At 35.7% G+C, this 72,089-nt stretch overlaps 4 protein-coding genes across 8 annotated transcripts; 2 read left to right on the top strand and 2 right to left on the bottom strand.

Annotated features, from left to right (window-relative positions):
• Window positions 1–14,584: 14,584 nt before the first annotated feature.
• LOC105781525 (uncharacterized) lies at window positions 14,585–17,727 on the top strand. Its single transcript, XM_012606057.2, has 3 exons — window positions 14,585–16,213; window positions 16,276–16,974; window positions 17,095–17,727. The coding sequence occupies exons 1-3, from the start codon at window positions 14,585–14,587 to the stop codon at window positions 17,725–17,727; spliced, it is 2,961 nt and encodes a 986-aa protein (XP_012461511.2).
• A 25,990-nt stretch (window positions 17,728–43,717) lies between these two features.
• On the bottom strand, window positions 43,718–46,184 carry LOC105783026 (myb-related protein 2). Its single transcript, XM_012608191.2, has 5 exons — window positions 45,152–46,184; window positions 44,985–45,061; window positions 44,829–44,886; window positions 44,654–44,738; window positions 43,718–44,575 (listed from the first exon to the last, which is right to left on the bottom strand). Exons 1-5 carry the CDS (start codon window positions 45,357–45,359, stop codon window positions 43,876–43,878), a joined length of 1,128 nt encoding a protein of 375 aa, XP_012463645.1. The 5' UTR covers window positions 45,360–46,184; the 3' UTR covers window positions 43,718–43,875.
• Window positions 46,185–53,437: 7,253 nt separating this feature from the next.
• Window positions 53,438–61,603, bottom strand: LOC105783025 (protein HASTY 1). Of its 5 annotated transcripts, none has more exons than XM_012608186.2 (22): window positions 61,261–61,603; window positions 60,037–60,138; window positions 59,738–59,881; window positions 59,561–59,641; window positions 59,401–59,470; window positions 59,062–59,132; window positions 58,823–58,986; window positions 58,661–58,732; window positions 58,334–58,571; window positions 58,058–58,120; window positions 57,675–57,965; window positions 57,478–57,591; window positions 57,248–57,374; window positions 56,989–57,158; window positions 56,798–56,899; window positions 56,341–56,444; window positions 55,966–56,257; window positions 55,582–55,826; window positions 54,723–55,226; window positions 54,309–54,603; window positions 54,020–54,203; window positions 53,438–53,850 (listed from the first exon to the last, which is right to left on the bottom strand). In XM_012608186.2, exons 1-22 carry the CDS (start codon window positions 61,375–61,377, stop codon window positions 53,771–53,773), a joined length of 3,630 nt encoding a protein of 1,209 aa, XP_012463640.1. In that variant the 5' UTR covers window positions 61,378–61,603; the 3' UTR covers window positions 53,438–53,770. The 5 variants fall into 5 exon arrangements, with proteins under 5 accessions (XP_012463640.1, XP_052482717.1, XP_052482718.1 ...); XM_012608188.2 differs by having other exon boundaries at window positions 53,767–53,913; XM_052626757.1 differs by lacking the exon at window positions 57,478–57,591.
• A 4,985-nt stretch (window positions 61,604–66,588) lies between these two features.
• LOC128036170 (secreted RxLR effector protein 161-like) lies at window positions 66,589–67,203 on the top strand. Its single transcript, XM_052627065.1, has one exon. It carries the CDS (start codon window positions 66,589–66,591, stop codon window positions 67,201–67,203), a length of 615 nt encoding a protein of 204 aa, XP_052483025.1.
• The last annotated feature ends 4,886 nt before the right edge of the window (window positions 67,204–72,089 follow it).

Below are 72,089 nucleotides of genomic sequence, written 5' to 3'. Positions count from 1 at the left end.
TTAATTGAAAATCTGAAAATCCCAAAAGTTGAGCAATAAAAAAATAAATGGTGTTTTTTTATGGTTTTTATGAAATTTTTGGAGGTTTAATGCTAGGATGATGGTAGAAATAATAGGATTGAAGTTTGGCAATCAAAATTAAATGAATGGAGCTTCGAAATTTAAAGGACGACAAAACAAAATTTAAGCGGAAGAACTATTGTAACACCATATACTGGCCTAGTACCCAAGCCCGAATACAGGATGTCACACCACCGTCTCATGTCATATACAGAGAGCAAAAGCTCATCCGAACAAATAATCGATCATTCTATTAATCGCGAAGCTTTTAAACCACTCAACTTGCTAGTTATCATTGTTTCATACAAATTTCACAATAATTAGTCTTATAAACAATTTAAAACATGCTTAAGGTCCATTTAGCAGAATTTTCAAAACATGTCCATCTGTATCGATACTAACACTAGGGTATCAATATTTTCTCTAAGTGGTATTGAAACCACCTGGAAAAATGATACCCAACTTGCTTTTTATTTCTCGATTAGAAACCCAAAACTCAAAAACTATTGGTACTTGTTATGAAATATCGATACTTTTACCTTGAGTATCGATACTTAAGCAAAGGTATCGATACCAAATCTCTATTCTGATTTCCTGCATGTTTCAAGCATAGAGGTATCGGTTTTTAAAACTTGATTATCGATACCTCTACTCCAGACCTAAAAAATGCAACACACATACAATAAATTCATTCCAAATATGTTTCTAATCATCATGCATCAACTGCTAGAACAAATAACCATCCAAACAACTTAGTCAATAGTTCAAATTAACAAGATTGTGTTCGAGCAAGTATCATCATGCCATTATCAGCGTTCATAAACTGAACCAAATATATGTACTCATAAACCTCTAAGAAAACAAAAGCAAAATTGATAAATAGTCCAAACACATCTCAGCATTAAGCAAGTCTATCACATTGCCTTTTTCCCAAAATGTAAGTAAAGAACACCTATAGAATAACATAGAATTGGCTTGGATCACCTATCGGAAAGCCAAACCGCTCACACTGAAACGTAACTAATCTACAATAGGAAAAGAAGGGAGTGGGTGAGCTTATTAAGCTCAGTGAATGATTCAAATAACCACATCGCAAAAGTGTTATCATGCATCCACAAGACAACCGTGTATAAGTACGATTACAGAAGTCTTACGTCTAGTGATATATAGTACCTTTATATGCATTATCTATTAGTTCATTTACACAGCGTTTGCGCACTCATACAAACATGCATCTTGAGACACATATTCATTTAAACATATATCACATTTCACACAAGTCACATAAAACAATAAATTGGCACTTGAGGTATGGACCATAAAATGAACTCTATCATCACTCAACGTATACACAAACGCACCCTATAGACTGATAGAGTCAAACATGTCCCATAAGTCAAGCATATAGCTAGCACTCTTCTTATTTTGCCTCAATGTCCCATTCAATAGAGCTTAGCTCTCATTCCCTTATCCCTCCAACATGTCCCAAGGCCTCAACGCCCAAAATCACAATACATATAAGTGAGTACTCACAATCCTATGGCATGCTAACTATATCCAACGGTTCAAGATCACAAGGCCAATATATCCAAAAACAATCACATATCACTTACCAATTATCCGTGCAGTATGACTGCATGTTAGTATCTTTTGCAAAACACTATCATTGTCATCTAACAAATATATCATGTATACATTTTCACATTTGAAAACCGTTACTATATCAACATCTCACATATATGAACTTCTTATCATTATGCACAATTTCATATTCTTATAAGCACAAAACCAAAAAATGAATATATGTACAAGAAAACTTACACTCGGAATCTAGAGTAGGGGTTAAGGCTACTACTAAATTCCCAAAATAACACATGACTATTGTATACGAGCAGTGATTCCAAACACTTACCACTATGCTTTCGTCGAGAAGTTGAAAGCTCAAACTAGATCTTCCTTTAACTTGTAAAAGGCTCCAATAAATCCGAGGCTTTATACATAATAGCCATACAAAACTCACAATCAGATAGTAGCCAAGGACTCACTTAAACCAAATAAAACATCAACCTATTCTAAGTTCTCATGTAACCTAAACCTTTAACATAACAACCTTAAAATGCTCATAACTTGATCTACGCTTAACCCTTTCGCCTAAAATGAATTTCGTTCATCTAATTAGTCATCTACACCTAATCCTCAACCTTTAAACTACACTAAAATGCTCAGTTCATGGTATCGACATTTTTTGACATTTTTCATTAATTTTCACAAAATTCATTAAAACATGAGAAATCTTTGATGAAACTTTAGTGTAAGTTTAAAAACCTCTTAATCATATTAAAACTAATATAAAAACACTTTGAAATCACATTTTTACTCAGAAATCTGAAATCCACCATTAACGACCAAAATTTTGGCTTTTATCTAAAACATGCAATTTGAAGGCTAACAATTCTGTTTTAAGGACTAGATATCAAGAAAAACTCATAAGAATTTGAAACATTACCTTTGATGGAAGATTTAACAAGTTTAATGCAAATCTGGAAAACCCACATTTGGAGAAGATGATGAAATTGGTGATATTTTTGGGTGTTTTCCTTGAGGTTTAAAAAGGTAATTGACTTGGGAATGATAGGAAATCAAATTATTGTGATTTGAGGATAAAAAATCAATTGAAATAGCAAGGAAAAAGAAAGGGATGGAAAGCTTGGTGTTTAGAGAAACCTATCATGAAAATAAACTTGAGAATGGGGTTTTAAAATTGAATTTTAAAAGCTGGTAAAACTATAGCATAAATGCTTACTATTTTGACTTTGTTGTAATTTAGTCCTTTTTCTAAAATTAAGGGTTTCTAGAATACTTTTTCAAAAATTGATTTAACAGTTATAATGCCATAGTCAAATATAACTTTGGTTTACAATGCTACAAAATTTAAGCACTCTAGAGCTAAAATTCCTAAAATACCCCTAAAAGTCCTAGGCCCTATTTTGGGGTGTTACTACTATCGTAGGTTTCCGGTAGGTGAGGGGAAATATTAGGTTTATTTTAAAGTTTTGGGTTATTTACTTTTGAACCACTCCTAACTTTGACCCTTTTTCGAAACAATCCTTATTTTAAAATTAAAGATCTTTTCAACCTTATTTTCAAAAAATTATTTAATTTCCAAAATCCATAGTCGAAAATTATTTAATTTTCGAACCTCTTTCAAGTCAAAATTCTCATTTTACCCTCAAAATTTCTAAACCCAATTTTGGGATGTGACATATTCTCTTTCAACTGTTTGAAACTTTACTGGAAAATATCTAACGTAATGAATAAAGCATTTTCTGCAACAATTTCTCTATACGTAAAGTTGCTATTAAAAAGGTTTTATAAAAAAATTTGCAATATTCAACAGATTCAGGAAAACCCCACTCTTCAATGTCATTTTCCAGAGGTTTCTAAATCTCAATTATTGAAATCTTAATTCAAGAAAACCACAACTTTCCCCCTCTAAAAAAATTTTCATCATCGAAATTTACCTGAGCTAAACAAATAAGGATATTGTGGTTTCATCGCATCTTCGACTTCCCAAGTAGCCTCTTCTGTCTTGTGGTTGCGCCATAAAACCTTAACTAACAGAACTCTCTTATTTTGCAAAACCTTCTCTTCCCGAGCCAAAATCTCAATCGGCTCTTCTTCATAAGTGAGATTAGTTCAAACTTCAATCTCCTCCACAGGCACAATGTCTGGCGGATTTGAACGATACTTCTGTAACATAGAAACATGGAACACATCATGGATTCGCTGAAGTTCTGGTGGCAACTTGAGTCGATAAGCTGCCAAACCAATCCTCTCAACAACTTTATATGATCCAACGTATCTTGGACTCCATTTACCATTCTTACCAAATCTCAAAACCTTCTTCCACGGTGAAACTTTCAAGAACACCTTATCACTGACTTGAAGCTCGATATCTCGACATTTCGAATCCACATAAGATTTCTGCCTATCAGATGCTACTTTCAATCGATCACAAATCAATTTCACTTTCTCTTCAGTTTCACGAACCAAATCCAGTCTAACAACTCACTTCTCATCCAATGCTTCAAATGGTGTCATGCAAATACTCAACAGAAAACTGTTGTTGTAAGAAAACTCTACTAAGGGCAAATACCTTTCCCAACTAGCACTAAACTCGAGGACACAACTTCGTAACATATCCTCTAAAACTTGAATTACCTTCTTTGCATGACCATCTGTTCGAGGATGATAAGTTGTATTGAAACTAAGCTTCGATCCCAAAGCTTCTTGTAAACTTTTCCAAAAGCTAGAAGTAAAATGCGGATCCCTATCTAAAATAATAGAAACTGAAACCCCATGAAGATGTACAATTTCAGCAACATACAACTCTTCCATCTTCTACAAGGAATTATTGGTACGCATTTCCAAGAAATGTGCACTTTCGAAGACTGACCAACTAATACTCACACTAAATCCTTCTTTTTTAGGGTCAAAGACAAACTCGAGATAAAGTCCATGGTGATCCTTTCCCATTTCCATTCAGGAATCGCAGTCGGTTGCAACAAGCCAGAAGGATCTTGATGCTCTGCCTTTACCTTCTGACAAACAAAACATCGAGTCACAAAATCTGTAACATCACACTTCAAGCTAGGCCACCAATAAATCTCTCAAAGATCATGATACATTTTACCACTACCAAGATGCATAGTGTAAGGGCTACTATGCGTCTCGGTAAGAATCACTTGCCTCAAATCCACATCATGCAGCACACACAATCTACCTCAAAAATTCAATATACCTCCATTGTCAAAATCAAAATCTCCCTTAACACCTTGCTCAACCTGTCGAATCCTCTTTAACAATCCCCATCTAACGGCTATTTCTCCTTAATTTACCGAGACAAAGCTGGCTTCACTTGAAGTTCATCTAACAAACCACCATCACTGGCTAAAAGTTAAGCATGGAAACATAACTCTCAATTTTGTCATCAACTTCCTACTCAAAGCATCAACAATAACATTGGCCTTGCCAGGATGATACTTTATCACACAATCATAATATTTCAAAAGTTCAATCCAATGCCTCTACATTAAATTCAACTCATTTTGGGTGATGAGGTACTTAAGGCTCTTATAATCTATATAGATAACACAGTTCTCACCATACAAATGATGGTGCCAAATCTTAAGTGTGAATACCATATCAGCTAACTCCAAGTCATAAGATGGATAATTATGCTCATGCGTCTTCAACTGCCTTAAAGCATATGCCACAACCTTGACCTCTTGCATTAACACACAACCGAGTCCCGAATACGAAGCATCAGTGTAAACCATAAAATCTTTTCCAGGCTCTAGTTGAATCAACACAGGTGCCTCAGTCAAAACTGCTTTAAGTTGTTCAAAATTTTTATGCCTTTCAACAGTCTATTCAAATACCACGTTTTTCTGAAATAGTTTCGTTAAAGGTGCAGCAATAAGGGAAAACCCTTCAACGAATCTATAATAATAGCCAACTAAAACCAAGAAACTCCAAACTTCAGTAACAATCCTAAGCGGTTTCCACTCTAAGATTGCTTCAATTTTCTTTAGATCTATATGGATTCCATCTGCAGACACAACATGGCCTAAGAACGTCACTTATTTTAACTAAAATTTTCACTTGCTCAACTTCGCATACAACTGCTTATCCCACAAAATCTGCAAAACAATCCTCAAATGTGCATTGCGATCCTCCTTAGAATGAGAACACAAAAATATCATCTATGAAGATAACCACAAATTGGTCCAAGTATGAGTGAAACACATGGTTCATCAAATCCATGAACGCAGTAGGGGGCATTAGTTAAACCAAACAGAATGACCAAAAACTCATAATGCCCATACCGAGTCTTAAAAGCAGTTTTCAAGATGCCAAACTACTTCACCATCAATTGATAATACCTAGATCTTAAATCAATCTTCAAAAATATCGTCGCTCCTCTGAATTGATCAAATAAGTCATCAATTTGAGGAAAATGATACTTATTCATGGTGGTCAACTTATTCAACTGTGTATAGTCGATACACAACCGCAACATACCATCCTTCTTCTTTACAAATAAAACCGGTGCACCCTACAGAGATACACTCAATCAAATAAACCCTCTGTCAAGCAACTCTTGCAACTGAATCTTTAACTCCTTGAGCACTATTGGTACCATATGGTAGGGCGTAATAAATATCGATGCAATACCAGAATATAGCTCAATACCAAACTCTACTTCACGTTTCGGTGGCAAACCAGAAAACTTTTCAGGAAACACGTAAGAAAAATCCTTAACAGTACGTATATCTTGAACTCTCAATTCCTTGCTAACTGAATTCATCATATAAGCTAAATAATCTTTATAACCTTCCTCATCATCCTCTCAACCTTTAAAGCTAAAACCACATTAGACATAAATCTCGGTCTTTCACCAATAATAATAATTTCCAAACCATCATTATTCCTCAAAAATTCATTTAGTTTCAAAATCTACCCTAACCTTATATACAGTTAACCAGACTATACAAAGAATCACATCAAAACTATAGAAAGACAACTCCATAAGATCTACAAAGAAAACATGCCCTGGAATCATAAGAGGACACCTTTAATACACTCGATTTACCACAACACTATCACCAAAAGAGCTAATAACAGTCATACCCAAACCAATAGTCTCTATAGGAATCCCTAACTTACATGCCAATTCACTCAAGATATATAAATGGGTAGAACCAAAATCAACCAAACAGAATAATGAAATAGACTGCAATGTGAAAGTACCTGGATAACATCAGTCAAATTCTGATCCTCTGGCTCCCTAACAATATAAACTTGAGCTGGACCACCAAACTCAACCTAAGTAGCAATAGTATGAGCAAGAGCTCGCTGCCCAACCAATCTTCCATTACTTCTACCAAGAACACGATGTCTAACAGGCGTCGATGCAGGTGTGAAACTCTGAGTTTGTGAAACCTCAACCCTATTTGGACAATCTATCAACATATCTTCCTTCGAGCCATGCTTAAAACATCTATCTGTCAACTTGCGGCACTCACCAGGATACCTACGCTCACAATGTGCACAAAGCGGCCATCCAGAACCACCCACCGAACCTCTAGTACTAACCACAACACTGTTCTCCTACTTTGATTGACTCGGTCAGAACCCACGTCTCGCACCTCTACTAGAACTCTGATTATCACACCTTTGCTTAGGCGGTAGTCCAAATGCACCATCAGAAGTCCTCTTACCCGATTCAATTACCACAAATAGAGGTGGCTCAACCAAAGTCTCATCAACTACCTTGGCTTTCTCAACCAACTCATCAAACAAATCTGCATTTTGAGCTATCAAGTAAACCCGGATCTCATGATTAAGCCCAAAACTAAATCTCTTATAATGGTCCCTCTCAAAAAGAACCATCTCAGGAGTAGATTGACTAAGTCACACAAACTCCGACTCATAATCAACCACAGACAAATTACCTTAGACCAAGTCTAAGAACTCACGCTTACGACCTTCTATGTACTGCTCACCTATAAACTTCCCCTTAAAAACCTCAAGAAAATATCCCTATGTCAAACAATCAACGGTAGTACCTCTCTTAATAAAATTCCACCAACGATGAGCCTCACCGTCGAGTAAGGACACAATACAGACCAACTTCTCCTCATTAGAATAGGACATATGCTCGAGGATTCTTTCAACTCCTTCCAACTAGTACTCTGCTACAGTTAGATCGATCCCTTTTACTCCAAAAAACTCTTTACCACCTAACACTCGTAAACGTTCAAGCGACAATACTCGATTAACATGTTTAAGAGTAGGGTTAGCAACAACAATCCTCCAAAATGCTCCAATCATAGCTTTCATCAGAGGGCCAACACCCTCATCAGGTATATTCACTTTATGAGGCGGCACAAGAGGTGCAGAGGATGTACCATCCTCTTGAGCATTCACATTCACATTTACACGTCTACGAGGCATATTAAATCTAATAATCTAACATACTCAAACAAATGAAAGGTGTGAGTGGCAGGGAAATGATCTAAGTCATGTTCTTGCAAGAAAACTTTAGAATAAAGGTAATGTGTTCCCACTCCTACCCCAATTTTAAACAAACTCATGCAATTCAAATAGAGACATCTCAATCAATGCAATCATTCAGAGGATTTTGGACAGATGGGTTTCGCAACCCTAGTCCACACATCAATAAATTAGGTCCGAGTATTAGATAACCTAAGTTTTGATACTACCAAATGTAACACCCTATACCTAGCCCATCGCCAAGCCTAAATAACAGGACGCTATAACACTATCACAACATCACACATTACATATCGTCTTATTAGCATGCAAACATCCTTAAATTTGAACATTTATAGAGATTCCAAGTCAAGAATACCCTAGGCGAGGTTAAAATTCATCTAACATACATCAAACGATCATATCATGAGTTAGAAGCATGCTTAAAGACCATTTAGCAAAAGTTTCTAAAATATCACGTAGGTATGGATACTCATTCGATAGTATTGACATTTCTTGTAGATGGTATCGATACCCCTTATAAAATCAGTACCAAATTAGCATTCTATTTCTCGGTGAAAATTTAAAACTCAGTAATTATTGATACAATATAAAAAGTATCTATATGTTTACCCTAAGTATCGATACTCGAGAACTGGTATCGATACCAAAATGAGCTATTATTTTTCTGCACATTCAAATTAGCTCAAAAGTATTGATACTTATGCCCAATTATCGATACCTCTACTTAGAAGCAAAAATAATACCAAACCTGGGCATTTAGCACAATTAAGCACATACCGCTTCAACATGTCAATAAACTTCAATAATCAATCATCAAATCGACCTTAAAAATGTAGTTCAAAGCATCATCAATGTTTCTAATCAAGTAAACCAATAGACTATTAACAATGTCCATAAATCATAAAAGAAATAAAATCATGCAAACATCCAAAACGTCATGGCAATAATCAACCAGCAAAACTACCACATTGCCTTATTCCCATAGTTTAAAATAATGATGATGATAACACCTACTTAAATACTAGCCTAGCTTGGACCATTTTCTTAGATTTCTATATCGCCCACACCAAAAATGCTAACGGTTTACAAAGCTTAGTGAATAATTGGAATAACTACTAAGTATACATGAAATCATATGTCAACGAAAACGACTAAGGTACATTCACATACATGGTTTACTATAATGACATTCCATAACATACATGCAATATTTAATAGCTCATCTAATTTAATAGTCATTTTTTCATGCAAACATCACAAGTCATAATGTTTCACTTAATGATAAATTGACACTTGATGCTATGAAACATAAAAGTGGGCACTACCACCACACATCAGATATACGGATCTCCAACACACCAAAGACTAGTAGAGCCGAACATATCCCAAAAGCATAGCATTTAGCTAACAAACTCCAACACACCAACATATCCCAGTGAATGGAGCTTAGCTCACATTCCCTTATATCTTTAAAACTATTTTGGGCCTCAATGTCCCAAAAACACAACATATAGGTGAGTATTCATAAATCCTATGGCATGAAAACTATATCCAACGGTCTGATAAGGTCACAAGGCCAAAATATCCAAAATAAACCACATAATTCCTTACCGATTTGCTGCACACTTTTCATTGCATATTTGCATTATTAACAGAACCTTATCACTGTCATTCGACATGTATACATGCCCACAATCAACTTATTTCACAAGCACTATCTTAAGCATATGTCTCATATGATATTAGCATATCATAGTTCACAAACCACATTATCTTATCACATATCATATAAGTTAATGAGAGGTACGAGAGAGCTTACACTTGGAACTTCGGACAGGGGTTTAGGCTACTCCTAAGCTCCCGAGTAACGCTATGAATCATGTCTACAAGCAGCGATTCCAATCACTCAACGTTACTTTTGCCTAGTTGTCGAAAGTCTAAACCGACTTTTTCTTACCTTTCGCCTTGCTCATCAAAGGCTCCAACAATTTCGTATCTTTACCACAATTAAATACACAAAAAACATGATTAATTTACAGCTAGAAACTCACTTAAACTATAAAAAAATGCAAGCCTAAGTTTCCTCCCTCTTGGAACTGAAACTTTTGACTTACAAACTTGAAATTCCAATATCTCAATCTCTACCCATTCCTCTTGCCTAAAATTGATTCCTATCATCTAATTATTCATCTACACATGGTTCTCAACCTTCAAACTACACAAAATTACACAGATTCATGGTTCCAAAATTTTGACATAAAATAACCATTTTCCATGAAAACTTATTAAAACCTTAGAATCTCTTGACGAAACTTTAGGGGAAGTTTAGAAACCTTCTAATTTCATTAAAACAAGTTGAAAATCACTTTGAAACATTGATTTTATACAAAATCCTAAATTTCACCATTAACGACCCAATTATTGACATTTATTCAAAACCCTTAATTTACTGGATAAAATTTTAGTTTTAAAGGCTAGATAACATTAAAAACTAATAAGAAATCGAACCATTACCTTGGCTAAAGGAGGAACGATCGTTTAATTAAAAATATAAAATCCCAAAAGTTGAGCAATAACAAAATCAGTGGTGTTTTTTTATGGTTTTTTTTTTGGAATTTTTGGAGGTTTAATGTTAAGATGATGGTAGAACTAATAGGATTGAAGTTTGGCAATCAAAATTAAATGAATGGAGCTTCGAAAATAAAATTCCAAAACCATAGTAAAAAACAATTTTGGGTTACCACAATTCAAAATTTCTGAACCTATTCTGAGCCAAAATTCTCATTTTACCCTCGAAACTTCTAGACCCAAATTTGGGATGTGACATATTCTCTTTCAACTATTGGAAAATATCTAACTAAATGAACATAACATTTTCGACAATAATTTCTCTATCGATAAAGCTACCATTAAAAAGGTTTTATAAAAAAGTTTGCAATATTCAACCAATTTAGGAAAACCACACTCTTTAATCTCATTTTCCAGAGGTTTCTAATTCTCAATTGTTGAAATCTTAATTTAGTTCAAAATGACTACATGTATCTGAAAATTACGTATCCTAAGATTTTCTAGATCTCAAAGCCAGAATCTCATATTTACTGTACTTTGAATACATTTATTTTCGTCGAATAACTTGTAACACTGTTCTTAATACAGAATATGTTCAGTTTCATTTCTCGATTAGATTAAAATGTCATCTATAAATACAATAAAAATTCATCTCGATAGGGCTAAGAAGCTCTGTCCTTCAGATTCATTAACCCAAACAGTATTAGCAGAAACTCATGATGTTTGTATCATGTATGAAAAGTAGTCTTCAATACATATGGTCCATAGTTCTGAGCTGATAATAATCTAGTCAAAGGTCAATTTTTTAAATCATTATAGTATCTTTTAACTGTTCAATCAAGTCGTCAACTCCAAACAATTGATAATTATTCTTCATGATGAATATAATCAACTGTTTGTAGTCAAAACACAAACTTTGGATTCCTTCTTTCTTTTTCTCAACAAAAAAAGAGCCTATCAAGGTGATACACTTGATCAAACAAATTCTCAGTCTAATAGTTCTTTGTGGCTAAACTTGTATCTATTTCAACTCAGTTGTTACTAGTCTGTATGGTGCAATCAAAATCAGGGCGGTTTTGGATGTCCTTTCAAAATCAAAATTCAACTTTTTTATCAGATGATAAGCCTGGAAATTTTTTGGAAAGCACATCAATAATTTTTTACTAAAAGACGATTCTTGTTCTATCTAAGTACTTAATACACTAAGTTTTATAATGATACTAAATACGTTCCACATATTTTCCCAATCAATTCTCGAACCGATATTGCAAAAATGATATTGAACACATAGTAGATTCTATTAGCTTTATTATTAGTTGGTTCATTATTTTGACACCTTAGTACAATCCGTTTCTACCTATAGTTAAGCACTGCATTATGCTCAAATGACCAATCTATACAAAAAATGATATGAAATTCATTGAATAATAGTAGTATCAGATTAGCAAGAGATTTATAGTCTCTTATTTTTAGTTAACGCATAATGCACGAATTATTTTCTATATCTTACTGACCCAACAGATTCTTTACCCTCTCATCATATTCAGATGACTTTACCAATATACTCTTTTTATCTTTGTGTATTCTTTACGCATAATGGCTTGTATCGCATAAGTTTCTCGGTTTTTTATCTTTGTGTATTGTTTTGTCTTTAGGATTATTTTTTCTCTCTTTTTGATTTGTTGGCGATCTGTATCTGCCTTCTTTGTCTATTTTTATTTTTTTGTTTTGAGTTTGGTTTTCCCTGTGTTAAGGTGCGTTTTTTTTCTATCGTGGTGCTTTCACCTTTTGGTTCTTTCCTGATTTTCAGGAGGTTTTTGATGGAGGAAAGATTGGAAAATGAAGTGATTACATCCACGGAGGAGATAAACGATTTACTGGAGAGGCTAAAATTCTCGGAAAAAGAATTCGTCCAGGTTGTTAGTACTAGTGATGATAAAAGGACCCAAGGCTTTGAATCATGGGCAGTGGGCAAGATTATGGCAAGAGAACAACCAAACAGGGAGGCAATGTATAGAGTTTTTAAGTCTCTGTGGTATACGAAAAAGGAAGTTGATTTTGTTGCCTTAAAGGAAGGAGTTATTATTGTCAAATTTGGATGCCTGGAAGATAGGAGCCGCATTCTGAACCTCATGTCGTGGCTATTCGATAGATGTCTGTTCGTAATGGTGCCTTTTGAGAAAGGAAAAAATTTTGATTCCTATGAATTCTGTTTGTCACCTTTTTGGTTACGTGTCTACAGTCTTCCCATTGAAGTTATGGATAGGCAAACGGCCTAAACATTGGGAATGCCATAGGTGAACTGATGGCTATCGACTAGAAGGATCGAGATGGAGGCTGGACAGAATTTATGAGGCTCAAAGTTATGATCAACATCTTAAAACCCCTGAGGAGAGTGGTAAAATTAATTGATAATGAAGGGATGGAAACAATAGGGGTGATAAAGTATGAGAGGTTACCGGATTTCTATTATACCTGTGGGTTGATAGGACACTCTTTTAGAACCTGTGAAAGTAACAAGGAGGGAGTAGCGCAGAATGGATTAAATCATCAGTATAGAGGGTGGCTGAGGGTACCCATAGTTAATCCAAATCAAGATAGGCGAATGAGAAGAAATGGGGTGGAACTGGTCAAGTCAAAGGATAATATTAATGCGGATAAGGAAGAAAGTCACACCAATTCAAGAGACGAAAGTGGGTTGCTCAAACAAAAAGGAATGGAGAGACTTTGTGTTGAGGAGTCCCCATCTATCTCCTCCCTGGATAGAAGGAGTCTCAAGACAATGAGGGATGGGATGGGAAGGTCTAAAAGCAAACAAAAAAGATAAAGGGTATCAAACGGCGAAAATTTGGATGAAAGCCCAGAAAAAGTTGTAAAGAGAAGAATATTAGATACTGTTTCACATTTTAAGGCGGCGGCTGGAATCCAGCCCTGCCAAGAACCATGAAGATTCTTTGTTGGAACTGTCGTGGGGTTGGAAACCCTGCGACAGTTCGTGAGTTGAAGAAACTGCTTGTTGCTAATACCCCGGATGTGGTTTTTCTTTGCGAAACAAAAATCCACTCTAATGGTTTCTCTCGTATTCATTCCAGGTGTAGGTTGGAAGGTTGTCTGGCGGTTAACTCAGATGGCAAAAGCGGTGGGCTTGCGTTACTGTGGAGGGAGGGTGTCACGGTCGATGTGCAAAATTTTTCCAACTATCATATTGATTCCCTTGTTTCGACGCAAGATGGTGAGGTGATCCGGTTTACGGGCTTCTATGGCCAGGCTGACCAAACCTGGAAGCATTTGTCGTAGGACATGTTAAGGAGGGTCAAGAGTACGGTTAAGGAAGGATAGATTGTGGGAGGTGACTTCAACGCTATTCTTAATAATGCTGAGAAAGATGGGGGCCGTAGAAAGTCAATGAGGTCTATGGATGAGTTTAGAGACATTCTAGATGAGTTGGCTTTGATCGATGTTAAGCCTACCAATGGTTGGTTCACATGGTCTAATAATAGAGAGGGTCCAAACTTGGTAAAGGAGAGACTGGATAGGTTTCTTATATCGGAGGATATGATTGTTAATTTCCCCTTTATTAATACTAGAGTGGTTCATCAGTCTAAATCTGACCATGAGGCTATTTTACTCAACACGATTGGTAACAAACCGAAAGAGGAGAGTTGCAACCACAGTTTACGCTTCAGGTATGACGCTTGTTGGGCCAAAAAGCAAGAAGCTAGGGATCTTATTAAACATATTTGGGATGACAAGAACAGTGATATGTTAAGCAAAATGGATATGGTTTGCAAGGAGCTAGGACCGTGGCAGCATAGAAGGTATAAAAAGGATGAAAATTGATATCAATAGGCTGGAAAAGAAGATTGGGAAGGTTATGGATGGGCCTATCAGTGTTGAGTCGTCACGCCTCTTGAAGAAGTCTCGGGACCAGCTTGGCCAGTGGTACGATACGGAAGAGAAATACTGGGCGCAAAGGGCCCGTAATCAGTGGCTTAGAGAAGGCGATAGGAATACTCGGTATTTTCACATGCCGGCGACGGGTCGTAAAAAGAAAAATTCCATTGATAAGCTTAAAGACATGCATGGCACGTGGCAGGAGGACAAGAAGGATATTTGCCATATTGTTTGGAGTTATTTCCATAACCTGTTCAAAACCTCGATTGATCCTAATGAGGATGTTGGCCTTAACTTTATCCCGGTTTGCATTTCTGACAACATGAACTGCTTTTTAAACAGAGAGTTCTCCGACGAGGAGATCATGGCGACTTTTAAGCAAATGGATCCCCGCAAAGCTCCGGGGATTGACGGGCTGTCCGGGAGTTTTTTCAAAGAGCACTGGGCGGTTGTGGGAAGTGATGTTTTTAAGACGTGTAGTGATATCCTCAATGGCAAGAAGAATGTGGATTACTTAAATGATACTTTGTTGATTCTGATTCCTAAGATAAAAAACCCTAGTGAGATGTCTAACTTTCGTCCTATAAGTTTGTGCAGGGTCATTTATAAGATTATTTCGAAAACTCTGGCAAACCGTCTTAAAGTGGTGCTCCCCCAGTGTATCACCCAAAATCAGAGTGCCTTTGTCCCTGGTAGGATGATTCATGACAATGTCTTGGTCGCTCATGAGCTTATGCATTACCTTCGCAGTTCAAAAAATGGCTCCAATAAGGGCTGCGTGATAAAGCTCGACATGAGCATGGCTTACGACCGGGTGGAGTGGAGTTTCCTGGAAAAAGTGATGTTTAAAATGGGCTTCTCTAATGATTGGATTAAAAAGATTATGAGTTGTGTTTGTACGGTGCAGTATAGAGTAAAGTGTAGCATGAGTTTAACAGACACTATTATTCCGGAAAGGGGTCTTCGTCAAGGAGATCCCTTATCCCCCTACTTATTTCTTTTTTGCATGGATGCTTTCTCTCACATGTTGCTGAAAGCTCAAGTTAACAATGAGATTAAGGGTATCCGTGTTTGCAAGGATGGCCCTAGAATTAACCACTTATTTTTCGCTGATGATGCCCTTTTGTTTGTCAGGAACCAACGTAAAGAAGTGGAAGTTTTCTTAACATTGCTGAATAATTTCTCAAGGATGTCGAGCCAAAGTATCAACTTGGAGAAGTCGATGGTGTACTTTAGCCCCAAGACTCCTGCTTTCCAACATGAGTTATTGGGGGATCTGCTGAAGATGAAAGTTGTTGATAAGCTGGATGGCTACTTAGGTCTTCCTATCCCGGCAACTAGAAAGAAATCTAGCTTGTTTCGGAATACCGTGGACTGTGTTGCGAGTAGAATTAACAGTTGGTCAAAGCGGCTTTTATCTAAGGGTGGCAAAGAGATTTTTATTAAGTCTATCATTCAAGCTATCCCTTCTTATGCTTTCTCGGTCTTTTTGGCTCCTAAAGGCGTGATTGAGGAGATCCATTCCATGGTGCGCCGGGTGTGGTGGGGTGGGGGGAGAGGAATAGAGGTTGGAGCATGCTGGCCTGGGATCGGTTGTGTCATCCCAAAGGTATGGGCGGCCTGGGTTTTAGGGATTTAAGCTTTTTTAATGTGGCTCTTTTGGGTAGGCAGGTGTGGCGCCTCATTCAGTATAAGGATACTCTCTGCTATAAGGTTTTGAGTGCTAAGTACTTTGTGAATGGCAACGTTCTTTGCCCTAAACGTACGTATAACCCCTCTTTTACGTGGCAAAGTATATATCAGGCCTCTAAGCTTCTCAACGAGGGCTTCGGGTGGACTGTCGGCAATGGTAAGAGTATCCGAATTTGGCAGGATAACTGGGGTTTTAGAGGTTTGTCGGGCGAGTCCATATGCATTGACAAGAGCTTGGTCAAGGAAAGCATTGTGAGGGACCTGTTTAATGAAAGCCATGACGGGTGGGATAAGGATAGGGTGATGGCTATTTATGGGGATTTGTTGGGGGACCAAATTTGCAATTGTCCCATTCTGCATGATGCTCCGGAGGATCGACGTATTTGGTTCCATAATCCTCACGGGGTGTTCACCTCGAAATTAGCGTACTCGTGGCTGCTCCTCAAACAAATTGGTTTCGGTCCTCATAGGATCTTCTGGAGAATTATTTGGAGGCTTAAAACTCTCCCGAAAATCCGCATTTTTTGCTGGAGACTTGGCCATAACATCCTGCCAACTTATGAAAAAATTTCTAGTTTCAGGAGTGGTTTCAACGATACTTTCCCGAGATGTGGTAAAGATAAGGAAACACTCATTCACGCGCTGAAAGACTGTCCGATGGCTCGTAAGGTTCTGGAGGTTGGTGGGCTTGATAATAAGCTCTTGGATGGGAACTATATTAATTGTATTGACTGGATTGAAGGCGCTACGAGAATTCTGGATATCAAAGCTCTCTCGGACTTTATTTTTGTCCTCTAGAACGTGTGGAATAGCAGAAATAATAAAATCTTCAGGGGTGTCGAGGAAGATGCTAAAGTGACCTGGGATCGGGCTACGGCATTAAGCAAGGAGTTCCGGATTTTTAATTTCTTGGAGGATCCGCTGCTCCCGAGAAAACCTGAGAAAAAAGCTTGGAAAAAACCGCATCGGGGGATGATAAAAATTAACTTTGATGCCTCTGTTTATGATAAGAAGGCGTTCTACGGCTTGGTTGCTAGGGATGCTGATGGTTTTGTTCTTGGCGGGCGGACGGGTTTTGTTAATAAAGAAATGCATATTGAGTGGGCTGAAATGCAGGCTATGGAAGAAAGCATTAATTTTGCTCGGTCTAATAATTGGAAAAATGTGGAGTTGGAATCTGATTGTGCTAGTCTTTTTAATCGTTTCAACAAGAGACAGGAAGATCTGACAATGGCGGGCCACCGTTTGCGGGATATTAAGAAGCAGTCGCTTTTCCTAAATCAGTTTTATTTTTGTTGGGCACCGCGCAGCTGTAATAAAGCTGCGGATGCCCTTTGTACTTGGGCTAGGACTAATAATTGTTGTATGGCTTTTAATATGGATTACCCTGCGTGTATCCATGCAATTGTGTTGAATGATGCTATTAAGTAATTGAAGTTTTGACCCTCAGGTCTTTCATCAAAAAAAAAAAGTTGAGTCGCTGCAAGTTTCACACTCTATTCTTTGCTTCGATCTGCTTGCCTTGGGTAATCTTGTTTCCAATATTCTTTAGAACCATACAAAATACAAGTTCCACCATTTAACTGACACTCACCTCAGAGCGTTTTTCCACAATGATGACAAACCAATTTACTCCCACATCAAACACTACCAACACTAGTTACTAGTGTAGTCAGTGATCTCAGTTTACTAGATCCTGGCTTATATTTCTCTGAAAACTCTGCTGTACAAGTCACACGACTATTATTAGCTCATTACTTTTTTGGTGGAGGAGTCAGAAATGATCTGATTAGTTTCTATATGTCAAAGTCTCGAGATTTTGATTTAGTTTACTTTTTCTCATTATATATATCTTCTATCTTTTGTGCTCATTTAGATAAAACCAAAAACTCCTTTAATTCCAGATTTCATACTAATATTTAGATATTTTCATTCAATCTCCACTCAAAATGGGTACACATCTTGACTACTATCGGTACAACCTCTTGAGCATACTTATTAAATAGAGCAAATTCTCTTTCATACTCAGCCACAGATCAGTTTCCCTGTTATAATTTTAGAAACTCTTTCTTTTCCTTTTCCAAGTAAAATATATTAATATATTTCTTTTTGAATATCGATTGAAAGAAATCCAAGTTCACTCTTTCTTTTATATGATCGCTATTAATGTAAACCACCCCTGATAATCCTCATCTTTTAACAGAGACACAGCACATCTCAAATAGTCATTGAGGTTACATGTCATTTCATCAAAGACTCTTTATGTGTTTTCAAGCAAATATTCAGCCTGGTTGGATCATCTTCTGTCTCACCTCTAAAAAATTCAGCTTTACTTTTTCAAATTTTATCAATCAGAGGTCTGTATGCATTTACCAAATTCTGAGGACAAGGGAGTACCATAGAGGCATAGTCGGGGGTGGAGGTTGTAGAGCTATAGGGTTAGCTTGTTTAAACTCTTTCATTCATCATTTGGAAAAACACATCACGTGTTTCACCTTCCAGCCTTTGAGAATGGGCACACTATGACTTGCTTCCTGGGCAGAAGTAGATAGAATCTATCACTCTTATCATATAGGGGCACGACACAATTTGATTCGGATCAAAAGTTTCACACTGTCACAGGTTAAATGTGTAATGTATTTTCTAGACTCAATATGTGCTATGTTCAGTCCTATAATCGACTAAATCGTAGCTTTGATACCATTAAGTGTAACAGCCCTTAACCGGTCTGTTCGTCGAACTTGAGCTATAGAATGCTACAGTCAATATCAGAACAGAACACCTTCAATTCACATCGATTATTTAAAATAAACATGGAATTACTTCATAAATACACAATTAACATTCAAATTAAACATGAATCATACTATCATAATCAATTCAATACATAATCACCAATTATAATTTTTCTCATGCCTTATATGAGCTTATGTATGCTCTAGTATCAACTTAAATTTTAACTAGGACTAACTTGCAACATTTCCAAAATTGAAGATAAATTATAACATAACTAAATCACTTAAATAATCAATCATGTCATAAATATTCAAATAATATGATATACAATTAAATTTAAGTCTTAATCGAGTTTACGAAAGCTCTTAAGTTGACCCGAGCACAAAAAATGATCAATTTGAAACATCTTTAATAGATAAGCACACTTATGAAAAATAGGGGTCACATGACCGTGTATCCAAGCCATGTAACTATCTGAAACTGTGCGGATCAATTTGTAAAATTTCATCAAAAGTCATACAGCCGTGTGGCTAGCTCATGTAACAAATTGAAACCGTGTTACCCAAAACTTCCTAAATAAAAATAGAGCACAATGACGTGTCCCTTATCCGTGCGTGACTGTAACACCCCAAACTTGACCCAAATGTTATGCCTAAATCTAGCGTGTCACATCAAAGCGTCGATCAAAAACTGAGTTTGTCGTTAAAGGTTCATTTCTATGTTTAAATCCTTTTGCTTGAGTTTAGCAAATAATCTCGTCAAAGATGTTTACTTAATGTCTGGCATTGATACTTTAGGTTATTCCAATCGCGGAAGCTACTAAAGTTTGAAATGTTAAAACGTCTGTTTTTAAGTGTTTTTGGAAAATAGTTGTTAATTTTGAAAATTCGTGTTTAGCAGTTTTAAATAAGGAAATCTAAAGCCCTTGTTTTAAAAAAATTTAATTCCTCAAAGGCCTTATAACAGAATTAAAACCCAAAATATAAAATTCAAATGAAAAGTCTACAGCAGAGCGCCCACGGTCGTGTGGCCACCTCCGAGTCTCTCGCGGCTCCAAATCGCCTAAGGCTGGGGATTACCTGCACAGTTAGACAGAAGGGTGAGTTTACGAAAACTCAGTGCGTAATTCTTTAATATACAAGCATTCAGATAAATTGTAAGCAGGAACAGACTAGGCCTGAGCCCATCACAGGCATAGTATCAGGTGAGCCTTAACCCATTAATAGAACCAGGTGGACCTAAGCCGATTACAAAATCAGTATCAGATGCAGATATGCATACAAAAATCCAACCCAATCCAACCAATACACCACCCGTACCAACCAACACACCATGTGGGGATAAAATCGACCCAACACACCAAGCTTAGCACCAGTTGTGGCACTAAGTCAACAGAACGGCTCGGCACCATAGATAGAATAGCTAAAAGCCCTAAATATCGCAGCAACACTGCCAGTTAACAAAACGGCTAAAACCCATAAGCAAAAAGGCAGTAAACCTGAAAAGAACGACTACAAGCCATACACTTCCTCTGTCAATATTAACCCAACCCTATGCAAGATGACATGCCATAGTAACAAACATGAATGCAGGATGTCATGCTCAGTATTAGTCATATAACTTTCATACATACATCAGTCAACCTACCACTAGGGTTGTAGCGGTCATTTCGTCAGTTAGGGGTAAAATGGTAATTTTACCCTAGGGGTATTATGGTTATTTTACCCTTCGAGGGTATTTTGGTCATTTAACAACCTTTTTGAAGGCCTACAATCACCTCAAGTGACACAGGTAACCTAAAAGCTCATAACGATGCAAATTGGCCCAAGGCCGTGTTTAGCCCAAGTGGACCGACATGCTCGTGTGGCCCATTTAGCCCAAATTCAGTCACGACTATATAAACTACATAGCCCAGTCCAATATTTGTCACTTAACGTGGAATTTATCTGTGCGAGACCCATGAGCCCATTGGACCCACATGACCCATTTTAGCCAAACGAGGCCTATAATGGCCCAAGAGCACGAAAACACTCGTGGTGGCCTCTACAGTCTAACACCATGTTTCGTGGGCTCAATTCACCACACGAGTGTTCGTACGCCCATGTGGCCTCAATCGTCGTATTTTTGACTTTTCAGCTTTTCGGCTTTTGGCGATTCACAGAAGAGGCAGTGTGAGTACACACACACTTTCGGCTTTATGATAGTAATGATTTACGGTGTACAGATACACACCTGATTGCGAAATGTACGAATTGCGCACGTGCTCTAAAGCCTATTTCCCATCAAATCATATTGTTAGTCTTCCAAACATTAGGAAACCTAAACATACAATCCCAAACCCTTACCCTAAATGAGCAAAAAAGGCTTTATTGCTCTTAACGCCGACTAAGGATCGATCTCGATGATTACCTGCTCAAGCAACGAACCTTATTAGGAAAAACTATTTCCAAGAGTATGGCTTAAAGTCCCAATATTAATTCATAGAGTATTCGGCTAACACCACTTACCCTCAAGATGATTTAACGCCAAAAGAAGGATTTGAGCACACCAAATCAACTGATAGGAACGGTAGAACAATGAAGCAACCGACCACTTGTTAAAGCCTAAATGCCCAACAGGCACGAACCCCAAGAAGTGAGAATGGAGAAGTATTCGGATTAAAGCGGAGATAACATGAAAAATATCTAAAAAAATACTAACAAGAAACGATTGTACTCACGATTACCAGAGAAGCACCACTAAACCGAAACTAAGTGAAGAGGTAAGGAGGGGAGAACCGGTCACAAAGGAGTAAGAGGAAAAAGAGTAGTGTGATTCGGTAAAAAGTAGAAGAAAGGAAGTTGAGAATAGGGATTTCGGCATTAAAACTTACACTAATCAAATCCCAAAAGAGCATGAAAGGTAACTTGTGAAAACAGCACTAGGGAGAAAAGAAACTAGAATCACCGAAAAGAATAAAAACCCCAAATGAAAGAGAAGAAATTTGGCACCTATTCACTCACTAATTGCTAAAAATGCATACCCAAAGACTCCCTTAGTCGAATTGCACAAACAAGTCTCCGAATCGGCTACAACACTCCCTCATTCGAATTCCTTAACCTTCTCCTAAAATCTCTCCCCTTATCCCTCCTTGATATCCTCCATAACACCCTCCAAGACCCATTCAAATTCTCACCCAACAGAGTTCGAAACCACCTCAAACTCCTATCGCCTCATGCTAGCAAAATAAATATCATTTTTCCTTGCAATGGGATTCAAACCCAAGGCCCCCTCAATAGTGCAACACACCACTTGCCTCCTTGCCACAAGCTCGTTTGTGACACATTTTATCTTGAATTAATTAAAAGGTCTAAAGGCCAAAGTCCAAGTTCCTTTAAAAGAAAAACCAAAATAAATTGCAAGAGCCAAGACTTGAACCTAGGCTCCCTTGCAACCTTAATGACACCACAACCACTAGACCACATGCTTCCTTACGACATTTTTTTAACACAATAATTTAAAAAGCCTACATCCAAGCATTCAGGGTTTTATCCTCTTGAAACCAAAATTTTTGCTAAAGCCCAGGTTTGAACCCAAGACTTTTCCAACTTCTCTCAAGACCCTTAACCACTAAAGCAGACATACTTTTGTGCACAGTTTCCTAACCGTTTTCTTGCTCAAGGCCCAAATTCTGGGGCGTTACAGTGACACACAACCGTATGTTAGCTTGTGTATACCCATAAGTACCTTATTATGCAAGTTTCAAAACCAAAATTTCACTTAGGTTATAAGTATGCAATAACCAATATTTTAACCTATCCTAAAATGAACAAATTCATGCCAAAGAGATAACATTTTCCTATATCTATCCAATATGCTTCAAGGCACCTTAATCACACACAATCCATGTGAAACATCTCAAATCATCTAAACATTTGTACCAAAACATTCATTCCATTAATCACCATGCATAAATCATCCAAATGCTAGCCACAAGCTAGTGTCACGGGCCGCAGTTCAAAGCCCGTTACCACCACACCAAATGTATCCCATGGAGTCTATCGTTTAGATGGGGATCATTTGACCCACAAGAACTGGCTCAACTCAAAGAGCTACTGGATAAGCCTGTCAGATTAAGGGGAAACTAATCTTAGAAGATTAAAGGGAATCATATCTTATAAGATGAGATTTAATTTGATTATGTAAATTGATTATGTAATCTTGTAAACCCCTAAATTTAAGAGATAGGCTAATCTTGTCCGTCGATGTAACTTGACCTCAACTATAAATAGACAGCCTCCCCCTCACTTGTAACTCACTTCATTCTTTATTGTTTATTGTATTCCTTGAGAGAAAGTAATACAATTGAGAGCATTTACTCAAACACCTATTTTGCATAGTTTTCTATTCTTTTGTGCCTTCTTTTAGATAAGTTGCTTCTATAATATAAATTGGTTCATTGAAGGAATTCTTTGTGAATCCTCAATTGTTTGGTGGTTAGGCTGACTTAGGTATGTTTGCATAAAAATATCACCTAAGGTTGTACAAAATGCGAGACTAAATTTCTAGCCCTGTGATAAATGGTATCAAAGCTTTAGTTCCAAAGGCACCGTTGTGATGTCAAAAGAAGATTTCGATCAGAAGTAGGCTAAAAAACCAGATTTTTTGAAGAATATGTTATTGGTAGTAGAGGAATGAGTGGATAAACTCGAGGAGTCCATGGAGGATGCGAAGGAGTCACACAATGCACTAGATGAAGGCATAGATTACTTGAAGGAGCAGTCTAGGGATTTCGTAAGCATGTCTCTCACTTCTAATAAGGATAGTGTGTAAGAGTTGCTGAATTCCCATTGGAAGAAGCTGACAGATAGGAACGATGCTCTCGATGCCATAGTTATGGCTTTGAAGAAGGAACCAATTGCTACGACAAAGGATTTGAGCATAAGAATAGAGGAGCTCGATAGAAAGCTTATCTTTTGTCGAGCAATTGTGGCGAATAGAGTGTCGAGTGCAGCACTCAACTGTAAGAATGTCCCAAAGCTAAAAGAGTTTGCAGGGACAAGGTCTGTATACAATATGGACAATTTCTTGTGGTGGATGGAGCACTACTTTCGTGCCAAAGGCATCATGGAAGATGCTAGTAAGGTAAATATTGCTTCCATGTTTTCTACTAATATTACGCTTTTATGGTATAGATAAAAGGCATAGTGAGATTGGGACGTAGGAAATGTTCCAACATGAGTTGAAGGGGCAGTTTTATCCAGAATTTACCGATAAAGAAGCTCAGGCAAAGTGATGATAGCTTACGTAACGAGACAAAAAGGGGGAGTATGTTTGAGAGTTCAAGGAACTCATGCTTCAAATTTTAGATGTGATTGAGAAAGAGGCATTACTTTTCTTCGTGAATGGATTAAAGTCATGGGTCAGACAAGAATTAGAACGATGAGGTGTCCAAGAGCTGTAGAAAGCCATGATGGTAGTGGAGTCTATGGTCAAGCTTGGTGTAGGGAAACACAAGCTTGAGTCTTCCAAGTCTGAGGAAAGGGGTGTATGTGAAAGGAATCACGAGGAAGATAGTGGCAATGGGAACTACAACGATGGTGGTAATGGGAAACCACGAGTTGGGAAGAAGAAACCCAACAAAAATAGGCCAATTTGAGGTGTTTTCTTTGTGACAGTCCTCATATGTTGAAGAAATGTCCAAAGAAATCCACTCTTCCTAAGAAGCACAAGCTGGAAGGTAAGGCCGTGAGACTTGGTTTGAGCTCGAGGGGTGTCGAAGCCAAGGAGGGCGAAAGTGAGAAGAAGTCTATGGAGTGCTTCTTGTGTCATGGTCCGCATAGGTTATGAAAATGTCTGAGGAAATCTACCATCGAAGATGATGCATTAGAAAATGAGCCCAAGAAGCTTGGTTCGAGCAAGGGAAAAGTGAAAACCAAGAGGGCAAAGAGGAGCAAAAGGAATCTAGTAAAATGCTTCTTATTTTATGGTCCACATGAGTTGTAGAACTATCCAAAGCAAACCGTGGTCAAAGAAAAGGCTACATCAGAGCTTGTTGAGTCATTGGAGGGGCTTCCACCCAAGGAAGAGGTGAGTTTGTCATCGGACTTAGGGGAAAAGTGGCTATGAAAACAATAAAAATAGGACCAATAAGGCTCAATTCAATTAAAGTGATAGAGTTGGCCAAGTCATCGGTGAGGCTTCCATCCATGGAACAGGTAAGTTTTGCATCAGACTTAGAGGAAGAAGTAGTACTGCTAACTTTGAAGCTAGGATCATAAATGCTCAATTTTTTTAACACACCAGAGGAGCTACCACCTTTGGAAGAGGTGGGTTGTGCATCAAAATTTGGGAAAGTGGTGATGTAAGTTGGACAATTGACCAGAGTAAATGTGACAAGTAAGGTACATTGCAAACACTTTGGTAGTGTTTTGCATTCTAGCTTGTTGGCATGGAAAGAATGTAGGGGCCTTTCAAAGTTCGTAAGCAAAGAGGCCAAGGGACTGTGGGCAATTCGAAGCCAAGTATTGTGAATCAAGAGGATTTTGGTCAAAGCGAGTCAGAATATAGGCAAGAGAGAGTCGTGGCTTCTTACCATCGAGATGTACCAACGAGTGGGACGATTTGAGTTAAAAGACAATGTAAGCCGAGGGAAAATTTTTTAAGGAAAGAAAATGCTAAGGCGTCAAGACGAGACCAAGGCGAATCAAGTTAATGCCATTCTGAAGGCACAACGAGGGTGTTGTGAGAATGGGTGGGGGAGAATGTCACAGGCCACAGTTCAAAGCTCGTGACCATCGCACCAAATGTATCCCATAGAGGTTTATCATTTAGATGGGGATCATTTGGCCCACAATAACTAGCTCGATTCAAACAGCTATTGGAGAAGCTTGTCAAATTGAAGCTTGGGTGTCCTAATGATGAAGATATGGCAACATAGGCTACATTGGTAAATAGGGAAACTAATCTTAGAAGATTAAGGGGAATCATATCTTATAAGATGAGATTGGATTTCATTATGTAAATTGATTATGTAATCTTGTAAATCCCTAGATTTAAGGGATAGGTTAATCTCATCCGTCAATGTAACTTGATCTAGACCGTCGGTTTTGGGGGAGCTCAACTATAAATAGAAAGCCTTCCCCTCACTTGTAACTCATTTCATTATTTATTGTTTCTTGTATTCTTTGAGAGAACATAATACAATTGAGAGCATTTACTCAAACACCTCTCGTGCATAGTTTTCTGTGGCTATTTATTATTTTGTGCCTTCTTTTGGCTAAGTTGCTTCTGCTATATAAATTGGTGCATTGGAGGAATTCTTTGTGAACCCTCAATTGTTTGGTGGTTAGGCTGACTTAGGCGTGTTTGCATCGAAAGGATCGCTTAAGGTCGTATGGAATGCGAGACTAAAGTTCTAGCCCCGTGACACTAGAATACAACCATTCAAGAGAATATAACCACTTAGAAAGGCCTAAAACATACCATGTACGTTTTAAGAACAAGTATTATAAACATATTCAAAATCATTGTCATTCAAAATTATTTTTAGACATAATAAGCCTATATACATGCCACAAAATTGAATCTTGAACAATTAAAATTCAACCGAGATAGAAGCTAGATAGTGTGAGCTCCTAGTTGATCCGATCTCTACCTTCTACAAAAGATAACTACAAGACAGGAAAACATAATCAAGTAAGCATTATATATGCTTAGTAAGTTCAATGTAACCACTCATTTTCAGTGGTATCGGAAGCGGTCATTTCAGAACCATGATTCCAACGAGTGAATAAATATTTTAATATTTATTTAAAGACTATGGGATTATATTAAGGTAGTATTAAATTCTGGCTAAGAAATTTTAATGTTTAAATAGTTAATTTAGGAAAAATGACTAAATTGTAAAAGCTGTGAAAGATAGTCTCTATTTGTTAAATGTGTTAAATAGTTATGGAAAGGTAAACTAATGGTTTTATATAGTAATGAGACCAATTGTATATGTAGTGGATGGTTTTGGCTTAAGGATTAAAGAAAATTCTATTAAATTATAAGGGTAAATGAGTAATGTAGTAAATAAATGATAAATCAAATCGGAAAAGATAGCTATCATCTTCTCTAAATGGTTTTTACCAACCAAAATACCCTAGGACGAAAGCTTGAAGGTTCGGTTGATATTCTTCTTTGTAGGTAAGTGATTTTAGCTTCTATTTTTAGTAATTTTAATGTTTTTGGAATCGTATTAGCTTAATCTAGCTAGCTCGAAGGTTAATTTGTAAACCTGTTAAAGGTTGAGGGACTTTCCATAGTTGAGTTTGAATGTGTTGTGATGTCAATTGATATATTATTAATCTTGGTTGTTAACCAAACTTATTTTGTTAAGTGATTTTTGATAAATTTAAGGTTTAGGGACTTATTTAAGAAAATAATAAATATTAAGGTAACTTGATGAAATGATGATTTAATTTGGCTGTTATTGGTCCCTAAGAATTTTGGCTAGCATGTATGGAGGGTAAAAATGGTATGTTTACAAGTTTCGAGCTTAAGGACCAATTTGTGAAAAAGTTAAAATCGGAGGGGTAAATTCATAATTTCATGATAATGTGAATTATGGATTTATGTAATTATCTATTTTGATCAAGATAAACTACAACCGGATTTAAATTGAGGAAAGGCGAAAGCTTTGGATTAGTCTCCCATTCTACTTCTACGAGTATAGTTATCGAGGTAAGTTCGTATGAATTATAATCGTATTAATGATAGTTAAATTGATTATCTGTTATATCGTGTTAGTTATAAATGGACTTAAATATATATATCGATGCTTTGAGTAATTGACGAATAAATAGTCCCGTTTCAACCTTAATAATTCTTAGGATACGAATGACATGTCATTAAGGATTTCATGTTTCGGGTACTGGTCTTGAATGTCCTACCGATGGCTGAGGTCTTACATTTGTTGTGGATTCTCCACACCTCGTGTGAGCAGCATCATGTAGCTAACATTCTGACCCACAACTCGTGGGAGCAGGCCCATTTCATAGCTCGTGCAAGCATTATTGAAAAGGAAAGGTTATGGTTCTATGGAAACGCACACTATGTGTGAGCATTCCCAAGCATCTAATGTAATTTTAAATGGTTCAACGAGTATACAAATGTTAATGACAAGGTTTGTATACAATTGAATAATGGTTCATGATCCTATGAAAAGGTTAATGAGTTAAATGATGTGATTGATTTCATACATATCATGTATGAACTTACTAACTTGTGAGTTTGATGGTAATTGTGTAGGATTTTACTAAGCTTATGGAATTGGTAATGATATTACGTTTATTTTATAATATGTGCTTAAGAAATGGTAAGTTATGTTTGAGTCTATACGAGCTTACTAAGTATTAGTTGCTTACATAGTTACTTTCCTTTGTTTTGTAGATTATTGGAAGCTCGATTGGTTGGAAGCTTGTCGGCGATCTATTACACTATCCAGTAACCATTTCGGTAGATTTTGAGTTATTTTGGCCAAGGTTATAAATGGAATGTATAGGATCTTTTATAATTATAATTCTTTAATGTGTTAATGGTTAATTTCGTATGTATGTGCTTTTGAAGTTTATGTTTTGTTTGATGGACTTTAATGCCTGGACAAGTTAGGTAATTTTGGCCACTTTTAGGTACTTGTAAAACATGATCCTTTTTGGTATGTTGTGATGATATGTAAATGGCTATATGTGATGTTATTTGCCAGTTAAAGGAACTAGTTAAAGGAACTAGGTTTTGTGCTTGAATTATGGCTAACTTGTGAGTTTGATGGTAATTCTGTAGGATTTTACTAAGCTTATGGAATTGGTAATGATATTATGTTTATTTTATAATATGTGCTTAAGAAATGGTAAGTTATGTTTGAGTTTATACGAGCTTACTAAGTATTAGTTACTTACGTAGTTACTTTCCTTTGTTTCGTAGATTATCGAAAGCTTGATTGATTGGAAGCTTTCGGAGATTTATTACACTATCCAACAACCATTTCGATAGATTTTGAGTTATTTTGGCCAAGGTTATAAATGACATGTATAGGATCTTTTATAATGATAATCCTTGAATGTGTTAATGGTTAATTTGGTATGTATGTGCTTTTGAAGTTTATGTTTTGTTTGATGGACTTTAATGCCTTGACAAGTTAGGTAATTTTGGCCACTTTTAGGTACTTGTTGGTATGTTGGCCTGCAACATGGCCGTGTGTCACAAGTCAGAGATCTACACAGTCTTGCACACGGCCGTGTGACCCTACTCAGTGAGTTACACGGTTTGAGACACGGGTTGGGACATAGCAGTGTGTCCCTTTGTTCAGTGGTTACACGGCCTGGGTTATGTCACACGGCCGTGTGACCCCTGTTTTAAGAAATTACAAATTTTTCCTAAACTTTCTTATTTGTTTCGAATTAGTCCGAATTGTTTCTAATATGATTTTAGGGCCTTGAAAGCCTGATTTAAGGCCCAAATGTACATGTATGCTAGGGTATTGATAAGTTTTAAATGATTGTTGTTAAATGAAATTATTGAAATGTTTTTTTATTAATTGATTGGATTTTCATGGTAATGCTCCGTAACATTAATCCGGTGACGGAGACGGGTTAGGAGTGTTACATTCATTGTTGATAAAACGGTAAACATAACTTGTTTTATAATTTAACTTACCAAAGTAACTAATTTAACTTTCCTGTCGTAAAATATTACAACCATAAGATGAGTAATTCAGATACCACTGTATAATCTGTAAAATTGTTCAAACCATTCAGATCAATATCAATTCATCAAAACTAACATACCAATACATCATTTTGCTTAGTCAAGAATAAGAACAAATATAATTGTATAAACACATTCATTTCCATTTACTATACGAATCAAACAATACTTTTTCTTTTAAACAGTTGACCCAATGAACTAAAGGAATAGTTACAGATACACGGTAACAACACCACACTAGTATGCATCGAAATGATTTAGTAGTAGGCACCGAAGTGTGAAAAACTAGGCACCATAGTGCAAAACAATTAATATTATAACCCAATTATTCGATTCATTTATAACTTCGATTTCATTTTTATTGATTTCAATATGGTCAATTCAACCTCTGAATATCATTATATACAGAACATAACAAAGTTCATCTCAATCCCAAGCCAATTTCACCAATTTATTCAATTTTCAATATAGTCCTCTATCTCAATAATCAATCAAATTCACACCAATATAATTTGAATAATCATAACCAACTATCAATTCATTTATCAACATTTTACAAATTAATCCATTCTTATAACAATTTACATCTAGTTGATGTTACACATCTTTTCATATATTTATCATATATTTCAAGTCCTATAAAATTAATATTTTATATATTGAGACAATATATATACCTAACAATTGAACTATAAACAAATCGAGCATTACAACTATATTATGAATTAATAAATTAAGTCCTAAATGAACTTACCTAGCAAAACAACAATGGATAAGGCGTCAAGGACTATTCAAGAATTTTCTCTTTTTTGTGTATACTCTTTGATTGTTGTAAATCTCAATCTAAACCATAATTTTATTAAATTATCAATTCCAACCACCATTTAATAGCATACTAAAGTTATATGATTGTTCAATTTCATCTATCAAATAAGCCTTCAAGTTTTGCATTTTATTTAAATTAGTCCCTAAATCGAAACTATCATAATTTTCACATTTAATCCCGTCTTTATCTGATTTCAATTTCAACCCAATTCAAACAACCATTTCTTAGTTCATAATCATCCAAAAACCATCCATTTTACCATGCTTATCACACTCAATAACCATTCAAATATTGTTCATTTTAACTTAACACAATAATGATGCATTCATATCACTTTTAACCATACCATATCAAGACATGCTCCAAATATCAATTGATGATAGATCAAACATTACCAACTCAAACTAATATGGCACAATTGGCACCATTTCACAAAAACATACCAGATATGTTAACATGAATATAAGTTATTCATTATTATCAAATTCCCATACCATTTGAAGCTAATTATACATTGTAAGTGTCATACCTTACCAATTCACTAGCACATTTCCATTTCAAATACTTAACTTATCCATCAACCTACAAACATACCAAAACATGTATTTTTACATGTACCATAGCATTACAAGATTAAGCATTAAACTAAGTTCAACCCAAACTATCATTAACAAGAAACACATAGACAGATACCTATGTACATGCCACAATACCGAGATACAAAATGAGTAAAGTCTATCGAGTTGATAAGTCGATAGTGTGAGCTTCTATTCAATCCAATCCTCACGTCCTGCAAGCCAAAATCTACATAAAAAGAAAATAAATTAATGGGATACACATAACTAATGCTTAGTAAGTTCATATGAAATAAACGTTAACTTACCTTAAGATTCAAATTATACATTTCAAAATAATGGATCGGTACAGTAAACCTGACATAGCATTTCAAAGTTATAAGGTAAGCTTCACAAATAACTGAGTTATATAATGTTATCGCAAGTAATATATCATTCAAGATATTATTATACACATAGATTATCCCAATTCAATTCCATTTGTATCATTTATTCAACATATAACTATTTAAAAATCGTCTCATAACATGTAACAGTCATTGCCCTTTTCTATTAGTCCAGTATCCCGATGAACACTAGTAAATAAATTTGGATACATGGGTAACTACACCACACGAAAAAAGCATCATAGTGTTGTATAGAGGGACTGAAGTGCAATTAGAGGCACCAAAGTGAAAACTCGTACAAACGTGCAACTAACCCTATTGGCATGCCAATCTATCCTAATAGCTTACTAAGTACACACACGCATTAATATTGAATTCGTAACATTTATATCACTGTAGCATCATCACATACATATCTCCTACTATAACACATTTCATATCCCATCAGCACTTCATACGAGTTTATAATTATCAGATTAATTCATATCTCACCTTTCGTACTAAATTCTAAAGATTTAAAAGTATCAATAAACATTTATACATACATAATTCAATTATATAAAAATTAAATATGATTTTATTATATGAACTTACGTTAAAAATTGGTAAACAAGTTATACTACAAGGGATAATGAGTATTTTACCTTTTCCCTAATTATCCTTGACTCGATTCAAATCTTGATCTATACAATAATAAATTTAAATTTATAACTCTCAAATACCTTATATCAATTAATTATGTGCATATGAAAATTTAATTTTATTTTAAAAGTTCCCTAAAGTTTCACATTTTATTCAATTTAGACCCCAAAATTGAAATGGCCATAACTTTCAACTTTTAGCCTTGATTTTGAAACTAATCTCAATTCCATCCTTCTATAGCCCTATAATAACTATATTTATAGAAATTTTACACCAAATTTGAAATTATTGCATTTTAATCCCTAAGTTCAAAACTAACATTTTAACACCAAAACTTCAAGCATTCATCAATGGAAATATTTTGAAACTTTAACAGTTTTGAACAATAACATACATGTTAGCTAAATAGAGATACCATAATTTGAAAAACATAAAATTTATGAAAAATGACTTCAAATCGCTTACCATGCAAGAGGATCGAAAGTTGGAAGCTTTTAACAATGGCTTCTCTTATTCATTTTAGTGTAAACGATGTGGAAGATGAAATAGATAGATGATGACTTTCTTTTTGTTTTATTTTGTTTTTAACATAATAATTATAAAGGTTTTAATTAAAATTTTAACATAAAATCACTCAATTCTTATCAAGAACCATCCACCCATTTTAAAACTGGTAAAGTTTTCATCTTAATTCTAATTTATTTACTATTTAAGCCCTTTAACCACTAAAATCCATAGCGATTAACTTTTAATGAATTTACGATTTGGTCTTTGTACTTTAATTAATCACTAATTTGGAAAATTTACTTATTCAAAATTCAATTCACCTATACAATAACCCCATAAATATTTAATAAAAATATTTACATGCTCGATTCTGGAAAGAAGATACTAATACCTCATTTTTCAAAACCACTAACTTTAGAGTCATTACAGTTGTACCTTAATTTACTGTCAAATCAATAAAATTCCTATTCCAAATTTCAATAATATACTAAAATAGACTCATAAATATTAATTAATAATGTTTATGGACTCAATAATCGAAAATGGGGGTCTAAAACCACCATTTCTGGAACCACTAAAAACGAGTTGTTACGGGCAAAGTTCATCAAGGATGAATTTGTTGGAACGTCGGTTTGCCTCGTGGCATAATTGAAAAATTATTCTGGCGATCATCAACCATGGATCCATGTAAGAAGAACGAATCAGGTTGGAAAAGAGTTGAAGATATACCTTTAGGATTTGATTTCTTTCATGCTGTCAATTCCAAACAGCAACCAAAAAGGTCTCGGCCTCTACGTAGTCCACCCAGTCAAAGAAAAAACAGCAAAAACTCTTTGAACTTTTTAGAGAGAATTCAAAAAGTGGCTACTACACCTTTGTCAGTTTTTTTTTGTAACCCTAATACTATAATAGATTACCTTTCTTTTTCCTTTGATATCACAAAATAAAAACGGAAATATTACATTAGAGAACATATGGAAAGTTCTATTATATTCTTTCCGAAAGAATATTATCTTCCATGTTATTTATCTTTGACCGAAATTATTATAACTATTTATTTTAATAATTTGGGTAAACTATATTTAGTTATTATTTTATATGAATCAAATTCCTATATTAATTTTAACCATGTTCTCTATTTTTGTACAACAAGTTTGTACATATAATGCGTTCAATATTTAACTATCAAATTAATTTAATTCAATAATTAATTTAATTCATGTGACAGGTAAATATAATACCAACTATTTTAGGATTCTTTTTGCTTCAACCATAGGGTGTGACCCTATAGACTATTGTAACATTAGTAGTAATACTAGAAAACTTCTAATGTTACAAGCAATGAGTGGAATCTAGCAATGCATTATTGTTAACCAAGTTACAAGAAGTCAAGATTCGACATAACCTTTCTGTGATAATTTTTTCATGTATTATATCATTTTATACCTTATATCTAGATTGGACACAAGTCATGGAATAATCCCACTTGTACAGTCCAATCTCATATTTCTTGATGTTCTGAGTAGACTATGATAAACAAAAAAGTGTGATATCTCATATCAACTTATTTGAGAATGGCCATGCATTTCTAGTCTCACTCTATCAAGTGGCCTAAGATATTGCTCACATTTCTAGTCTCACTCTAGTCTCACTATAAGCTAGAATTTCATGGGTTTGATCGCCTATTTGACATCATTTTCACTATTATAGTTTGCACATATTTGATAACACTTGAAAAGAGTTATATTTTAGGTCTCTAAACGAAATCAATTGTTTGTAATTAAGTAAATATATCTGTATTTTAGGATAATTTTGGAACATTGCATAACAAAGCTTGGATTGCGCTATATTGGTCATCATTTATTACTTTTATTACTTGGGGAAGGAAAAGTTGTAGTTGTGGTTAGACATAGGTACAGGTAGAAGAAGAGGATGAAGAGGATGTAGAAGGAAAACAAGAGAAGTGAAACATTGTCGTGGCAAATGGTGAGATTTATTATCAACACAACTACCATGGCAATTCTAGAAAGATGACTCAGCACTTTATCCAAATCACTCTCAAACAGCTAGACATATACCAGAAAAAACCATCCTAAAAAAGAGGAGAAAAAATATGTACTGAGAGGGTCATATCCACACAATAGAAGAAGGAAGGAGAAGACGTGAGCGAAGGGGGGAGAATTGGCGTGAGAAAGAGACTGGTGTCAGTAATTTTCTCTTTGCGCAAAGAAGAACTCCATTGAGAATTTCAGAGAAAGAAAGGGTAGCAGCTTAGAAGATAGCAGAATACAGACGTGAGGAAAGGGAAGAAAAATCTATCCTGGATTCACGAGCAATCTGAAGAACCAAGAGGAGCTAGAGTGTGGAATTAACTTCCTATAGTTCTGCCTTCATTTTCTAGATTGAAACTTCTGTGATTCAAACTTATTTGAAAAATGTTGATGAATGATTCTGTTTTGATGTTTACTTTTCCACCTATGAACTAAATCTTTTCTGGGTTGGAGTTGTTCGGGTGAATGTTGTATCTTTAATGCCCAGGATTTGAGACCGTCTATATCATTGTTTCATTAGATTTATGCTTATTTTAAATACATGCATGCAAGGTATAGACATAGTTGAATGTATGTTGTGTTCTTAGGTATATTTAATTCTAGAAAGGTTAAGAATACTGGATCTTAAATCGTTTGATGCAAGCAAATACTCGACAGACTATTTGTAGCACTCTAGACATAGATGCAACGAGTTGTACATAGAGGAACATCATTGCAGTTACTAATCCCAAGTTTTGTATATGTACATGAACTTAAATTTTTAGCTTAAGATCTACCTATCGAAAGAGGCAGATCATAGTAGCGAATCTCTAGGCAGTAGATTAGACAATATTTTGCCATGGTATTATTTTGATATGAACATTTCACCTAAATAATTCCAACCCTATTCATTCAACAACATAAATACTCTTGATATTCTCTATGAATTGCCACATGATTTTATTTGTCATATCAATTCTTTTTTTTATCATTTAATTTTAGTAATTCATTATTCAAGTTTTTTATTCACTCTAAGATTACTTCCTGATATTTTGGTATAATTAACAGGACTATAATAACATATTCAATTTCTTACCAATTCCCGATCCTTGTGGAGACGATACTTATTTATCACTTTATTACTTGAATGACATGTACACTTGCACAATTGTATTAGTTATTTTACATGCAACAAGTTTTTGGCACTATTGCCGGGGATTGGCAATATTGGTGAAAAGTTGGTTTATTGCTATTCCTGTTATTTTTGTTAGAGCAATTAATTAGTATTTTATTTTATTTTTCAAGTTTGTATTAGTGCATGAGAAGAAGTATTCAAGAGGATACAAAACATTGTTTTGATCTTGAAATTGAAAGGACATTAAGGTGAAGAAGAAAAAAGTTCAAAGAAATAGAGAGAATTAGATATGATCCAATCATAGAAGATCAAGTACTTCAGAATGAAAGGAATGCTGATATTCCTCGAATCATAGATGATAGAGACAAACCCATCAGAGAACATGTAGTGCCTCTTTTGGATGATCTAAATCCAGGAATTGTTAGGCCACATATTCAAGCTCAACATTTTGAATTAAAACCAGTAATGTTTCAAATGCTGCAAATGGTAGGACAGTTTAGTGGTTTACCTACTAAAGATCCAAGATTTCACTTGAGACTTTTTCTTGAAGTCTGTGACTCATTCACTTAGCAATGCGTCCCTGAAGATGCCCTTAGATTAAAATTTTTCCCTTATTCATTGCAAGATCATGGTAGATCATGGTTGAATGCATTAACATCAAATACGGTGGCATCTTGGAATGAATTGTGTCAGATATTTCTGCTTGGATACAATCCTCCCAACATGAATGCCAAGCTTAGGAACGGTATTACATCGCTTAGGAAATTGGAAGATGAAACATTATATGAAGCATAGGAGCATTTCAAATAACTAATTAGAAAATACTCAATACATGGTTTTCAACATTGGACACAGATGGAAATGTTCTACAAGGATTAAATGCTCATAAGCAAATGGTGGTGGATACATCTGCTAATGGGACATTGCTTGAAAAATCCTACAATGAAGCATACGAAATTTTGGAAAGAATAGCAAATAATGGTTATCAGTACCCCACTACTAGATTTGGTACTGGTAGAAGAGTTGTTGGAGCAATGAAACTTGATGCGATTACCTCTTTAACAGCTCAGGTATCATCTTTGACACATATGATTAAAACTCGATGAAGCAGAACTAGCATGCATATACTGTGGAGAATATCATGTTTTTTTATGAATGCCCATCCAATCCAGCCTCTGCATATTACATGGGGAATTTTAATTGTAGCAACAACAATCCCTACTCCTACATATACAATCCAAGGTGGAAACAACATCCAAATTTCAGCTAAAGTAATCAAGAAATAGGAAATGCCAGCTATGTTAATTGTAGTGCAGGAAGAATTTGCAAGTCATATGCACAACAATTTTGATGCAGAGTCTATTGAATTAAATGAAACAGAATTGACTGAAGAATCTAGAGAACTGATGGAAATTTAGCAATCTAAAAATGGATTCAAGAGGATCTTTGAACCATTAGACTTATCAGGTTGATCTTTCAACCCTCATTGATCGTCAATAAAAAATCCACATGTGCTGGATTTGAAGCCATTACTAGTGCATTTGAAGTACGCTTATTTGGGAGATAACAATACACTGCATGTAGTTATCTCTATCAAGCTTATAACAGACCAAGAGATGCAACTACTGGAAGTCTTAAAAAATCCAAGAAAGCTTTAAGATGGTCAATCGCGGATATCAAAGGAATTAGCCTTGCAATCTACATGCACAAAATAATAACTGAAAATTGCCATGGCAAATCTATTAAACATCAAAGGAGACTGAATCTTGTCATGAAGTAGTTAAAAGGGAGATTATCAAATGGTTGGATGATGGAATTATATACCCAATCTCTGATAGCTCTTGGGTGAGCCTTGTTCAGTGTGTACCCAAGAAAGGAGGGTTCACTGTAGTCAACAATGATAACAATGAACTCATTCCCACACATACTGTCATAGGTTAGAGAGTTTGTATGGATTTTCAAAATCTCAACAAAGCAATGAAGAAGGACCAATCCTCTCTACCTTTTATAGATTAGGTATTGGACAGACTAGCAGGGAAAGCCTTCCATTATTTCTTAGACGGCTTTACTCAAGGTACAACCAAATTTCCATATCTCCTACTTTCAAGAAAAGACTACATTCACCTGTCCTTATGGAACATTTGCTTCCATAAGATGCCATTTGGGTTATGTAACGCCCCTACAACATTCTAGCGTTGCATGATGGCAACATTTTTCGACATGGTGGAGAAATTATTTGAAGTATTCATGGATGATTTCTCAGTGTTTGGCGACACTTTTGAATACTATTTGAAAAACTTAGGATTAGTACTTTGCCGATGTCAAGAAACAAATCTTATGCTGAATTGGGAAAAATGTCACTTCTTGGTTTGTGAAGGCATTGTTTTGGGCCACAAGATTTCACAGGAAGGAATTGTCGTCGACAAAGTAAAAATAAAAGTCATTGAAAATTTGTCACGACCCACTTTAGTGAAAGGAATCAGAAACTTCCTTGGTCATGCAGGATTTTACTGTCATTTTATCAAGAATTTTTCTAAGATATTCAAACCCTTATGTTAATTTTTGGAATAAAGCAAACCATTTCATTTGACGAGTTATGCTCAAAAGCGTTCACAGAGTTAAATGAGCGATTAATTACAGCACCTATAGTCACTGCACCAGACTGGACTTTACTGTTCACACTGATATGTGATGCAAGTGACTTTGCTGTAGGAGCAGTTTTGGGGAAAAGAAAAACCAAGATGTTTCATGCTATTTATAATGCCAGTCATACATTGACAGATTCACAGCTCAATTATACCACCACGGAGAAAGAATTGTTAGCAGTGGTATTTACCTTTGAAAATTTTAGAGCTTATTTAGTGGGCACCAAAGTCACAATTTATACAGACCATTCTGCCGTTAAATACTTGGTGACAAAAAAAAAGGCCAATCCCAAACTCATTAGATGGATATTGTTGTTGCAGAAATTTGATTTGGAGATCAAAGATAGGAAAGACACTGAAAATCAAGTGGCTAATCACTTGTCACGACTAGAAGCAGGGAATAATTATGGTAATAGTCAAATGATTAAAGACAAATTCCCAGATGAGCAGTTATTTTCAACTATGGCATTGCCATGGTATGCCGATATTATTAACTTTCTATTCAATGGGTTGTTGCACCTGCACCATAATCCAAGGCCCCTATGACTGCCCAGGAACGTGTAATTCATCAACTGATTGAAGAAATTACAAAGTCAGATACCGACGATGATGAGGAAGAGGTACCCATCAACCAACTTAAGAGAAAAAGACTCAAGAAGGCTACTGGTAAAACTGTTCAAGTTGATAGTGATAAACAGGACAGGCCACAATATTACAAATGAGCTGCAAGGAAATCTAAAAAACCCAAGTAAAGTAACATTCTTTCCATCCAAGCTTTGATTTTGATAATTTTTATTCATTTTTGACATATATGTTAATTGCATTCATGTAGCTTTTATTCATTTAATTATTTCATGTTCATGCATTGAGGACAATGCATCCCTTAGGTTTGGGGGTGTGTTATGCATATAGACTACATTGTTAATTGTTCATACAGTCATTTTGCCATAACATTCAATTGTCATTCAACTGCCTGATTATGTGAGTATATGGTTATCAATGATGTTCAATGAGGATAATAACTATTCTTTGTAAACTTAGAAAATATTGTGATAGTTGTTTAGGCATGTTTATCATAGGACAGTTGTTGAAAATGAATTTCTAAAAGTAGAATAATTGAAATATAAATGCAATTAAGCTATAGTAGCATTCTTTGAATAAATTTAGGACTTCTTGACTTAAATTCAATATAGTAATAGTGTATAATTTATGTCATGGTAAAATAATATGAATACTCCAATGTTTGAATCTGTTCAGTAATATTTTGTTTGTTCAGTTATATTGTTGACTAGAAAAATAAGTTCAGCTATGAGTGTTTGTCTAAAAAAAGTATATATTGTAAAGACACTCCACTAAATTTTTAAGCTAAATTGCTAAGAAAGTAGTTGTTTGCACCATGCGTAGTTAAAAGATTTTGTTTCATGAGTGATTTATATTCAAAATGTGACATGAAATAATACATGGCAGTCTAGTGTATGCTCCATTGAGGTTGTCGAGTATAAAAGCATGTGACAAAATGAATTCCCTAGAAAAATTTTATGTTGGAAATTGAATAAATTCCAAAAAAAACTGAGTTTACGAGAGAGGTAACCTAGGTATATTAAGAAGAAATCTGCTATAGTTTTAATTGCTAAACTATTTAGAATTTTTTACCTTTAAGAAACATTTTCTACACTTCATTTGCTAAACAGGTTTACAAGAACTGTAAGCAATTTTTCTTTGTCTCAGTAGAAGATTGCTGAGAATAGAGGTACACAGGATGCTCATTCTAAATTGGTAATATAATTGGTGACTGATTGTTTTGGAAGTTCCTTGCATTCATGCATATTCATACATTATTTGCTTAAGGACAAACAATAATTCAGGTTTAGGGGTGTGATAACTCCTTAAAAGAGTTATATTTTAGGCCTATAGATGGAATTATTTGTTTGTAATTAAGTAAATATATCTTTATTTTAGGATAATTTTGGAACATTGCATAACAAAACTTGGATTGCTCTATATTGGTCATCATTTGTTACTTTTATTACTTGAGGAATGAAAAGTTGTGGTTGTGGTTGGACATAGGTACAGGTAGAAGAAGAGGATGAAGAGGATGCAGAAGGAAAATAAGGGAAGTGAAACATTACCGTGGAAAATGGTGAGATTTATTGTCAACACAACTACCATGGCAATTCTAGAAAGATGACTCAGCACTTTATCCACGTCACTTTCAGCTAGTTGGACGTATACCAGAAAAACCAACCTAAAAAGAGGTGAAAATATGTGTTGAGAGGGATAGATCCACCCAATAAAAGAAGAAGAGAGAAGACGTGAGCAAAGGGGGAAAATTGGCGTGAGAAAGAGACTGGTGACAGTAATTTTCTCCCTGTGCAATGAAGAACTCCATTGAGAATTCTAGAGAAAGAAAGGGTAGCAGCTTAGAAGAGAACAGAATACAGATGTAAGGAAGGGGAAGAGAAATCTATCCTGAATTCACGAGCAATCTGAAGAACCAAGAAGAGCTTGAGTGTAGAATTAACTTCCTACAGTTCTTCCTTTATTTTCTAGATTGAGATTTTTGTGATTCAAACTTATTTGAGAAATGTTGATGAATGATTCTAGTTTGATGTTTACTTTTTCACCCATGAACTAAATCTTTTCTGGGTTGGAGTTGTTTGGGTGAATGTTTTATCATCTTTAATGCCCAGGATTTGAGATTGTCTATATCACTGTTTCATTCGATTTATGTTTATTTTAAATACATTCATGCAAGCTTTAGACATAGTTGATTGTATGTTGTATTCTTAGGTGTATTTAATTCTGGAAAGGTTAAGAATGCTGGATACTGAATCGTTTGGTGCAAGTGAATACTCGGCAGAATATTCGTAGCACTCTAAACATAGATGTTGTGAGTTATACAGAGAGGAACATCATTGCAGTTATCAATCCCAAGTTCTGTAGACGTACATGAACTTAGACTTTTAACTTAAGATCTAGCTATCGAAAGAGGCAGGTCACAGTAACGAATCTCTGGGCAGTAAATTAGACAATATTTCGCGATAACATACTAGAAAACTTTTATGTGCGAAATTATCATGACAGATTCATATATGCCAGTTCTTACTTGTGAACTCAACATTAAAAGATAGCTACTACAAGACTCTTATTTGAAGGAGTCAATACTAAATTCTTGTTTGGCGGATAGTCATTACGGATTCTTGACTTAAAACTAATCCTTAACAGACTCTTGGATAATAGACTTATTGACTATAGTGAAAGATAGTTACAGGTATGCTTCACATCAGAGGCTCGTTCGAGCTAATCATGTACAGAGGTGTCAGGTTACCCGTTCAGGCTAAACCTTTACCGACACAATAATAGTCTGCCAGAGCTGTATATACATGTAATGTTCCCAGTCCAGGTCAAACCTTTAAAACGACATCAAATTACTAGTCCAGACTAAATTTTTGTCACATGTATCTTTGAGTCCACAACAAATGTTGGATCTTAGAATCATCAGGAAATAACACTTGAACATGTGAATGAGTCTTTTACTAAGGTCATCAGGACACTTTCATTTATATCCTGATCTCATTCCTTTGTATCAGCAAACTATCATAAATATATATGCGGATTCATATACGTGAATTGTTCTTTAGACTTCCGCATGGAGAATTTCCACCAGTAATCTTGTCATAAAGCTTAGAGAATAATTCCATCAAATTGTATTATTTTGCGTGTACCCATGGCCATAAAACTTGCTTACATACATAAGGCTTAAGACCTTAGACTCTGCATACCAATCATTTTCACTACTAACATATATCATGCATTCAACTTAACATACTGTAAATAACACAACATAAATCATAACAAACCTATCGCCATTAACAATTCATTAAATTAACAACTTATAAATTTGACCAGACATGCATTTGAAATTAGCACTTTGCATGCTTCATCGGTGCGACAAAATTCCATTATAATTCCACTCTTCATCAATAGTTGAACATGAACTTAAACATACCACAACAACATAATACTAATATACATAAACACCCACTGAGGATTTAAGTTTAGAAACTCACCAAGAATATACTTGAAAGCTAATTCTGACTATATCTGCTTAAACTTTTCTCTATTGCTTGAGCCTCCTCTTTATCGATTAACTAAGCCAGTTTACTAAATTTCTCAATTTCATAAGCTAATTCACTAGTTTCTCCTTTCATGCTGACCGCTCCATGATTTCTCTCTTACCAAAACAAACCAAAGAATAAAATAGAAGAAAGAAAATGAATAAAAAAATGATAGAGTGTTCCCAGGAGAATGGCATCCATCTCTTATATAAACCTCCCACACTTGTACACCAAAATCAATTTATCAGCAGCAACATTAGTGTCACCCATCATAATGTTTCCTACTAAGAAAATACTTGGTTCTAAAGTAATGAGACTAATAATGGAAATTTAACCATTTGCTAAATTAGTTAGCAAGATCTAAGTAATTACACTAGGACCCTCAAAAATAGGAGGTTTTATACTTTGATACCCGAAATTAATGTTGTACTTATTCTTTAATATTTTTGGGTGTGACATCCAAGTAATGATTTAAGTTTTACAGTTCACCATGTAGCAACCTCACACTCATACAAAAATCTGGATCACTCTCCACTAGGTCTTTCTCCTTAAAAGCTTAGTTGTTAAACCAAGTGACTTACTTGAATTTTACCTACACAAAATGCACTCCAAATTCCTTACAGAACAAAAGACAAGTGTTAATTCTCATACATACTACCCAATACAAGTTTATCATATGTAAGAGTTTTAGGCTTGCTAATATACATATCAATTACAATCTCCTAAGTAGCCTTACAAACAGGACTACAACTATCCTAATAAATACCAAGATAAGTATAGAGGTTTTCAAGATATCTTCAAGTCAACTCGATCCAATCTTAATAAAATAGAAAATTCAGATTGCATTGGAACACTTGGATTTGATCCTTATGTCATTTGATTCGATACTAGTAATCTTAATATATGGGCCAAAATTTTTTGGCATAATCAACAATTGCGTAACCCAATGGATTTTAGTTCAAAAGATTGTCAATTTAAATAAGATAAATTATGTCGTAGCTATAACTTGTAACTAGTGTGATAATTGGAACCATAATTGCTCAACAGTTTTTTTTAAAATATATTTTGCTGAAAATAGCTAATTGCTATGTAGTTGTTGCAACTTATAATTTATAAAAGTATATTTTGGTTTAGGTTGAATCAGAGACATCAAACGTTTTCGTCACCGATGTTTAATCGAAATTCGATTATAAATATAATGGACTTTGGTGTTGTTCGCTTTCTGTAAAATCATGAAGCTCAACAATGTTTTCAGCCCCAGCTGAGACCATTGAGATCAAATTGTTTGCACCTTGAAGCTACATCATTTTCTTCATCAACATTTAAATCAAGCTTTGTTGCGAAGAAATGGAGTCCATCTTCTTCATTTCTTCCATTAAACTTCCTTTCAGAAAATCTGCTGCTGTTGCTGTTGAAGCCCTTCCCTTTATCTCCTTGTAATCCTACAGTTATGGACAAATCACTGCCATTGGAGCTTCTATCTGCAATCTTGCCTGTTGAAGACGGAACCATTTTGTTCTCTTTCAGCCCAGTTTGGGGTAGCCATGGATCTTCTGCTACAAGGCTGTAGGGTCTTAAACAAATCCCATTGTTGTGTATTTCTTGGTCTTTCTGAGATCCTTCAATGGAGGTCAAACAGCTATCTATGGAATTTGTTTTTGTTTTCTGGTGGCATAAACCCTGCAACTCTTTCAAATCCATTAGTGTTGAATCCAGGCATTGGTTAGACACTTTAGACACCAGTTCGGATAATTGAAGTTGGGCTGCTTCAAGCCCCATTGAACCCGGATTTTGTCTTCCAAGACTCTCTTGAGCTTTCTCTAGTACTGACTGTAAGTACTTCCCTTGGGCCTCGATCCGAAGCTGTAAATGTCGCTGCACCTCGAGCTGCTCGTGAAGCCGTCTCTGGACTTCAATTTGCATTTGCAGTGCTTCGCCGATTTGTAAGCCTCTGGATTGTTTTATGAACATCAAAGTCAGTATATGAAAAAATATATATAAACGATTGAGACACCATTCATGTTATTACCTGTTTGTCTGAGGTCCAACAGTTGAGTTATTCATCTGAATCCCATTTGCTTCACTCATTTTGTCTGCTGGCATTGCAACCGCACCTATATCCATTGGGTTAAAAGTTATAGCTCCTGACCTTTTATATTTTTGTTTGAAGTACACTAAAAAGCAGGGGAACACAATCTTCTTACCTATTTTGTTACTGCCATTATTAGCTTGTCCATGGGGATTTTTACTGAGCCTGTATTTCTGCAGCCAAAATGTGAGAATTAATTAGCAATTGTTCAACGTGTTATGTTGGAGGCCGATTCTGAACATGTGACAATGAGGAGTTAGATATAAATTACCTGAAGGTGACTCTTGAGATGATACAAGGTAAGGCCTGGAATCCCCATTATTTTCATTACTGTTTTAGGAGTAGCCTCTGCAATGAAAAGGTGTATACGGTTATTTGTACTCGTCCGAAGCAGTTTATGTATGTGGCGGAGACATATTTGGATAGGAAATTACTTACTGTCTGCTCCTCCGAGCTGATTGACAGCTTCAATGAAGCGTTCATGGAGGTCAGGCGTCCACTTCAGTCTGGGCTTGGCATCAGTTGAGAGGACAAGGCCAGAATCTCCAGTTCCATTCCCACCTTGCAGTAACAAATGCCTGTCAGGAATGGCCGTTCTCAAACAAGCCTGGATGTTCTTCCCTTGATGATGATGATGATGGTACATCTTCTATCTCCAAAAGGAACTCAAAGCATGCAAATAGACAAGAGGACACGCTCAAATGTTGCCTCTCCCTAATGCTCAGTAATTACAAGCCAAAGGTGAGCCCAGCCATGATGGCTTTATAAAGCAGGTTTTACAAGAATAGAATCTGGGAAATAGCTACATGGCAACACCATGACCTGATCCATTATTAACAGTGACTGAAACAAAGAGATATTGTTAAACTATGGAAAGCGCTTTGAATTCCTGCAACACAAAACCAACTTTCTAAAAAACACTTGCAAGAACTTGCATTAGATACCGGGAATTGATCCATCATTTTTCCTATTCGTCCCTACTGGCAAAAGCTCCAAGAATCTTATTCCCCCATGGGTGACTTGGATTAGGGGAATCCACTAACTATGTTTTCTCGACTTCAAACAAGATTCTTAGAAACTCTTGTACCTTTGTTCCTCACTATCACACCCCAAACCACATGATATTGTCCTACAAACCGTTTCGCTTGGGGCCATCTGAGTCTCTACAGCGCATCCTAGAGTTTTTCAATATGGAATTGGAGCGATGTCAGGAATACAATTAAGTGATGAAGAATATAATTACCAAATTTTAGTTTTTAACCGGTAAGATTCTTTTGACTGAAGCACCGTGAAAATTTGTAATTAGATACATAGAAGAAAATTTGAAAAATTTGAGGAAGAAATATGCTCTTCATTGGAGATGATTATTGTTTGGTGGCAAAGGAATGAAATATGGAATGCATTCCACAATCTGTCTACTACACCTCCAGTTTACTACTTAAATGACACGAGCAAATCTATTAAAACAAAAAAAAAAAAACTAAGCACACCAATATCAACCCTTTCCGACTCCAATTAACATAGGTATAATTTAGAAGCTGTAGGAGGGAACTCTTGCCCCTTACTAGGCACCTCGAAGACCCAATGAACACGTGTCTGAAAATATCTTAAAATATTAAATATATTTGTATTTGGCACTCGGTCTGAATGATGTAGTTATAATTTAGGAGCAGGGGTCCCAAATCCTTTGGCTTTGTGGAACTGGCATAAGACAGCCGGCACCTTAAACGGGGAATCCTAAGCACCCGATGAAAAGGAAGGGATTTTGTACTTGCATTTGTTGAAAAAACATGACAAACCCTGGCCCTGAAAACGACAACTTGTCATTGACCTTAATGCTTTTGTCTCGTTTTTTTCTTGATTCTCTTTCTATGAATCTATACGCTCTTCTTTCTTCATTTCCATTACTTACTTAAGAGCTTATCTTAATTAACCAATTATAAGTGGCTTCTCAAACATCCTTCTTATAGATATATATAGAAATGTCAGCCTAATGCAGAAATATACATGCTTAAACTTGGGAGTGTAGTTTCTTGCTGTTTCGTATTCTTTGTTATTCATTTCTGTAATATTCTGTTTATATCTTCAATCAATGTGGTAAATAATATTCATTTATGCCTACATCCTCTATAAATGAGATATAATTAAAATGAAAACAAAAAAGAAGCCAGAGAGGGAACTAGTTTTGGCGATAATGAAGGAATTATATGATATTATTAATCTTTTTTTGGCCAGAATATTACTGTTTAAAATAAAAAGAATAATATCTGCACGATCAACAGCTAATGAGGAATAAATTCTTAATATTAAGTTATGGGGACCAAATCTGGAAAATAATATAAACCAACAAATATAGAGAAAATTTAATAAAAATTGTTGAAGAATAGGTATGTATATATATATATATATATGCTGACTGCTGATGCCCACAATAATATGGACCACTTTACCAATAAAGGCCCATTTCCAACTTTATTTACTGAAATGGGCCACTTTTTTCATTATTTACTTGAATTGGCCGAAAACACTAAAACGCGTCTACGTAAGAGCATTTTAGGGGAAAATTCTAGTAAAACGTGTCCCTGAGGGAGCGATTTTGTCATGTCAGCACAAAACGCGTTGACATGGCAAAATCGCTCCCTTAGGGACGCGTTTTAGCTCGTATTTTTCTAGGGTTAGGGCTATTTGCATGTTTAGTGCCTAGGTTTTTAAGTTTTAAGGTTTTAGGTTTTTGTTAAAATAATTTAAGATTTTATTTATTTAAGGTTTAAGAGTTTTAAAAAATAAATTAGGGTTTAAAGTTTTTAAAAAAATTAATTAAATTAGATTTTAGGAGTTTTAAATAAATTAATTAAATTAGGTTTTATTAAATGAAACAATATAAAAATAGTTTGTACAAATATATTTAAAAAAATCAATGTATGTGTCGGTTGAAATCAGTGCCACATGGGGGTGATCGACGGTTACACACTGGATTCCTTTTTGGTTCAGCTTCCGGCGGGGGGTTGTGGTTGTTCTGGTTGTGGGTGTTGGGAGGATAACCCACCTTGATAGAATAAAGAATGCGAAGGTGTTTGCATCACTCATTGCGTAGATGTTTGAATCCTATAAGGTGATGGGGATTGGAAATGGGATGAGCTCCCCGACAGTTCCTCATGCGATCCCTCTTGCGACGATGGCCTATATATCGTCGGTTGAGTTGGAGTCATCGGGAAAGGAGATGCATTGGGCCATGCATACCAACCTGGCATAGGACTGGGAAAAGGAAATATATAAGGGTTAGGATACATATAAGGGCTAGGATACGCACCTGACATAATCTGAAGGGGATGTGGTGTGGGCGTCGTCACTTGAGGCGTTGGGCCCAGTGATTGTGTGGGCGCTGTTGATGGGCCCGTTCCGTCATCCCTTCTCCTTGGATTTAAAGGGCCCGATTGTTCCTTTTCGACATGGATTTCCCGACGCCTTTGCTCTTCCAAGAGCGAATATGGCTTACCATGGATCCTAAACCATGGCATGTAATCCAGCATGCACGCTAACTCTGGAACGATGATCGGTTCGCGAGTAGGTATATGATCATATCGATTTTCCCAAATTTCGATATATTCCAAGAAGAATACCGACCAATGCATATTTGATTATCGTAAGTCGATTTTGTGCTTATCATCTAGCACTTCAGGTGTCACAAGAATCGGTGGTTGGAATCCAAATTGCCGCAACACTTTATCCGTCTGGTGCATCTCGACAGTAGCATAGTTGACCAATGTGACATTAACATGCCAAATGTTCGGGTTTTGAAAGAATTCATCCGAAATTACTGCTCGAATTATCGGATCCTCGTATGGTGTCCATTGAAACTATATGAATGTGATAAAAACATTAGTTGTATACATAGTACTAAATACTAAATATGAAACGACTGTGTTATGTATATATATTTTATTTAATCCTTACATGCGCTTCCGACTGTTGGTCTAATAGAAGTCGTATATCTTCAAGAGTGGTAGGTATTCCAACATAACTCGCCGAATGGTTCCACCTAATTAAATAAAATTTTAGCATAAAATTATATTTTAAATCTATGTAATAATTGTAAAATCTAATATAAGAATGTATATGGGTAGTTCACTCGATGACGTAAAAATGGAAAGCGAAACCAAGCCCGTGATAGACAACCTCCGATTTTGGCTTTATTTGGTTTCGTCACCCTGCACATCTCCCGGTACAATATTGCCAACAAGTTAAACCCCCAACTAAGTTCGCCAACTGCTCTAAAATCAACGAGTTTCAACAGCCACCTCAGATGTACGAGGTTTCGTGACAAGTCCGACATCAGATTACCTCCAATGATCTCAAGGATGTATGTCCGAGCATATCGTGTTCTTTCTACTTTAGTCGAATCATTCCCCGGCTCCGAGAATGAGTCTCATAACCAGCCTATCTCGATCCAACCCCTGTTAATATTATTCGGAATCGCACCCAAAAGATCGTAGCATATAGCTCCCCAATCAGCAGATTGAACGGACCCGGTGAGTACAGACCCATCCACTAGCAATCTCAATTGTAATTGCACGTCCTCTAAAGTGATGGTACACTCTCCGCATGGAAGATGAAATGTGTGCGTCTCGAGTCTCCACCTCCCTATGAATGCGCTGATGTGTTTCGGCTCCAACTAGCACCCCCGGCCTATATTGGCCACGTGCCAAAAACCCGCTTCCCTCAAGTAATTTTCTATCAACGGTGATGGAGGACCAGACATATTACAAATATAACATTGTAACACCCGGTCTACAGGTTGTTATAAAAAAATTATGAAATAAAAATTAATTAAAATTACATAAATGAAAAAAATATTAAATAAGATTCAAAAATTGAAATTAACCCTTACCATTTTCATTTGTTCGATAGAGATATGTTTATGATCGAGACGAATTAATCCCTCGGTCATTGCTAACGCGATCAAATATTTTTAAAATTATAAAAGATAATACTAATTTAGAAAAAAAAATAAAGGAAATAATTAATTAAAGACAGCTTTGAGAAATTTAGGGAGAAATTTGAGAGCTTTTTTGAGAAATTTGGAAGAGATGTTCGTGTGAAAAAAATAGGATGGGGGTTTTTATAGTTTTTTTTTACCGTTGGACCCCCCAGTGGTCAAAATTTTAAATGACCATTGGGGGTAAAAAACATGGGCTAAAACGCATCCCTGAGGGAGCGATTTTGCCACGTCAGCAAAGCACGTCCACATCAACGCGTTTTGTGCTGACATGGCAAAATCGCTCCTATGTGGACGCGTTTTGATGTTTTTGCTCATTCCGATAAATAATAAAAAAATGACCTATTTTCGTAAATAAAGTTAGAAATGGGCCTTTATTGGTAAAATGATCAATAAAATGAGTGCTTGAAAATTTTCTAATAGAAAAAAATTACATTGGCGTGTGTTTCAAAACAATTATAAGCTATAAATTGTTGCATTTATGTTTAATATTTGTATTTCAAACATTTTTATTATACAATTATAATAAAATATATAATAACTCAATTCAGAATTTAACTTGGAATTCGATTCGATTATCCAACCCAAAATACCTATGATTCAAGTAACTCCAAGCACTCCATTTTGGGGGCTTCGACTCTGTTTCTAAACTAGGACACCATCCCCCTCCATCTGAACCTCCTTTGACCCTATGTATAAACAATTTTCAAATATAAATATGAGAATATCAACTTTTAATATCTTACCCAAAAAAAAAACCTTTGAATACACTTTTAAAAGGTATAATGATTTATTTGATTTTTAATTTTACAAAAAATATCATTTTATTCTTAAATTTAAATTTTCACCACTTTTAATCTTTAAACTTGTGTTAGTTAATATGTGTTAACTTTGTGACATGTTCTCACATGAATGTAATGTTAGCAATTAATTATTTTTAAAATAAAAATTCAAAAATATAATATTTTTAAAAGGTATAAATATATATATTTAATATTTTAATTTAAAAAATAATTGCTTACATAGCATACACGTGAAAGTCTACGATATGTCATGTAAGCAAAATTAAAAGAATATTAACTTTTTCATTCATTTTTAGATAATTTGATAAATGATTCAAATTAAAAAAAAAGTAAAAATTTAAATGAAGAACTAAAATAATTTTTGAGTAGATATGATACTTATACCCAACAAAACTCCATTTCCCAATGTGCGGCATTTTTGGAAAATCAATTGATTCTGAAATGTGAGGATGCAGTTTGAGAGAATCTAAGAATAGCTTTAGACAGTTATTAATAACAGAATCCGAAAACAGTTTGGTGGAATATGATTTGAGAATAGGCTAACAGTCATGTTATAGTTATTTGCAATTTAGTCCGTAAGCTGTAAGTACAGATATAATAGGGGATTTTGACATTTAGTTCTAAGAGGGCCTATTAAACGATTAAATTGTTGAAGAAAAGAATTGCAACCGATATGCTTTACTAATATTCTACCACCCTCTCTTTCCATATCACCTAATTTTTCTGTTTTTGATCATCATTCATCAAATAGAAGCAAAGAAAAACAAAAATCACAAATCAGGTACCCAATATCGATATGTGTTTCTTGTGCTCTTTTTAATTTATGTGTTTGTTAAGCACTTACAAAGTTTTGTCCAACACAAATTTAAAGGCTAAATTACACTTAAGGTCACCAAGTTATTATTAAATTTACGTTTTGATAACTAAACTTTTAAAAGTTACATAATGGTTACTAAACTATTCGAAAAATCAATGGGCAGTTAAGTTTATTTTTTTTAAAAAGTCTGATGACTGAGCTCCAAGCGACGGTTCAACAATCGGTACAGTGAATCAATATCCATCAACGAACAGAAGAACATACCTTACACATAAGTCGATCATACAGTCAATATTTATTTCATAAAAAATAGAACTAAATTGTGAAATAGAAGGGAGAGTAGAGCCTTTCGATTAGTGTTGATGGTGTGAATAGAGAAAGTCATACAACAGTGATTTTAACACCCAATGACTTGAATGAAAATTTTTAAATAATTTAGTAACAATTTTGTAATTTTTTGAAGTTAAATAACCAAAACGTAAATTTACTAATAGAATTGACCTTGAGTGTAATTTACCCTATTTTAAAAGAAATAAACAACGGCAAGGCAACTATTTCAACATGATATATATGGTTTCTTTCTGCTTTTGAGATTAACTGAAGATGTTAAAATTACCCAACATATCTAAACCATGTCTTTAGATTGAACCCAACTTAAAATATGTATATTTCCATTTATCAGTTGTTATTATGTTGACAGAAAAAGTATTTTTGTTCAGATAAAACAAGTACTTCACTTGATATCCAAAAAGTTCAGTGCATGTAAATAAACCATTTGTAGGACGAAAAATACAAGCTTTAAGTACTTGATATTTCGTGTCTGTTAAGGACCCAATCATCATCTTCCCAACATTTCGGTACATAAAAAGTTACTTAACATTCCCTGATGGTGTCAGACCGAAAGTTCAGTACGGGTGTACGTCATTTTGTCCATAAATCGACCATTTTATACATCAAACTCCATTGTATGATACCAGCGTGACACAAAAGAACATAATACACGATAGCGAAATATAACTAGAATACTTAACTTACACACAAATACCGACTATCCGAAACAAAATATAAATAATACAGACACGAATGATTAACAGTTACTGCGTTTCAGGCCAATATTTGTTCTTCCTTGTACTAAAAGCTTAATATAATTTCACCCCTTTTTTTGCCAAAGACTAAAAAGAAGAAGTTATGAAAAGAGCAAACAGAGCACCATAACCAGATGAGAATATTAGGTTAAAAGGACTAGTTTTAATCATAAGCAAGACACACGTGTGAGATTCTTATTGGCCACTCACCACAAGCATTGGCTAAAATGGAAAAGTGAGAAATGACCACGGAATGTTATTCCATTGTTGAAAAGAAGGCCAAAGTCTTGTTTATTTTTTCCAGATTCCCATGCATGGAACTGGAATGTAAGAATCTTAACTCAAACTAAAGCCACTGAGTCATATTCTCAAGTTAAGTGTTTTTTTTTTTTTTGGGGGGGGGGGGATTATTCCTCTCTACTCAAACCACAAAAAATGGATTCCCTCCCCATCTTCTCTTTTTCTTTTCACCAATTTTTTTGGTAGAAAAAAAAAGTTTGAGGACAGTGAAAGAAGTTGTAGATGCTTTGATTTGAACTTTATATGTGTTGAATGTCACTGTCGTCAACTATATATACCAAGTTCTTTTAGATCAGTGAAAACTAATATAGATGTTTTCATTTAGGCATGAGATTGGGATTATATATTATGCCACCCTCCCACTGCTAACCCTAATATCCTCAAATTAACTTCAAATTCTTTTATGATAGAGTTATAAGTTAAAAATTATTATTATTATTATTATTATTATACTCGGTTCTAAATATAAGAGTTAAAAAAACTACTATTATACTTGATGTTAAATATAAATATGTCAAATATGAGTTTATTATACTCGGTGTTAAATATAAATGTCACTAACACTTTAAAAAATAGAGTTGAAACAACATATTATAGTGAAGCTCATGGCGTTGAAGTACACATGTCCATGGACAAGCTGGATCACAGCTCAATTTTAAAAAAGTTCTCATTTTTACTGTTCATATATATTATAAAATATAAAAAATTATTTTATATAAAAAATTTACATAAAAATTAAATGAAATTTTTGATTGGAATAATAAAATTGAAAGTTTAAATAAAGGAATATCAGATTCGAAGGTTGCCACCTCCATACATACAATCATCCAAAAGATGTAAGAAATATTAGACATAAATGGTGGCAGAATCATATGAGCAATGCCATATACTTCTATTTGAAACAACAGAGTCGGTGGATGAATTGATTGCATAACCTCTATTAAATAGCAAAAATGGAGCTTCACTATACCTCGCTGTATAACTGTGTCTGTCGAAGATGTTCGCCTTTCTTTTTCTGGCTTAAACTTTCTGTACAATACTAAAACCCAAAACCCTTCACAAAATAGCTGCCAATCCTACAGTTTCCCCCTCATCGATTCTATTTTCTGGAGCATTGACTGAACTACGTGGCCTTGCTGAGAGGTGGAACATAATAAACTAGTAAGCACATGATCATTGAACTTACTCGGAGGTTCCTCCTATTCCGAGTTCAAGATTAGAAAGGTTAGGAAGAAAAAAAGAATAATTAGAACAACCCTTACTCAGATTAGAGGAGTGTGCTTCAATGAAAAATGGAGTGCTTACCTGTGACATTTGTTATAATGTTTACACATTTCTGAGCAGCAAGAGCCTTTAAGTTGTTCCCGGTAGCTAATAAAAGGAAGCTCTTCATAAGCTGCTTTTGTTCTTTCGGACTAGCCGTCTTTGTCAAGGCTTCTTCAAAGGCATGTAAGTCATTGGGGCTAATACATGGGAGGGAGAGTAAAATCTGGAATAGTCCAATAAAGATGTCCCTCAGTTAGTGTTTCAAGACGCTTGTATGATCATAGTGTATCCACTTAATACTTATGAAGTGATTAGATCTGAAACTAACCTTCCTGGGGCCTGGATCTCTGTTACATAGATATATGAATATGTCACGACAGAGACTAACAAGATCGGCACTGATAACAGCATTTGACTCAAGGGCCAGACCTTGAATGACAGCAGAAAATAGATCTCTCGAAACATATTCCCTGAGATCCACATTATTCGTAAATATAGCTAGAAGAACTACAGCAGCAGAGAAAGCACAAACTTTGGTCACTGCTTCACTGTCGGTCCAAGAAAATGCTTCTAAAGAAATCTGCAACACTGGAATTGCCAGGCTCTTGTGCTTTAAAAGGAAACTGCAATAAGAAGCGACTGTTTAGAAAACTAGATTTTATGGAACAGAATAAATATTTAAGATGTGCAAGTATAACTGCATGTCAATATAAAATAAATAACTAATGAGCGTATTTCATACCTGGCCATAGAGCTCGAAGCAAATGCATCCAAATCTTTCAGAGAAGATGTGTCGACGCGGCCAACATGGCCAGCATGTTCTAACGAAGGAAGGCTGGCATTTAATCCAGATGATGCTATAGTAGAGAGGAGTGAACATATCTCACGAGTTAAATCTCGAAGCAGTTTCTCCTCCATTACTTCCACTTTCAAGTCAGACCCGGTGAGAATCCCATGATTATCGGGGACATTTGCTCGGCCTTCGTGCAAAAGACTGGACCATGAACAGCTTAGAGCTTGCTGACAATGAACAAATAATGGGTGCAGTAGCCTTTCAAGCCATACCTCCCACATGTCCAGAGGACAGGACTTAATTAGCGGAATCAAAATAGAATGAACAAGCAGCCGTGTATGTCTGAACTCCATTGACCGTATATTTTCTATTAGAGTTAAAGCAACAAAATCAATGTCAATGCACTTGAAAAACGGATCCCCGATGGTTGTAGATAGGCCCAATACATTGTACCTATGATTATGAAAGACAGGTCAGCACCAATTTGAAAAGACATGATGAGCAGATGATGACTGAAGTATGCCAATTAAAAATATTACTTCGATTTTCAGTCAAGTAGTTGCATTCTATGTTGCTCCAACTCTTCATTTTACTTGTAAGTACCCGTGTCTAACGCATATTCAGACATAAGTGTAGAGATATGACCCCCAAAGACCCTCCAAACAAATGAAAAAACTAAGAAAAAATGAACATACCTGTATCTGACACTCCCACTTGAGTCAAAGTAAAATGGGACAAGCTAAAATCTCGTTGCTAGTACACTAACCAATTTTGTAAGTTAGAGATGTACAGAGATGCCATTACTTACCCACTGTCTCGAATACCCTTTAGCCAATTTCGTATGTCAGCCTCGTTTGGTTTGATATATCCTTCCTTATTCATATCAAACTGAGATCCATCTACAAAAGTTAATGCACCCTTTGACAATTTTGGGTTCCCACCACCAAGAAGACTGGATTGTTCCACATCACTCATGCTCATTGCCGCTTTGATTTCTCCGGGTAACATTTGGAATACAGATGGTGACCAAAGGGAATGTATACCACGAAGCAGCTGCAGATGGAAAACAATGTTTTAAGGTTATATTCTCGATGAGATTCAGTTGATACCAACTGGTCCTCATTAAGTAGCAATACAACAAGGAAAAAGTCCATAAGAAAATAAAGGTTGATTCTCAAACACGATAGCATACTTTTAAGAGAGGAGGAAGCATCCACGGCAGATGAGAAGCTAATGGATGTGGAGTAGAAATTGCTGTTGAGCTGTTCTGTAAGTTAGAATTGCCTTTCCTTGTTCCGCTCCTCTTAAGTGCTTTCTCGAAGAATGTCACAGTGTGGAAAAGTGACCACATAAATGCTCTCTCAGAGCATAAACCAACTAGACCAAGAGGTTCAGACAAGTAATTATTTTGCCACTCTATCTGTATCCACTGTTGGCTCAAAGGTTCGAGTAACCATGCCAAAACTTCTTGCTGCTGTTGAATCCTGCTCCATTTCAAGAAAAATTCAATAATAAGAAAGAAAGAAAAAGGCTGACTTCACGAGACATACTTTAAGCAAGTAATTACCCCGCAGTAGAAGCCATGACAAGAAATGCTTCACCAAGAAGATTATGTTCACTACGAAGCAAACGACCTTCTCTTTGCAAACATGCCATCATATCAGCAATACCCTGCGTAAGAATATGATAGCTATAAAAGTAAATTATCTAAACCTTTGTGATAAGTTCGTATCTACTAAAATATTAAGGCTCTTGATTATACTATTCATCTATTCCTTCTAAAAATAAGGAATGGGAGTTCATATTTAACAGGTTTTTAACCATAGCCACAAGCTAGAATCTCATTATTAGTACAAAAGAGTGGTCTTGTGGAATTTTCTGCAGACTGGAAACCGGCAATCTAATGCTTCTGCATCTGAAACTTTTATTTCAGCTTGAAATTATCTAAGTCAGCATTTTGAAACTTCAAAAAGCTACAATCAAATATATTATTTCTTGACAGATAAAAAAGAAACACCTATCACCTTCATATGAGGCAGAATACTTTTATCAGCAGCTTTTGCTATTCGAATAAATGACGTACAAATCTGCAACCTTGCATGTCGTGCACTGCTCGTTGAAGGATCCTACAAAACAAAAGATTCAGGAAAAAGGACAATTCTAGGTCCATATTGTGAGTAATAGGGTGAAACAAAGATAAAACTAAAAGGAGAACCTTAACAATAAAAGGAAGTGAATTTAGGAGCTCAAAAAGCTTATTGATGACACTGGCAACTGCATCAGGAAAATACTTGAGGAAAGGACCCATTGCTTCTAGATAGTGGCCAAGTACTTCCACAAGGGCTGGCTCAGTCCAATTCAAAGAAAGAAGTTCCCGAAGTAAACCTTCAATTTGCAGTAAATGGTGTTGTTCAGTAGGTATTGTATGATAAACCGAGAGCCTCTAATAAAATAAGAAAAAACTGTCAGCAAACCTTCAAATATTCTACATAAAGCCAGGTGAACTTCTGAACTACCCCCGGCAAACTCATTTGATCCGTCAAAAATAGAGATGACAACATTTTCAAGAGCCATTTGCATGCTTTCCATCACAGCCAAGTCCTGAAAAGTTGGAAAAGATAATAACGATGAAGCTTCTAAGCCTGAAAACATATGGAAAAGGTGTCACAGGAAGGACTGAAATGAAAAGGGTTGGCAACCAAACCTGAGCTGGCATTGGAGAATTCAAGAGGCTCTTAATGATCATAATAATTCTTACGGAAACTTTAGCACCAGCCACAAGAGGCTTGTTTGACGCAATAAACTTGATTAACTCAAACTGCAACTTAGATATGCTTTTACAATCAAAAGTACTCAAATATAGATCTAGATAAAAACAAATCTGAGGTTAACAGAGCCTACCAGCCTAGAACGGTACTGGCCAAAATCACCCTTGCTTTCAAAATCATCACTCCACAATTCCAAAATCCCCGGAGAAAGGGCTGTTTCAGTCATGAGCTTTTCTTTCTTAAGCATGCGTTGGAAAGATATATCGAGAATTGTACTACAAATATCGTCATTCAGAAAACTTAAAATCTTTCTCTTTTCTTCATCAACCTGAGCCAAAGTAGAGTCCACATTGGTAGCAGTCAACCCATCTCCAGATGAATGTACTGAAAGCTTTGGCTTTGACATTGCATCCCTCAACAGCACCTGGAGAAACAAGCCAACATGAAATTTATTCAAAGTCAGCTATTTGTTATTCATGCTTTGCTATTACAAAATTTACAGAAATTTCCACATACCAACCAAAATTGCAGGGATTTGTAATGAAGAGCTAGCTTAAAATGTTGAAAAAACCCAAGCATCTGAAAAGATAAAATTAGATCATAATCAGAAGATATTACTCATTAAACAAAAGTGGTGAAAAAATAATTAGCAAATGAAAATGTTACACGATCTTGGCATATAAACTGAAACATGTTAGAAGACTTGTTTGTAAATATACAAGTTCAGTTGAATTAAAAGATAAAAAGTAGTAATTTTATAAAACAAGGCCATAATCTTCTGACAGTCATTACCTGCTGTAAATAGAGTGAGAATGTAGTGCTATCTCCAACAATACATTGCAAGTTTGAGGAACCCAAAGACACCATACTTTCACATACATATTCCACAAACTCGTAGTCACTTTCATCTATAGCCCCACCAGCTGGGCTAGATCTGACCAAAAATTCTCGGGATACGTTCATCAAGATTTGAATGATGCTACTCATTGCGGAATCGAAGTCGGAAGCAGAGTCATCCACAGGTCTCTTTCTGCATGTCAGAATCAAGAGATCCCAATGTCAAGCAGTAGTCTTCTAGGAGAAAACCTATATCTTAATCATGCAAACCATAAAGCATACCTTGGAGAGACAAGTTTGAAAAACTCGCAAGCATGAAGGTGAAAATCAGGAGAAGAAAGTAGAAAACCGCACCTGTGAAAATAGGGAAGTAAGAGTAAGGAAGGGACTGCATCAACTATTAAAAATCTCATCTCTTGATAAGTGAAAAGAAGAATATCATACCCGTGAATGATGCCATATTTAGAAAGATTGGACAAAGGAGCCCATTCAGCATAGGCATTAACAGCATTTAAAGTAGCTGTTACAGCAGCTGCATGCTGTTTTGCAATATCAAGTTGTTGTCTACCCACCTCATTCATTGCAGCTCCAAAATGCCTTTCCAGTAACTGTATCAAGAGTTAAGGATAATAAAATAATGCTAAAAGAATCAACTAATGTTCTAGGAAAAGATGGAGGCATACAGTGTACAGTAGTGGCAAAATTTCTGGCAAAGATTGAGTAAGCCCACGTAACAGTAACCTACGCCGATCACCTGAATGATAAATTTGATTCCAGAGGGAGAAGATACACCAGTATGAAACAAAAGAAGCTTAAAACATCATATGATATATAATGTCACTCCCTTGTAATAGAAAGTGAAGAAAGAAAGGAGAGAAGAGAAAACAAATATGCGTTCCATTTCTTAAGTTTCTAAGAAAGCAGCATTTTGAGATCTTGGCTTGGGATCTTGGGAGCCAAAAAATATGAAAACATTCAGTTTTAGAACAAAAATAAAATCTCAGTCAAGGTAGACTATAAACCTTCCAAATCTTCATTGTGGACCGTAATATCTTCAGGTAGCCATCTCAGCATCATGGAGACCAATTCAGCCTAAAACATAAAAAATTGGCAAAATCATCCAATGCATGATTCAAGAATACAAAAAGACCACGACTACATGTATGTTACAAGGAGCTTTACTTGTACAGGACCTTTGCTGGATAGGGAAACAAGAGAGGGAAGCAGCTCCTGCCAAAGATTTAGAAATTCTCTTCTAACAATCTGTAAAAATGCATATACATATATAGTTATATAACTGATAAATGATAATCAGATTCACATATAATAAGTCAAAAGCCAAGGCAATGTGGTGAAAACCTCAGCAACAAGTGCAGCAGTTTGACTTTTCAAAGCCCATTCTTCACAATTGTCTGCAATTTCTGACATTAACTCGAAAGTAGCATTTGCAAAGTTTCTATGTTCTAAAGGACCAAATTCCTCCCACCGAAACCGAACCAAGTGCTGCACAGAGATTAAGATGATAAGTATCTTATTGTCAAGACTCAAGACACAGATTTACCATCATAATTAAACATATTGGTACCCAGAAATTAATCTTTCAAAGTGAGCACTCAGCGTGAACCGAAAAGGGGGAAAAACAGTGAATGAGCTTGAACCTGTAGCATTTTAAATGCATGCAAGCGAATCTCTGAAGACCAATCTTTTTTCACTAAACAGAATGATGTGTTTGCCAAAACCCGTATATCTCCTGCTTTAATCTGTGAATATTTAAGAGATATAAATCACTTAGGTCAAGATATGAAAGTAAATGCTGCACTACATTAGATCCTGCAATCATTCGTAGACTAAAGTAGACACTAATTTGCAAGGTATGAAGACAACTTTCTCAATCATCATTTACTAAACTCTTTTCACAGGATACCTTTAGCTGTCTATTTAGGGAATCTCTCCTTCATAGTTATTACAGTTCACTTTTACTAATCACGAAAGGAAGTTGATCAACCAAACACTATCCTAAACGATATAACAGAAACCCTAAAAACTAATTGCTTCCAAATCATAGTAATGAATTTCAGCAGGATGCTCAATTATTCATCCTAGTTGCCGAAGCCCCAAAATCTCAATCATATTATTAATGAAGCATCAAAATGTCACAAAGTGGAATCATTTCTAAACAGTTAAAACCATTCTAAGGATTCAAACTTCGATCAAATTTCAAATTACGGCTTGCTGTCAAAATTTCAATAGCACAAACTTATGGAACAAGTGCAAACCCGATCGCAGATGGTCAAAACTCATCCCAATCTTCATATGAACATTGTATATTTACTGATCATAGGATGCTGAAAATCACAAAATAAAAGAGAAAATGCAGGTAGAAACTGCAAAAGGCAGATTTTGAAACCTCTATAGAGACCAAAAGTTAATCAATTCCTGCTCAAAAAAATGGATATCGAAAAACCATTTTGCAAAAATGAAAAAAAAAAACAAAGTGAAAGAAATACAAAGATCATACCATTATTGTAAAAAAATGCAAAGCTGAAAATGGAACTATCAGTTCCATAAAAGCAAAATACAATGACCCTCTAGATTAAACCCTTAAACTCACTTGAACCACTAATCAATCTTAGGAAAAAAGAAAAAAAAAACTGAAGTTCATAAATTTTCCAGCTTTACATAAATCCAAACCCAGTCAAATGAATTAAAGTTGGAAATTTTCACCAATGACATAAACTTTCAAATAAGTATTCTTTACATCAAAGTTGATCAATTTACATTCAGAAACAAACAATTGAGAAAAAATACATACATTCTATATGCGTGTATATATATATATATATATATAGAGAGAGAGAGAGAGAGAGAGAGAGAGAGAGTACGGATTCAAGGTAAGAAACGGCGGCTTTGCGAGCATCGGGAGTGGAGTTCCAATCAAAAGCAGCAACAATGGCTCTGGCCACATTGTTTGCTATGCTTTTGTTGTTGCCTTCATCCATTGTTTTCTCTGCTCTTGCTTTTACTAAAACTATAATGTTTCAGGGTTTCCCGTCTTGAACAATATTGTTTTGGGGATTGTTTATTGAAGGCTCTACCTTTGATGGTTGAAGATTTCAAAGAAAATAGTGAAAGAATGTGTTCTTTTTGAAAGAAGGGGTTTATCAAAGTCAGGAAAGGTTTTAACTTCTAACAGTTTTCGCATAATCGTTCGCAGATTGCAGTGATGCTTATTCATATTTAAACCCCTTTTATCATTATTAATTTATTTTAAAAAAATATTTAAATCATTGATAAAATCGGAATTTTTCGTTCAGACCGCACCAATTGAAAGAGTTTTTTTCATTTCTCTTCTCCACTTCAGTTTTTAATAAAACAACTTGAGAATAAAAATTCTAAAATTTTCTTCTCTCATCTTTAATCATTAAAGTCTTTTAGTCATTAACAGATATTGTTCCACCATATTTTTCATTATGGAATTAATATTTGAAGCTCATCCATCATATTTTAAAAAATAATAATTTAACAACTTAATAATATATATGACAACTTTTATTTCGTAATTTTTAAATTAAAAGATTAAAATATAATTTTATTTAATTCGATTACATTTTAACTATAGTTATCCTTTCTTTTAAAGAATAATAATTTTCTGACAACTACGTAGCTTAGAAGTTCTTAAAAGATTGATTTATTATTATTATTTCGCAGCAAAAAGTAAATGGGTCACAACTTTTCTTTTTCTTGCCATTTTCATTCCCATTTTAAGTGTAACTAATATTATCAGTGAAAGAGTTTTCTTAAAAGGAAAATTATAGCATTTTTCAAAAAGTAATAATAAGGTAAAAATATAGTTCTATTTGTTTTTTCCTTTACTTTTATTGATTCATCCAATAAATTATATTTCATAAATTTAAAATTCTTAATAAATTATAAAGAAACAAATAATATCATCTTAAACTTAATTCTAAAGTTTTTAACACCACTGACAAAATATAATATAATAATCATATATATTCTATTTGCTCCAATTTCTATTAATCTAAACAATGTATAGTTTGGAACACACACCATTAAGAACTGATATATAAAAATATACACGAGTAAAATTATTCCTCAATGTCCCAACAATATATCAATGCGGTATTTTGGGTAAAAAGAATAACAACATATCCATGAGCTTTTTTGGGGTAAAAAGAACACAAAAAAGCAGAGAGAGAAAAAAAGAGTATAGAAAAACAAAAAAGATTTGAACCCTTCAATGCCATTTTAACAAAACAATCTGTATGGAAACAAGAAGCTGTTAAATATACCTGCATGGGAGTGTAGAAGAATCCGTGACACTGCCGATAAAATGCGATTGTTAAATCGCCTTCTTATGTATACACCGAGAGTTAAAGCTTTTATAAAGCTTTTAAAGTATGCTTTTCTATCCTTTATCCAGGGTGTTGCCGTTTTTGTCTGTTTGGGATCCTGGAGGTTTAGATGGTTCGAGTGAGTCACTTGCAACATGTTTCTTTTTCCTCAGAGCACCGGTGCTGGTAGAGTCGATTAATGGACCTGACCAAGTTTGAGTTGTTTCTTTTGAAGAAGTGAACAATGTCGAGCTGAAAGTGACATGGGAAGGAACAAATGCAGGATCTGTTAAATAAACTTAAATGAAAAGTTAAGAGTTATGTAAGTGAAATGTCAAGAGTTGAAAGGTCAAGAGTTATGTTGTTTTTTTTAATGGGTTTAAATTAGTAGTTTTTTGTTTAGGAGAATGAAAGGTCAAGAGTCATTGGTTATTATTAGATTTTAATATTTTTAGTTTTTTTTTTTGTTTTAAAGGGTTATCTATAATCTATAAATAGCTTGTAAGCATTTTATATGAATGTGAACAATTTTACATTGAGAACAATTTTATCAAATTGGTATCTGAGCTATGGAGAGTGTGACCAGTAATGTGCCGCTGCTCGACTAACAAAGGTGAACTATAAAAATTGGAGCATCCAAATAAAGCTCTTCTCGGGTCTCAAGATGGTTGGAAGGTGATCCAAGAAGGTTTCGTAGAACCGACAACTACTGCGGGATATACGGCGGCTCAAAATAAGGCGTTGAAAGAAATGCGATCGAAAGATAAGGCGGCATTGTACATGTTATTCCGAGCTGTTGACGAGTCGGGCTTTAAGAAGATTGCAAGTGCGACAACTTCAAAAGAAGTGTGGGACATTTTAGCAAAGGTGTACAAAGGAGCTGACCGAGTTAAACAAGTCCACCTTCAAACTCTTCGCGGTGAGTTAGAAGGCATGAAGATGAAGGAATCGGAAGGTGTCTTCGACTACATCACGCGTGTTCAAACTGTGGTAAACCAACTCAACCGAAACGGAGAAGCGTTAACCGATGCACGAGTTGTGGAGAAGATTTTGAGATCGTTAATTGACAGTTTTGAGAATGTCGCATGTGCCATAGAAGAGTCAAAAGATCTAGCAACGCTCACAGTCGATGAACTCGTCGGTTCTCTCGAGGCACATGAACAACGTAAGAAGAAGAAGAAAGAGGAGACACTCGAGCAAGCACTTCAAACCTAGGCATCAATCAAAGACAAAAAGGTTCTCTATTCTTAAAGCTTTCGAGGTAGAGGCCGTGGTCGTGGAGATCGAGGAAATGGTCGTGGTGGAAAAGGTCGTGGTCAAGAAGGGAATTATGGGGAGAACGACCATTCAAACCAACAAATTTGGCGTGGAAGAAGACGTGGTCGTGGAAGAGGCGGATGGTCGAATTATTCTAATGTCCAGTGCTACAAGTGTGGCAAATATGGTCATTATGCGAAGGGTTGTAACTCTGATAAGTGTTACAATTGTGGTGAGGCGGGACACTTTGCGAAAGAATGTCACGTCTCAAAAAAGGTGGAAGAGACAACCAACCTAACCACGAAAAATGATGAGGAAAAAGAAGGTTTTCTCTTGATGGCACACAACGAAGTCAACACCAACAACAACATTGTATGGTACCTTGACACGGGTGCAAGCAACCATATGTGCGAGCACAAGCACCTATTCAAAGAGATGCGAAAGGTTGAAATGGGACATGTGTCGTTTGGAGATGCGTCGAAGGTTGAGGTAAAAGGCCAAGGTACCGTTTGTTATTTACAACAAGATGGGTTAGTTGGGTCAATCCAAGATGTGTATTACGTACCAGACCTCAAGAGCAACATTTTGAGTATGAGGCAACTCATGGAAAAAGGTTATTCGGTATTTATGAAAGATCGGGTGTTACACTTGAAAGATAAGGAAGGGCGTTTGGTCGCTCTAGTTGAAATGGAGAGAAATTGCATGTACAAGTTGAATTTGAAAAGTGTTCGAGGAAAATGTTTGCGAGTCGACGTTGAAGACAAGGTGTCATTGTGGCATTTCCGTTTTGGCCACTTACATTATGGTGGTCTAAACGAGTTAGCGAAGAAGAACATAGTGCATGGGCTACCAGACATGGACTATGAGGGAAAATTTTGTGAAGAATGTGTGCTTGGCAAGCATGCGAGAATTTCATTTCAAAAGAAAGCAGAATATCGGGCTAAGCAACTTCTCGAATTGATTCATACCGACATATGTGGACCAATCACCCCCGAATCTTTTAGTGGTAAAAGGTATTTCATTTCTTTTATCGATGATTTCTCACGAAAAACTTGGGTTTATTTTCTTAAAGAAAAATCTGAGGCATTCGAGGTGTTCAAGAAGTTCAAAGTGATGGTGGAAAAAGCAACTGGTAGACACATCAAATCTGTACGATCTGATAAAAGTGGCGAGTATACTTCGACGGCTTTCATGGAGTATTGTGAGAAGCAAGGCATAAGATGATTCCTAACCGCATCGTACTCTCTCCAACAAAATGGTGTGGCCGAGAGGAAGAATCGGACCATTCTCGACATGGTTAGATCAATGCTCAAGAGCAAGAAGATGCCGAAGGAATTTTGGGCGGAAGCCATGCAATGTGCCATCTATGTGCAAAATCGATGTCCACATGCGAAGTTGGATGATCAAACATCACAAGAGGCTTAGAGCGGACAAAAACCATCAGTTTCTCATCTCAAAGTATTCGATAGTGAGGCCTATGCACATGTGCCGAATCAGCGAAGAACGAAGCTCGAAGACAAAAGCAAAAGGTTTCTTTTTATTGGGTATGATGAGAAAATAAAAGGATACAAGCTACTCGACCCGATAAGTAAGAAGGTTGTGGTAAGTCGTGATGTACGATTCAATGAAGCAAGTGAGTGGGATTGGAATAACTCAACAGAGGTTATCATCAAATATGGAGGATCATCAATTGCTACACCAACAATCATACCGACAAATCCTGAAACTACCGATGATGAAGATGAACTGCAACAACCAAAAATACGAAGTTTGCAAGATTTGTATGATTCAACAAATGAGGTACATATTATATGTCTTTTGGCAGATTCCGAGAATATAAGTTTTGAAGAGGCGGTACTAGACAAGAAGTGGAAAACTGCTATGGACGAGGAGATTAAAGCAATTGACTGTAACAACACATGGGAGTTCATGGAATTACCGAAAAGAAGTCAGCCCATTGGTGTGAAGAGGGTGTTCAAAAGAAAGATGAATGCTCAAGGCGAGTTAGAACGGTACAAGGCGTGACTTGTTGCAAAGGGATATAAGCAAAAGGAGGGGATCGATTATGACGAGGTATTTGCTCCCATTGTAAGAATGGAGACAATCCGATTGCTCTTTGCACAAGCAGCTTAATTTAAATGGCCGATATTTCAAATGGATGTCAAGTCGGCATTCTTGAATGGTGTGCTCGAAGAAGAAGTCTACATCGAACAACCACCCGGGTACATGAAAAATAGAGAAGAGAAGAAGGTCTTCGAAATTGAAAAAGGCACTTTACAAGGTTGAAGCAAGCACCATGGCATGGAATACTCAGACGATACATACTTCAAGGAGAACGGTTCAAACAATGTCCTTATGAACATGCCCTCTACATTAAGAAGAATGGAGGTAATATGTTATTTGTTGCTCTTTATGTCGATGACCTCATTTTTATGGGGAACAATGGTGAGATGATACTAGATTTTAAGAGCAAGATGACACAAGAATTCGAGATGACAGATTTGGGTTTAATGAAGTATTTCTTTGGTTTGGAGGTTAGACAAGAAGAGGTATTTTTGTGCATAGGAGGCATATGCAAAGGAAATTTTAAAGAAATACAAGATGGCACATTGCAACCCGGTATCAACACCAATGGAACCAGGTGTAAAACTCTCGAAATTCGATAGAGGAGAACGAGTCGACCCGAGAAAATACCGGAGTTTGGTGGGAAGCCTTCACTATCTCACTTGCATAAGGCCTGACATTTCGCTAAGTGTTGGCATTGTAAGTCGGTTCATGGAGGAGCCGGTTTATTCACATTGGAAGGCGTTGAAGCGAATCCTACGGTACATTCAAGGAACGGTGTCACTCGGGTTATTTTATTCAAATATGGAAGATTACAAGTTGATTGGGTATTCCGACAGTGATTGGTGTGGAGATTTAGACAATCGAAAAAGTACATTGGGATATGTGTTCTTTTTGGGTAATACGGCGTTTACTTGGCTTTCAAAGAAGCAACCAATCGTGACACTTTCGACACGTGAAGCTGAATATGTGGCAGCATCTTGGTATGTGTGTCATGCTATATGGCTCAGAAATTTGTTGGCCGAGTTGGAGCAACAACAACTTGGTGCAACTGAGATACGAGTTGACAATAAATCAGTGATTGAGTTGGCAAAAAACCCAGGGAATCATGAGAAAAGCAAACACATTGGCATTCCTTTTCATTTCATCTGAGATCATGTAAAGGGAGGAAGGGTGAAATTAATGCATGTGGCAAGTCGAGACCAAGTTGCGGATATCTTCATAAAACCGTTATCGATGGTACTCTTCGACAACTACAAGAAATTAATCGGCATGAAGGATGACAGAAGCATTTAAGTTTACAGGGGAGTTTTGTTAAATAAACTTAAATGAAAAGTTAAGAGTTATGTAAGTGAAAGGTCAAGAGTTGAAAGGTCAAGAGTTATGTTGTTTTTTTTAATGGGTTTAAATTAGTAGTTTTTTGTTTAGGAGAATGAAAGGTCAAGAGTCATTGGTTATTATTAGATTTTAATATTTTTAGTTTTTTTTTGTTTTAAAGGGTTATCTATAATCTATAAATAGTTTGTAAGCATTTTATATGAATGTGAACAATTTTACATTGAGAATAATTTTATCAGGATCAATGTGCTGTGATGCTCCAAGATAAACCCCGAGTGCTCCATCCCGGTGCGGTGGGGGGAACTTTTCGATTTTGCTTCACAATAGAACCGTAAATTAGTTAAAAGTATCAGGAAACTTTAACAACCGTTAAATGGCAGTCACAAATTAACCTAAAATCTACAGGACTCGACATCTTATGAGTATACCTTCATATTCACAAACACTCTTATAATTTATATCTCAAAATAATTAAACGGAACAACATGTCATACAAGGAAGAGCTTAGATATAAACCTCTAATGCCGGATCTTGATAAGAGTAAGTGTGCATTCATCGCATATTAACTTCCAGTCCAACAATAGAACGACTTCCAACAAACAAGCACTGCTTTCAAAGTCCTTACTATTTTAGTTAGAGGAAGTACGGAACAAATGCCAAAGATATACGACAAGAAAAAAACAAGTCCATCTTTGACAATAAATGTATGTACTTGTATAACGGTACCTATGCATACAAGATAGTTGTTGTCAACAAAGTGAAATTTTAGACGTACATCAAGATTAGATTGAAGCTCAGCATTGGCTTCGGGAGTAGGAAATGCCCTTGCACGATTCCGTGTCCGCGTCTTTTTTACACCATCATCTTGGGCTTTTCTTGCAGCTCTGAGTCTGCATAATAATACCAGAAAAGGTTTCATTTTGTAAAACAGCCAGCAGTTAAAGTGGATGGAAAACAAAAGCAAAAAAATGACCTCCGAGCTTCATCATATTGTCGTTTTGCATCCATTTAAGTGCTTGGCTCCTAAATTGTACAAGTATGGGATGTTTGAGTTTGAAAATGTAACAATTTGGTATAACTATTTGCTAAAGGGATGAATTTGCTTAAATGATAAATGTTGGCTTGATGTTATCTTGAATGTTTAAATTCACATGTTCATTGACTTGAATTAGCATCGATGGATATGTATTGATTGTGTTTGGGATTGTGGCAAGTTGTATGAATGGATATAAGTGTTGGATTGAAAGCATGAATTGATACCAAATGTGATTTTTACCACAATAAGGCAACGTCGGGACCACCTGTCCTCAACGTCATGACACAGTTCAACGGTAAGTGGCATCATTTTGAAAACCTTACAATTTGATCCTAATTTAACCTCAGGTTGTAATAGAGCTTTTGTAAGCTCATATGAGACTCGAAAATGATTATTTAGCATAAAATGCATGTGAAATACATTAAGTTGCATGTGTGAATGGTTGGTGAATATGTGACTATAGTTGTTCCGACAACAATTATGGCATCCCGTAACTTGGACCTGACGAGTGGGTCAGGTATAGGGTATTACAACAACTCATACACAACTTCTTAAAACACTCCCAGTAATTGTAAAGCGATTCGCAACCCTTTGTCGAACACTAAAAATTTCCCTTCTCAACGCATCTACTTTAGATGCTGGAAAGAACCTATTAATGAGTAAATGAAACATGTCAACCCATGTGTTAACTGAAACAAAAGGTAAATAAAATAGTCACCCTCTAGCAGAGTCAGTTTAAGAAAAAGGAAAAGCTTAAAGTTTAAATTGGTCTTTGGTAACTCCTTGTGGTTTCATACTCAAGCAACCATGTGGAATTCTTTGAGAAGTTTATGTGGATTCTCATTCTGCAAAATGTGAAAAGTTGGCAACAAGTGTATCAAGCTTAATTTAAGTTCAAACAGCGTATCTACCATCGGATAGGCGATACATAATGGTTGTTGTTCATTCGGTGCCTCAGCAATTTACCTAAATATACGATTAGCCATGGCTTCAGTTCACGAGGTGGATCTTTGTTGACTCTTATATTATGAGGTAATTCATCGTCGACCTTTGTCACAATTGTATTTTCATTCCAAATTCGTCTTCTGACGTTTCAGACCCTGTTGGTCATTTACCACATCTTATTGCTTCTTTTCGTAATGCTAGAGCGTTTTCTTAATTTCAAGATTAAACTCTAGCTGTTCTCTTGGATCTAACTTGGTCATTAAGAAAAGAAAATAAAGTTAAATTCTTGCTAGTCCCCAATAACGGCGCTAAATTTAGATGGATGTCGAATCCACCAAAAATAAATGCCTACACCTAAACATTATATAAATAGCAGTATAGGGAGTAGGGTCTATCTGACAAAGACTGGGATATCTAAAATTGTTATTTAGTTTAATCAGGTTACATACCTAGGCAGTTGTCGTGCCAACTATGTGTGACGATTTATGCAAAAATAAAACGGTGGATTTAAATATGATAAAAGTAAAAATAATTAAAATAAAAATAACTATAAAAATAAGCAAAAATTGAATTAAACTGAATATACTGATGTGATGAAATTTCAACTTCAAGCTCGATTTTTCTCTGATTTCGAACCAATGATAACAATTTTTCCTTCAATCGATAAGTTAGTTATAGTGATCGAGGACGCCTCAAACCACTAACCTTTCTGTGCGTAAATTAATTGCGAGAACACCTAATAACTAACCCTTACCGAACAAACAGCTACAAAACATGTGTCCATGATTTAGCTTTTTGGTAGCCTTCAAAGGGCCCAACTCAAACCAACAATCTCAACCATACAGGTTATTTAGATCCAATTGCTATTTTTCTTAACAAAATCCAAGCAACTGCTTAATTGGACGTGCCAATGTGTTTTTCGATAGACCGGATACGAAAAAAGATTGACTTCGTACTTCCAATTGTACGCCTATCATCACCTAATCAACGAGCTATTTTTAACTTGGTGGCAATACAAATTTGTGAAATGATGGAGTCGTTCTCCTAAACTGGAAAAATAACAAATACCGGAATAAAGATTTTGAAGTGCAGATTCGAATTTCATGACTCTCTACCAAATTATTTACTAGCCTAAAGCTAGATCGAAAGTTAACTACTCCTGAAATTTGACATAATTAATGGAGTTTTTAACAAGTATTTTGTAAAAGTAAAAAGGAAAAAATAAAAAGTTAAATGAAATCTGTGCAGGCGAAACGAAAGAACCTGAATAATGAAAACCAAAATTTTGCAATTGAAAGTTGTTATACATCAGTAATCATTAACCTGAGCCCTACTAGGGATCCGAGTCTCCAACCCATGACTCAGATAGGTGCTACCAAAAGATTAAGTGTGAAACGAGCCATAAGAGGATAGCAAGTTGAGTACTCGGACCCTGCTCACAGAGCGAGCTCATGGACTCAGCTCGTAAGGCAAAGCCAAGGACTAGCTCGTAACGCAAGACCACAGATCCAGCTAGCAGGACCCATAGAGCTCGTAGAAAAGGGTTGTGTGTTCTGTAAACCACCTAAACACATGTTCAGCAGGTACGAAGCCTACCTAGAATGTCAGCCTCAGGAACAGAAAGGACTACATGCTCCGTAGACATTTACCCAGCAAACCTGGAGTCCGTAGAGAATGTCAGTACTACAGGTGGTAGAGTTAAGACAAAATAGTGGGGCCTTATCATGAGCTGTAATAACATCTGTAACAACATGTATAAATACCTAAACACTCTTATCAATAACATATGAGAAAAATAATACTCAACAATTGGTGCAATGATCATGAACGAACTTCTGATCATCAGATTTTTTCGAGTTTGATTAAGTTTTCTTCAATTTTTGAAGCAAGTGGCTCACCCAAGTAAAAATTTCCCCTTCAAATCTTCATTAGGAAAAGCCGGAGTGTCAGGTTCTAGTGAGCAGCACAATGAAATAGACTTATTCACCAGATGGTTCATCAATAGACCAGAAAACCACGACAACACAATTTATTGTGGAGCTTCTGGTCCTTTAGACTTGAATATCTCTACTACTCAGGAGTTTCCACTCCTTCTCAACCGAGAGGCACCCCTGCAGTAGTTCTTGGATCTTCAGGAGCAAATGAGACTTATGAGAAAGCAGATGGTTGATCAGGAGGCACGATTCGAACAACAACAAGCTTTTTAGTAGGAACTACTAAAGTAGAACGTGGAGCTGCGAAGGAAGGCATGTTCTGATAATTTCAGTTTTTAGGACAGCGTAAACACGTAGGAGAAGGCCCCAGGTACCCAGGCTAAGGAATGGCAGACAGAGATAGATGAGTTGTAAAGAGACGTACGGGCATTACACCCTAAATCACAAGACATGGATTGGTTGTTCTGTTCCAATAATCCACTAATCCCTGAGCTCGCGACTTCAAGGTCCCAAAAGACATGTTAGAAGGAAGAAAGGACCCGCGAGCTCATTTAATGCAGTACAATGACTACATGAACGTACTGGGAGCATCAGATGTGGCAAACTATAAAGTCTTTTCCATAATGCTTAAGGGGAGCGCCAAGGCTTGGTACTTGTCTCTTTCGCAAGGTTCGGTTCAAAACTTCTCGCAGTTGTTACAAATGTTCTTAGGCATATTCAGGGCCCATAAAATAATTATAAATACGCCTATAGGACTCATGTTCATGAAACAAAGGGAGGGCAAG

This window comes from Gossypium raimondii, chromosome 13 (assembly GCF_025698545.1).
Source record: "Gossypium raimondii isolate GPD5lz chromosome 13, ASM2569854v1, whole genome shotgun sequence".
In the NCBI taxonomy this organism is placed as follows: Eukaryota; Viridiplantae; Streptophyta; class Magnoliopsida; order Malvales; family Malvaceae; genus Gossypium; species Gossypium raimondii.
The sequence above is the reverse complement of the archived record's forward strand: the minus strand, read 5'-3'. Positions and strand labels throughout refer to the sequence as shown.

Excerpts from the sequence above, each read along its gene's own strand:
- LOC105781525 (XM_012606057.2), top strand. The coding sequence starts at position 14,585 with ATGGATGGGCCTATCAGTGTTGAGTCGTCACGCCTCTTGAAGAAGTCT. Across the intron at positions 16,214-16,275 it reads TCGGTTGTGTCATCCCAAAG|GTGTGGCGCCTCATTCAGTA; the intron begins GTATGGGCGGCC and ends TTGGGTAGGCAG. Across the intron at positions 16,975-17,094 it reads TGGCTCGTAAGGTTCTGGAG|AACGTGTGGAATAGCAGAAA; the intron begins GTTGGTGGGCTT and ends TTTGTCCTCTAG.
- LOC105783026 (XM_012608191.2), bottom strand. The coding sequence starts at position 45,359 with ATGTACCATCATCATCATCATCAAGGGAAGAACATCCAGGCTTGTTTG. Across the intron at positions 45,062-45,151 it reads TCAGCTCGGAGGAGCAGACA|AGGCTACTCCTAAAACAGTA; the intron begins GTAAGTAATTTC and ends TTTTCATTGCAG. Across the intron at positions 44,739-44,828 it reads TAATGGCAGTAACAAAATAG|GTGCGGTTGCAATGCCAGCA; the intron begins GTAAGAAGATTG and ends CAATGGATATAG.
- LOC105783025 (XM_012608186.2), bottom strand. The coding sequence starts at position 61,377 with ATGGATGAAGGCAACAACAAAAGCATAGCAAACAATGTGGCCAGAGCC. Across the intron at positions 58,733-58,822 it reads AAATATGGCATCATTCACGG|GTGCGGTTTTCTACTTTCTT; the intron begins GTATGATATTCT and ends CTATTTTCACAG. Across the intron at positions 53,851-54,019 it reads CATTATAACAAATGTCACAG|CAAGGCCACGTAGTTCAGTC; the intron begins GTAAGCACTCCA and ends TCCACCTCTCAG.
- LOC128036170 (XM_052627065.1), top strand. The coding sequence starts at position 66,589 with ATGGCACATTGCAACCCGGTATCAACACCAATGGAACCAGGTGTAAAA.